Source organism: Neopsephotus bourkii, unplaced genomic scaffold (assembly GCF_033783945.1).
Source record: "Neopsephotus bourkii isolate Nb327-2 ecotype Australia unplaced genomic scaffold, CSIRO-AGI_Nbou_v1 NB_1589, whole genome shotgun sequence".
NCBI classification, from domain to species: Eukaryota; Metazoa; Chordata; class Aves; order Psittaciformes; family Psittacidae; genus Neopsephotus; species Neopsephotus bourkii.
Window position 1 is genome coordinate 7,471,868 of NW_026902065.1, and position 72,089 is coordinate 7,543,956.

Genomic DNA, 72,089 nt, shown 5'->3' on the forward strand with positions numbered 1-72,089 from the left:
TTTATAAACATAAATATTCTATTCCCATCCTCAGTTCATCAGGATATGAAAGCTTATCATCTGATCCAAATACACATTTTAAATCAAAGAACACAGCTCAAATTTCAGCTTTCAGTGCTTATGATGAACTGCCTCTGTATAGTTTATAGACCAAGAAACACTAATGAGAATTTTTAAGAGATTTGAAGTATACAGATTTTGGGTTGTTTGGCCACTGCCTGGATAACAAATAGTACAGCACAGTAAGAGAGCCCCACAGAGTGAAAACATTGGTTCTGAGAACCCAATACCAACATTGCATTTTTCAGGAAGTTTAAGCTGGCCCCCTGATGAGTGAATGACTAATGAGTATTTGCTAGTGGCTGAGCGTGTTAAGCACACTCCTGGATCTCTTCCTCCAGGTTTACTTCTTTGGAAAGGAATCCAATTTATAGCTCCAAGACCATCCCAAGATGCAAAGCAAAGCACAGAGAAAAGGGATGCCTGGGATTGTACTGATCTGAAACAAAATATGTAGTGCTGTAGGTGTACCTTATGTGAGTATTGCTTGTTAGAATTTATGATGTAAGGTATTACTAAGCAAAATAGAGCCACAAATATTTAATGTTTTTTTTCTGTATTTAAATTTCTGAAGTAGTCCTAAGTATCATTGTGGGAATCTAAAATAAGAGCACATATACATAAATACTACACACATATATATATTTCAAAGAGCATAAGCATGTACATGTATCATTTTTCAGGTCACAGTCTTTTAAAACTTAACACATACATCTATGAAACTGATTCAAATGACTTGTGATAAAGATTGGGGGGCGCCCCCCCCCCAGTAAAGCTAGAGCACAGACTAGCTTCCTGTTCTGAGAAATAGTGTGTGACTTTAATTTCACAGTGTGTACTTTTCTGACATAGAGAAGAGAAAATATAATAAATGGTCTTCTAGGAAGACCTCTAAAGTCAGTATCTAAATCACCAGCTGGCGAGAGGGGTCAAGGACAGCAGAAAGAGCTTTTTCAAATACATGGCAGATAAAACTAACACCAGAGGCAATGTAGGACCGCTGATGAGTGGGACGGGTGCCCTGGTGACAGAAGATACAGAGATGGCAGAGTTACTGAATGCCTTCTTTGTCTCTGTCTACTCTGCCGGAGGCAGTCCTGAAGAGCCCTGTACCGCTGAGACCTCGGATGAAGATAGGTCAACGGAGCGGTCTGCCTTAGTCGATGAGGAATGGGTTAAAGACCAGTTGAGCAATCTGGACATCCATAAATCCATGGGTCCAGATGGGATGCACCCGCGGGTGCTGAGGGAACTGGCGGAGGTCATTGCTAGACCGCTCTCCATCATCTTTACCAAGTCTTGGGAAACGGGAGAGGTGCCTGAGGACTGGAGGAAAGCAAATGTCACTCCTGTCTTCAAAAAGGGCAAGAAGGAGGACCCGGGTAACTATAGACCGGTTAGCCTCACCTCCATTCCTGGGAAAGTGATGGATCACCTTATCCTTGGTGCCATCTTAAGGCATATCAAGGATAAGAGGGTTATGAGGGGCAGTCAACATGGCTTCACCAAGGGGAAGTCAAGCTTGACCAATCTCGTAGCCTTTTATGAGAAAATAACACGGTGGATGGATGATGGCAGAGCGGTGGATGTGGTCTACCTTGACTTCAGCAAAGCGTTTGACACGGTCTCCCACAGCATCCTTGCGGCTAAATTGAGGAAGTGTGGTCTGGATGATCGGGTAGTGAGGTGGACTGTGAACTGGCTGAAGGAGAGAAGCCAGAGAGTTGTAGTCTATGGGGCGGAGTCTAGTTGGAGGCCTGTATCTAGTGGAGTGCCTCAAGGGTCGGTTCTGGGACCAGTATTATTTAATATATTCATCAACGATTTAGATGAGGGAATTGAGTGTACTATCAGCAAGTTTGCTGATGACACTAAGCTGGGAGGAGTGGCCGACACGCCAGAAGGCTGTGCTGCCATCCAGAGAGACCTGGACAGGCTGGAGAGCTGGGCGGGGAATAACTTGATGAAATATAACAAGGGAAAGTGTAGAGTCCTGCATCTGGGCAGGAACAACCCCAGGTTCCAGTATAGGCTGGGGAACGACCTGTTAGAGAGCAGTGTAGGGGAGAGGGACCTGGGGGTCCTGGTGGACGACAGGGTGACCATGAGCCGACACTGTGCCCTTGTGGCCAAGAAGGCCAATGGCATCCTGGGTTGTATTAGAAGGGGGGTGGTTAGTAGGTCAAGAGAGGTTCTCCTTCCCCTCTACTCAGCCCTGGTGAGACCTCATCTGGAATATTGTGTCCAGTTCTGGGCCCCTCAGTTTAAGAAGGACAGGGACCTGCTGGAGAGAGTCCAGCGCAGGGCAACTAAGATGATTAAGGGAGTGGAGCATCTCCCTTATGAGGAAAGACTGAGGGAGCTGGGTCTCTATAGTTTGGAGAAGAGGAGATTGAGGGGTGACCTTATTAGTGTATATAAATATATAAAGGGGGAGTGTCACGAGGATGGAGCCAGGCTCTTCTCAGTGGCAAACAATGATAGGACAAGGGGAAATGGGTACAAACTGGAACACAAGAGGTTCCACTTAAACTTGAGAAGAAACTTCTTCTCAGTGAGGGTGACGGAACACTGGAACAGGCTGCCCAGGGAGGTTGTGGAATCTCCTTCTTTGGAGACATTCAAAACCCGCCTGGACACGTTCCTGTGTAACCTTATCTAGGTGTTCCTGCTCCGGCAGGGGGATTGGACTAGATGATCTTTTGAGGTCCCTTCCAATCTCTAACATACTGTGATACTGTGATACTGTGATACATTTCAACAAATAAAAGCTTTGATTTATGTCACACAGCAATACAAGACTGGCTACACCTTCAGAGTTAGCAGTATGGCAGATTAGCTTTCTAGTTTTTCACGTTTAAAAGCAGTTTCATATTCTGGTGCCAGTTTAGCTCAGAAATAAAATGAGTTCACAATTTTCCTGCTAATACCTACTGGTTAGTCTCAAGAAACTGGTGTCTGGTTCCGGATGATTACCACTGCTAGTTTAATAGAAACTTATCACTAGCATAGCAGGTTAGTACAGTATTAGTGAGGTGCAGTACACTGCGAAAGAAATTCATAGCATCTATAGCTAGTTAGAGTCTTGAAAATAGTGTGCAAACAATTCACTTTATCATGGCCATTTTTCAAGAGTTATTCCCAGTAAAGAATTAGCATTTGAATGGAATTTTCTTCTCCTCCAGCACATCAAATTTGAATCATGCTTTGGAAAAAGCAGAGGAAACACAGCTAAAAGTTGAGCAGAGAATTGATTCAGAGCAGCCCTGCAGAGAAGGACTTGGGGGTGTTGGTTGACGAGAAGCTGAACATGAGCTGGCTTCAGTGTGCAGTCACAGCCCAGAAAGCCAACCGTACCCTGGGCTGCATCAAAAGAATAGTGACCAACAGGTCGAAGGAGGTGATCCTGTCCTCCTATTCTGCTCTCGTGAGACCTCACTTGCAGTATTATGCGCAATTCTGGTGTCCTAAACATAAAAAGGACATGGAACTGTTGGAAAAAGTCCAGAGGAGGGCCACGAATATGATCAGGGAGCTGGAGCATCTAACAGGCTAAGAAAGTTGGGGTTGTTAAGCCTAGAGAAGGCTGCATGGAGACCTCATAGCAGCCTTCCACTATCTGAAGGGGGCCTATAAGGATGACAGAGAGGGACCTTTCATCAGGGACTGTAGTGAAAGGACAAAGGGTAATAGGTTTAAACTTAAGCAGGGGAAGTTCAAGCTAGCTCTAAGGAATAAATTCTTTACTATGAGGGTGGTGAGACACTGGCACAAATTGGCCAGAGAACCTGAGGCTGCTCCATCCCTTACAGTGTTCAAGGCCAGGCTGGACAGAGCCTTGGGCAACCTAGTCTACTGGGAGCTGTCCCTGTCCATGAGGACAGTTGGAACTAGATGATCTTAAGGTCCTTTCCAACCCTAAATCATTCTATGAGTCTATGATTCTGATATGAGTCTATGATTAAAAAATGTACTGTCTTGATATACCTCTTCTGTAGATAAATAGTAGCAGTTTTAGCATTCCATAAGGATAATAAAATGTATGAAAAGGTATAAAATTATCATTTGAATAATTAAAAGCCTGTGAGTGATGTTTCTTTCTCTGTATAATACAGACATATGCATTCCCCCTTGTCTTGATTTAATGCAGACATAATAGCTGATATATTTTAATCTCCATGTAAGAATGAAAGCCCTTCCTGAACAAAGTCTAACTAAGTTATATGTTCATGGAACACTTTTGTATGTATAAAGGTTGTGGGATTGAGTTAGTAAATATTAATTCACAAAGCTTTTATTTTATCAACTACAGATACATATTCTAAGATCAAATATTTGTATAATAAAATGAAATTAAAAAATAAACAATGAATAAAGGAACATGGCTTCTTTTTTTTTTCTATTTATAGAACAAGTAGAGCTCTTGTATAACAACTGTATGAAAGGCATCAAAAGTTTCCATTCCTTAAGCTTGTTTTTTTACATCCCCTTGGAAATATCTCCTAAGTGACAAAGGTTGAGTCTTGAATGTTATTTAAAACATTAGCATTTTTATAAAAGCTCATTTGAACCTGCAGTATTTCTCTATGAAATGCAATAGAATCAAATGGCTTATCCAGATCCACACTGCATTACTCTTTTTATAATAGTGTGATAGCTGCATTCATTAGACTTATACTGCTATAAAAGCCAGACAAAAACAGTGAGGAATCGGGACCCTATTCTTTTTATATACAGATCAGTTTTTTCTGAAAACAAAGCCTGAATGTTTTCTACTTTGCATATTTTAAATTCTCTGTACCAAAAAAAGGAATAATATCTATTGCTGAGACCTAAACACACATTTCTTTATGTCTGGAAAGAGAAGACAGGCTTAGTTCATTAAAAAGTTGTTAAATTTTTTATTAAACCCTGGCTAATTAATCCATAAAAATGAGCGAAATGCTTTTCCTCAAAGTTTAATAGCTTGCTTACATCATGCTGTGAAGTACGTAAGAATTGAGAAAGCTCAAGTTTTGAAAAGCTTTATCTTTTCATACAGTTGCTTGTCATATGAAATGTAAATAAATAGTGGCCTTGTGCAAGACACTGGAGTGATTTTAATTAATATCTTGCATTATGTTTAGTGTCTTTTATACATTATTTTCATCTATGACTTGTTCTGAGTGCCCTCTACTGAAAAGTAAGATGAAGTGATTGTCTAGCACTCAAATCTATAGTGCTTACAAAACTCATTAGACAGCTGTACACTGTGAAAAGATGTATGTATTTGTATATGAAAACCTTTAAAGCAAATTTACTGTTTCAAAGATAAGTGCATTATGTGTACGTGTACATGCATGTATTAAAAGACAGTGGTTTTGTTACTTCTGCTTTTGAATTTCTGGGTTGGTTTTTTTTTTATTTGTCTGGGGTTTTTGTTGCTGTTTTGGTTTTATTATTAATATTAATATAATTAAATTATTAATAATATAATTAATTGTTATTAATGGTAATTATCAAGGATTATATAACAGCAGAAATGCCGTGCATTTTTTTTAATAACAGACATATCCTGATAGCTTGATCCAAAGCTCCTGGAAGTAATAAGAATCTTCACATTAGCTCAAGTGGCTTTAGATTGGTCCTATGTAGGCATTGTATAATATTAATCAGTTACACAGACAAATTTAGGACTGTTCTGCTACCATAGGGCAATAAAAATTTAGAGAAAGCAAAAGCAGCAGATTGTTGAAATTTTGACACTGAGAAACCAGTTACAGATCCATATCTGAATGTTATATGTACATATATAAATATGCATATATCTCTCTCTACAACAGTTAAAATGAGATGTTCACCTTGAATGCTTATTGAATTCTTACTGTTCAACAAGCTTCCCAGGAACCATGAACCATCATGGTTCTACTCAGTTGAGATTAAACAGAATTCATACTTCAAAATGCTGCATTAATCTATTTTTTAAGTATTGCATGCATCATTGTATATAGCATTTTCTTCAATATTTTGTAAGAAAATTGCTCAAAACCTGTAGGCATACACACTGTTTTGTCGGGATGGTACTATGTCATTCCAGGTTACTTTTGCCAATGAATGGGCATATGATGATGGTGCATTCTGCGTAAATTTCCGTGTACATTCGACTTCATCTGGATCTATGGGTGCATCCCGCTTGTGATAGATCATCTCTACAATGGCTGATTCCCTCAGAGACTGGATGCCTTTCTCTAGAGTAGTCCGTTTGGCTGAACAATTCATAACACTGTCCTTGTATGGAAACCTTTCTTTCACAGCTGCCAAGATCCGCTTTCAACAGCTGAGAGACTGTTTCTCTCCTGCAATTGCTTTGTCAGTTCCACCTTCCCTAGCAAGTGATCCCAGTTCCTTAGCTTCCCTACCTTCTAGATTGTGACAGTCGGCTCCATCGTCCCAGCATCGGAGCAACCAGGTAATGGTGTGCTCCCCTGGTTGACGGGTGAAATCTTTTCGCATATTCTGTAGCTCAACTGAGGTCTAGGGTTGATAAATCACCTGTTCTTCCTCTGATTCATATGATGGTGAGTCCTGATCAGATACTGTCCTGGGTTCAGCATTAGCAGTCATTTTTCTCCTTCTTAGTAGCTGGTGCAGTGCTGTGTTTTTGACTCTCAGCCTGAGAACACTGATAACACTGATGATTTTAGTTCTTACTCAGTAAAGTTCTTTCTGATCAAGGACTTTCTGAGTCTCATGCTCTGCCAAGGAGGAGGTGAAGCCAGGAGGAAGCAGAGACAGGACACCTGACCCAAACTAGCCAAAGAAGTATTCCATACCACAGCATGTCATGCCCAGTATGGGCATGGGGGCTGTTACCCAGAAGGGCTAGATCACTGTTCAGTTCAGGCTGGGTATCGGTTGGCGGGTGGTGAGCAGCTGTACTCTCTCCCCTTGTTATTTCCCTTATCATTATTATTATTGGTGGTAGCAGCAGTGATTTGTGTTATACCTTAGTTACTGAACTGTTCTTATCTCAGCCCATGGGAGTTACATTCTTTCGATTCTTCTCCCCATCCCTCAGGGAGCAGAAAGAGGAAGGTTGGGGACTGAGCGAGCAGCTGTGCGATTCTGGGTTGCTGGCTGGGCTTAAGCCACATTCATTCCCTCTGTTTCAAAGGAACCAACTCATCTCTGATATGGTTTAACATTGCTCCCAGCCAAAGGACATACGGATTTTTTGTTGACATGATTGATAAAACAAGCAGATTATGATGCTTCCTAACCATACTGTTTACTAACTGTGAGTAAAAGTGAAAGCTATCTAGTACTGCCATCCAAAATGAATGAGCTAGAGATCCACTGCCAAAAGAATGTAACCCCAAACTCTCTCCATCAAACAGTAATAAATATGTATGTTGCATCACCAGCTCTTGAATACAAACCAAGTGTCTTTGAATTTTATTGGCCAACTTCACTAATTCTTTCTCTACTCAATACAGTGTTCACTAATATGTTGGCATCAGTCTCAGCCTCCTGTTCTACTGTTCTAGCCTGCTTTCCTGTTTTAACTGATGTCTTACAATTACCTTTTGAGAAAAGTTTGCTGCTTCTTTTGTTGTTTGGTTGGTTTTAACTAATCAGAGCATGCATAACTTTATGCATTCATTTATCTTTTATTTCCCCAGTTTACCTACCTTTTCTTTGATTTAATCTTTTCAAAGATTTATTTTTTTATTTTTTTTTTAGATCCCCTGAAGAACCTCTTCTGGTTGATAACTCTCACCACTTTAGTAGCTGGCTGACTACAACTCATTCATGTTAGTCTTTCTTCTATTTTATACATTATTTTCATTAGATTTGTGCATCAAATATGACATATAGTGTATTTTTTTCTGCTTTATAATAGATCCCTTAAATGTCATGCGTTATGTCTGCATGCTGATTCCTCCGCGAAAATAATTTTCAGTTCATGAGTTTCACCATCACTTCCACAAAACATACCCATACAAATGATCAGTTCAGTAGGTCCCAGTCTTACTGTTCTCTCTAATGAGCTCAAATTACCTTACTATTTAGAAATTCTATCATGTTATCTTATTTATGATGTGGAAAAATTGCTACAAAGATAATGACTGTTTAGGTTTGTTCCTCATACACAATGTGTATAACATATATACAAGTGCATTTGCGAGTGTACAGACACAAACATTTATTTTATTTTTTTATTAAGGCTGTTCCAGCCCAGCCTATTCCAGTTCATTCCTTTGAATAGATTTACTTCTTAGAGGGCACACTTATATCATTATAAGTAAATTCACATAATTGCACACCAATACCAGCTGGATCCATGGGGGTGAGTCAGATTCTCATCATCAGCCCAGACACTGCTGTCACTCAGGCAGCTAAGCAGACTGAGACATTTCTAGTTCTTCCTAATTGCTCTAACATACTGCCATGCAACACCTAGAATAAGTGGTTTCAGGGAAAAGAACAGACTCCTAAAGAAGGTAGTTCCCCTTAGTGAGCAAGGGCTGTAATTGTAAATCCATTATATAAATAGTGGGCTCCTTACACGTTTCAGAGCTGCCAAATTTAATGTGTGCTGTCTACATGGGCCTATGAATATGCAGGAACCTAATACTGTTAGTCTCGTGAGACCTGCATGAATCAACTGTTCATCACATGGTCAGCTAGTCATGCCAGCCAGCTTTAGAAAGTATGTGATCTCAATTGTGTTTTGTAAGAGACTAAACCCTGCTCCTGTATTATAGATCTATGAAAGCATGCTTTCTCTTACATTAGATCGCTCCAGCAACTTAGAAAGGAGAGCACCCTGTCTTCTGGTGAAGATGGGCAGTGTGCAAGTACAATATCAGAAGTTAATAATTTAGTTGCTACAAAAAACTTATCCCACAACCAGGCCTACAAGTGGAATCTTTGTGGGCTACTTTCCATTAAACCAAATGATGACTAGATATGGAGAAGCATTTGGCTATATTTTTATTTTTATTGACAGAAGAAATTGATGTCTACAGTGCCAGACTCAGTGTTTGTATAAAAGCTTTTAAGTTTACAGAAAAGCTTGTGCTTGATTTTTTTCTCCTTTTGCTTTAAAAAACTCATTTTTAAAGTTCACCTTCTCAGAGTTTTCTCCCTAAGGGCATCATTCACCATTAAGAAAGGAACACTAAACAGCCAGTGTTCACTGATGTTTGGCAGAGATTAGACTCTAAAACTGTGACTTAATTTCTGAATTTTACAGTGAATGGGAGGATGCTGTAATTCAAACACTCCAGAGGTTTCCTCTCAGTCAATTAATATATGATAGTACAAATCATCATTATATTAGTTTATCATTACATTTGTTGGCTTTGAGTGTGTGTGTTGTAAGCCGTCTGGGAAAAGCTTACATTTTGAAGACATAAAAAATGTAGGAGTGGCATTTTGCAGGTACAGATTTTCTTAAGGGACTTTGAAACGGGAAAGAATCCTTTACAACTCTGTCATGTTCCTTTTCAGGTATTTTGTGAATGAAATACATATTATGACACCTTCCTGTAAGGATACAGAGACCAGATATCAAGAGAAGCTGCCTGTGAAAGTTACTGAACCACATATTTTAGAGACTCGTATGTGCCAGCAAGAATATTTGGCTCTGATCACATCCCTTTAATTTTGTACCTCATCACAATTTATTTATTCATATATATATACACAATGCTTGAATGACAAGTTACAAATCCTGATATGAAACCTTGTTAAGAATATTCATGATTCAGATACATTTGAAACATGTTCATTTACATGCTTGAGTTATTACTATGAATATTCTCTTTTACATCCTAATCCATCCTGACATTTGTGTATACATCACAGGACTCCTACCATTGTGGTGGGCAGTAGTGACAGCATATTCAAACAAGCTTGAAAAAAACTTTTTTTTCCCATAAGCATAGGAAAAACAAGAATAGTTCTGATACAGCCTTCACAGTTATTAATAGCTGTGACCTCTAGACAGGTTCTGCTGCTGTCAGTTTCCTCGCTGCGCACACACTTGATCAAGAAATTTGTAAATGTTGTACTTTGTGATGTGATAATTAATTCAAGATGGGTAACCAGAGTTTGGGATGGGATGGAGGGAATCAACATTCCTGGCATTTGCAAAACCACAACTATTCTATAAGGAAGATCCACCAGGAAATCTGACTCTTGTCAGGCCAAGTGAGCGAGAAAACACAACCCTTCAAAGAGATGCAGTACACTCCTTCCAGTGCACCAGACATGCCCATTTTGTCAGTAAGTGTTGGAAGAAGACTGATGCCATGGTCCTAAGTGCTCCCTTTTCATCCTTTCTAGGAAGCCATGCACACTGCTAGCCCCCATCCTTACCAAAGGCTTCAGTCAGTAGCAACTGCACTTTGCTTGTTAATCTAAGACCCGTAAACAAGTCTCTGCATGGCACTAACACATTCTCTTTGAGCATTGTTTCTGGCTTATTCCCCTGACTGCAAACTAAAGGGAGAGCAGTGATTAAGAGCTAAGAAGAAATCCCTGAAATACCTGATTACGCAAAATTGAAGCTGTGTCAATTAGGATTACCAGAGATTAGTTCCTTTCTCTCACTGAAAAAAAATAAACTAAAAATTATTAGAGAATAGAAAACATCCTTTTAAGCCTAACAGAATTTATTTACCTAGGTGGGAAGCAGGCTTTCTCAGAATGGGCACAGGATTTACCACTTTGATTGGGCACATTACTGTGGTCCCATGGTTTAGCCAAAGTGATATGCAGCAGCTGTTAAAGTACAAAAGACGAGCACAGCAGGAAGAATCTGATTAATTTTCAATTACCTGAGGGGACTGCTTTGGTTGAGGATGGCCAAGGAACATCGCATTCCTGCTGCCACCATCAGACCTTCAAAGAACATATTGCACTGTGGAAATAGCAAACCTGGTTTGTAGGACATGTCAGACACCTTGTTAGAGCAGCTCTCTTTTTCCCCAGAAGAATAAGGACAGGAGGCAAGGAAAGGAGGAAGATAGTAGGGTGAGACTGATCCACAGCTGTATATTGAATGGCACCTTCTCATTGCAAAAATTAGTTTTCTGAGTTAATTTTCTAGCATCTGTTGTGGACAAAGAAAGTGAATCATGAGCCACTGGTTGAGAATTAAGTTCAGTCCTGACACAAATGGGCATGATTTCTGTTGTGAGTAAATGGCATTGTACCCACTTAAGTCAAAGCTGAACTTGGCCAGTAACATATACCAAGCTCCAGATTAGTGATGACAGAGATAATTAAGAAATAATGACAGTGGAATAAAACAATGCCACAGGATAAAGGTCTCCTGCACTCAACAAATGCTGAAACGAGGCTCATTTATCATGAATGAATGTCGAGGCAGAGCTGGTGTCTTTTAAAAGCTCTACTCTTCTGACAATGTTGAGTAGTAATTTTTTGTTCCTATTATGTAGAACTAAATGATTGATATAGATGTAATAACTTTGCTCAGTGGCTATTGATAGTATAGATGAACAAGTGTTCATTTCATAAATAGTTGATCTATTTTATTCTAATTAGCTTCGACAGGAGATGTCTTAATGTATTGTAGCAAAAGAGTGCTTCTGCTTCAAAACAAATGTTTTTGCTGTATTTGCACTACCACAAAGAATTTCACTGAGCTTTGTACTGCTCTACTAGGACCTAATCATACATTCATCAAACAGTATGGCTGTGAGAGGGGGATACAACATAATGGACCACAAAATCCTTAATTTATTAGGCTTTTTAATGAAATATTTTGGAAGCAAAATATTGAGTTGTTATAGGAGGCACTCTACCATGAAATGATCAAGTACAGAGGAACAAAACCAGAACAAAAAATATGAACACCAAACAAACAACTTGTGTCTGGATTCAGGTTGATAATAGGTTTTGGAAATCAATAAGAAGCATGCTCATAGCCATGTGTCTCTGTCTCTCTGTGTGCCTCTAGCTCACTAGAATGCACACAGAGACACAAATTCATTAGATGCGGATGAATAGCCCAAATCTGGCTGCATCAAACTGTTGTAGTTGCAAAATATATCTTACTTCACCAATACTTATGGTTGGCTTTTATTACCAGAGATAGGGTATTTTGAGAAAGCTGGTGGCATTAAGGAAAAACTTTGAAAAGTCTGCTGAGAAAGAAAGAAATCATGATTCTATTATTCTGAGTCCTTCAAACCTGCCTACTTCACAAATCACAAGATTATTTAAGCATGACTTCTTACCCACAGCTGAAAAAAACTCTCTAATGCTAGTCACAACTTCATTCCTCAGTAATTGAAACTAAGAGAAAGAAGGGAAGGTAATAGGAAAAAAGGCAACAGAGATTGTTAACACTGCCATTTGGTAAAATATGATCTTTTAGGTGCCATGTCACACACACATGCTTGAACAGGTTGCTTCTCTGTGACCCTTCCTTTCTTCTGTTTCAAAAAGTAGGTCAAAAATTATAAAAATGAGAGGCTGTGTGATGCAGGTGATACAGCCAGTTATCACAGTGTGGAGACAAGGAAGCCCTTCAACTGGGAAATGGCAGTTACAAAAGGCTCAAAAATACTTTATCTGGTAAAAAAAAAAAATGTATCAGAGGAGGACACTGTCTCCAGACAGCTCTTCTCCCCTCTTCCAACCTGTAATTAGCCATCACACAACAGAAGTCTTGCTCTACTGCCTATCACCAGCCTATAGCCATCTCCCCACAGACCACCAGATCTTCAAACACTGTCTCACCCCATTTAGGACTGAAGATTAGCCAGATTAGGTTTTCTAAGCACCCTTCACTTCCTTCTAATTATAATTGTGACCATTTAGGTATAAACATATCGGGGCTCCAAAGGCACTGCAAGGCCAGACCATACCTGACTATGCTGTGGAACTCCATGCACCCTGCCCACAGCCCAAGACTCCATTTCACCATGGCTCCCAGCTCCACAGCACTCATCAAGCTCTGGTCCTTCCCACACCCTGGCAGCAGCATACTTATTCATTTTGTGGATATTAATCAAAAAACATTCACATCTCCTCTGCACATAACTGGTTAGGTAGACTTTAAAATCTTTGTAGGGGGTAAATGGCATGCCAGGCCACACAGCCATTCCCCCAGACAGCCAGGATGAGCTCCAGGGATCCGATGTTTTCCTGATTGATTGCTTCCCTATTCCTTCTGCTGAAACAGCCACAGAAAAGACCATACAACATGCTTAGGACAGCGTCTAGGGGGAGTTATTTAATTACCAGCTAGTTGCTGGATTCAGAAATCTGAGGCACCAAAAAATTCCCTATCCCATGTATCACTGATAAACCATGATTTGAAATAGTAATCACTTTACCCTCTGGCCCTAACCAATTATTCTTGAGCAATTATAACATCTTAAATCTCCATATTTTATTCCATGCCATATATCTTTTAAAGAACATTTCCACAAAACTGCAAATGTTATTTGCTGCTGATTCTCAGAAGTTGCTTCAGCTGTCTGTGAAGGTCCTGTAAGACTGTATTTGCTCCGATGTGTACTCTTAAAGTATCAACTACACCAAATTGAGTGGAAAATTATGTAAAGGTTGCTCAGCATTTCTGAAAGTTGAGGAAGCATCTGTCTGGACCAAATAAGGGGGTGGGGGGGAGCTCTCTTTACGGTTTTTATTTATAGTCAATTAGAAGTTGGAAAATAACCAAGATGAGGGCTCCATTGTACCACGTACTACGAAAGTACAGAAATGGGAAGAGCAAGTTAAGAAGAATGATTAAAAAAAAAAGGAAATTTAAACTTTTCCTTATTTCTTCTGAAACTAAGAAAAGTTCCTATTCATAAGATTTCAAACCTTGCATAGGCAAGAAAAATAAAGGATACCAGAATGAGCTATGTCCTCTTGCTATAGTTTGTAACTCAGAGAAATTAAGGGCCTCCCACAAAGTCACAGGAACACCTTGAAGACTGTTGGAAAATGAGAATTCACAGCATGGCCCTTCACTCCTTGTAGCCACAAGGTCTCAGTCCTCATCCAAGAAGGCAGTTCTGAATATTCAGAAAGCTGGAAGTTCTGTGCCAGCCTATTCAGGGTTTGCTCTGATGACAAAATGATGCCAAGTAGTGGCCTTTTCATGTCACAAGAAAGAAGGATGTGATTTCATGTGTTGGATTCCTGTGCTAGCCTTTCACCTCACGAGCAGAGGCCAAATTCTGGCCTAAAATGACCTCATCTTCATCCAGTTAGGATGCAAAGAACAGCAGCATTCCCACATCCAGCTGACATAATGTTTCAGTCTGTTATTACAGACACTTTTACATAGCTCATGGTACCCTGCCTCTCTAATTCGCAGGTTAGGAATGTTCTGCTTTGACTGTCTCCTGAATTGCTGTATAACTGTAATAATGGCTGTCAGACAGCTCTCTGTCTTTGTCTCCTGGCTTTTTAGGTTTTTGGTTTGGGTTTTTCTTTTCATCATGAGGGAAAGGCACTTCTTATTCAAAATTACGAGGTTAAAAATATGCAGATAAAGGAGCAGCCTTTAATGTTTCAGGGTTTATTTTGCTGTTTAAAGTGGATTTAAAAGTTATGTTATCAGGGAGAAAAAAAGTGTAACAGTCACAAACAAAAACTGTATTTGTAACCTGTTTTCCCTTTCTTCTTCTATCACAGCTTCTTAAAAGCTGAATACCGAAATGTGTTTTTCCCCAGCACTGTTGCTTTTTTAGTATTCTTATTGAACAAAGACCAGGGCCAAACTTTCAGCTGAGGTAAAAAAAAAATACTTGAAGGTTCCAGCTAAGTCACAGGTGCCATCTTGTTAAAAATAGAGAGTCAGTCTTTACTCAAAAGAGTGAACAGGCATGATGTACAAGAAGCACAGAGGGAAGCTGTTGAAGACTGAGTAAGTCAAGAGCAAATCATGGTTCTCCCTCAGCGTGTCTAACAGGCCTCCACCGAGCCATGCCCAGCAGTACCCTCAGAGCCAACATGCATGAATGCAACTGTTATGTGGCAAGCATGGCTACAAATGCAGTCAGAACCTACTTTCTGTTGCAGATGTCTTTGGCATACTGATACTCAACTTTGATACTCAACTTTCTAGCCTGTCCATGTCTCACTGAATGGCAGCACAGCTTTCTGGTGTATCAGCCACTCCTCACAGTTTTGCATCATCAATAACCTTGCTGGCCACAACTCTCTCAGCTCTGCCATTCATTCACACTGCCACTCCAGCTGAGTTTCACTTCAGAAATTCACTTCAGAAAGTGGTCAAAAGTAGTAAAAAGCTATGAAGTATACCATTACTATGATTATTCTTACACCTGCTTATCATCACCTGCAGCAGAGAGAGTACTTTTGACTCAATACTCACTGGACCAGACCATTCTTCCTTTGCAAATGACTAGGCCTTCACTCATTTATATGAGATAATTTGTGGCCTTACACTTACTAGTGCAGCTTAACTCTGAAAGGCATATGAACCTTATCTTCCTTCAGGCTATACATATTGACTAAACTTCAAAAATCCCAACATAGTGTTTATTAAAGAATGCATCTTACAAAACTGGGTATTTATCACATTTTTCCAGTCCAAAGCATAGTGTCCTGACCACTGGTTGAACAATATGAGGATGTGAAATGTGTGCAATTAATGTGAAAAAAAAAAAAAAAGAAAAAAGAAATGAAATTTTCTCCCTTAATCAACATCAATCCACGGAAAGCAGACAGTATGAACTTGGTAATGACTGATGGTCAGCAGCAAGAGTGGGTAAGGTCTGGTGTGATCCCAGCAGCTGGAACCCATGAGGCAGGAGTCAATGGTGTCCTAACAAATCACATGCGGTGTGACAGCCTGAGAGCACTTCCAAAGAGGAATCGGTCTTTGTGGATACAAGGGCACACAATGCAACTGCATTTTCATTTAAAAACTGCAGGCTGATGAAAATCCAATCAGTGGGAGGTTGAGTTAGAAAACAAGCTGCCTTTTTATTTTTTCATGTGCAGAAAAGGTAGTTTTCCACTGAAAGAACCCATTGGAGAAGAATGCCATGATTCCTAATCTGAATTCCCATTTCAGACTAACATCCTCAATAAAGAAAAAGAGAACTTCCTTCATCAGTAACTTGACCCCAGCAACAAAGGGTATGTCTGGATCTGGACTGGGACAAGTTTTTCAGCATATCTCACCAACAGAATCTCTTAGTGAAACTCACCTTGTAGTACTTGGGCTGAGAAAAAGTATTTTGTTGATGAACTAAGGTATATATCCATGATACTGAAGAACAGGATTTTGATGATGGTGAGTTCAATAAAGATACAGTGATGCTACTTACTTTGTCTGGCATTTTCTGTATACCTAAAAGCATATTTTTGAAGTACTTTAGAGACATAACGACTGGGTACCTGTCTCCAGAGATCTACCTGAAAATCACAGAATGGTTGGGGTTGGAAGGGTCTTCTGGAGATTGTCTAACCCAATTCCCTGCCAAAGGAAGTTCACCTACAGAAGGTTGCCCAGGATTGGATCCAGGCAGGTTTTGAAGATCTCCAGAGGATACTCCACAAACTCTCTGGGCAGACTGTTCCAGTGCTCTGTCACTCTCACAGTGAAAGTTTTTCCTCATGTTAAAATGGAACTTCCTGTGTTTCAGTTTGTGCCCGTTGCCCCTTATCCTGTTGCTGGGCACCACTGAAAAGAATCTGACCCCATTCTCTTGACACATGCCCTTAAGATATTTGTATGCACTGATAAGATACCCTCTCAGTCATCTCTTCTCCAGGCTAAATAAGCCCAGCTCGATCAGTCTTTTCTCATAGGAGGTATGCTCCAGTCTTGTAAGCATCTTCACAGCCCTCTGCTGGACCCTCTCCAGTAGTTTCTTGTCTGTCTTGAACTGGAAAGTCCAGAACTGGACATGGTACTCCAGATGCAGCCTCACCAGGGCAGAATAGAAGGGAAGGACCATTTCCCTTGACCTGCTGGTCACACTCATCCTAGTGTACCCCAAGATACCATCAGCCTTGTTGGGCACAAGGGCACATTGCTGGCTAATAGTTACATTTTTGTCCACCAGGACTCCCAGGTCCTTCTCCACAGAGTTGCTTTCCATCAGGTCAGCCCCTAACCTCTACTGGTGTGTGGGGTTATTCCTCCCCAGGTGCAGGACCCTACCCTTGCCTTTGTTGAACTTCATTAGGTTCCTCTCCATTCAACTTTCTAGCCTGTCCATGTCTCACTGAATGGCAGCACAGCTTTCTGGTGTATCAGCCACTCCTCACAGTTTTGCATCATCAATAACCTTGCTGGCCACAACTCTCTCAGCTCTGCCATTCATTCAATTCTCAATCCACCTCACTGTCCACTCATCTAACCCACACTTCCTGAACTTGCCTGAGGATGTTAGGGGAGACAGTGTCAAAAGCCTTGCTGAAGTCAGGGTAAACAACATTCACTGCTCTTCCCTCATCTACCCAGCCTGTCACTCCATCACAGAAGGCTATCAGATTGCTAAAGCATGATTTCCCCTTGGTGAATCTATGTTGACTACTCCTGAAAACATTCTTTTTTTCCATGTGCTTAGGGATGACATCCAGGATGAGCTGTTCCATCACCTTTTCAGGGATTGAGGTGAGGCTAACTGGTCTGTAGTTTCCTGGGTCCTCCTTGCCCTTTTTGGAGACTGAAGTAACACTGACTTTCCTCCCATCCTCAGGCACCTCCCCTGTTCACTGTGAGCTCCCAAAGATGATGGAGAATGGTGTAGCAATGTCAGTTTCCTCAGCACTCATGTGTGCATTGCATTGGGGCCCATGTATCTGTGGGTGTCAAGTTTGCTTAAATGATCTCTAACTCAATCCTCCTCGACCAAAGGAAGGTTTTCCTTTCTCCAGACTTTCTCTCTTGCCTCTAAGGTCTGGGATTCCTGAGGTAGTAAAGCAGTACTACTATAGTCTTTACTTAGCAGTAAAGACTGAAGCAAAGACGGCAGTAGGTAACTCTACCTTCTCTATCTTTCCTTACCAGGGCACCCACCTCATTCAGCAGCAGGCCCATGTTTTCCCTAGTCTCTCTTTTGCTACTGATGTACGTGAAGAAGACATTTTTGTTATTCTTGGCATCCCTTGACAGATTTAATTCCAGATGGAGCTTAGCCTTCCTCATCTCATCCCCGCAGATGCTGACAATGTTCCTATATTCCTCCCAATTGATCTATCCCTCTTTCCACATTCTGTACACTTCCTTCTTCTCTTTGAGTTTTGCCAGAAGCAAAACTCATCCATGCAGGTCTCCCACCCTGTTAGCTCGATTTCTTACTCATAGGGATGCACAGATCTTAAGCTTCGAGGAAGTTATGCTTGAATAATAACCAGTTCTCTTGGACTCCCTTACCTTCTACAGCCATAGCCCATGGGATCTCACTTGTCCTTTTTTAAAAAATATACAAACTGTAGAATATAGCTGCTTGTGCTTTTCTGTGTCTATGCATTTAGCAATACTATCAACAGTAATCCTGTTTAGGTGTATGATCTTCACTGAAATGAAGCTCTTGTGTGCAAAAGTGAACAATTTAACAATGTACCTAAGTCCCACTATGTAAGTAAATAACCAGGGTGATAAACTGATCAATGTAGCAAATTTTGACCCTATTATAATTCATGGCAAAGCTTTTAGTAAGTTCAGAGACAAAAAAATTGACTCATGGACTGCATGATACATTCATGGGCACAAAGACGGTCTGTAGAAAGGTTCAGAAATAGAACTTAGGTTTTAGCCTTTTAACGCAGTCCTCACTCTCATTAAAACCCATTTGTGTTTAAAACCCTTCCTTTGTCAGTCTGTGTATGTACCTCCTGTTAGCTTCTGCTAGGGTTCTGAACATGTCTCAAAGATAAACAGACTGCTTAATTATTAGTTGGTGATGCATGACAGAATTTTGGGAACAAGAGTGTAAATGTGACACAAACAGTAAATGTGTTCATATTTTGAAGTTTGGAAGTAGGCATCATCAGTTGCCTTCGCTGTAAGGAAAATATGTACCTACATTTCTACTGGTTGCAAGTCTATTTTCATGAGATAATTATTCAGATTTAGGTCCCTATGGGGGTTAAACGAGTTTTCAAATAGTACTACACAGTTCTGTGCCCTGACGAGTTGTAGTCTAAACATTCTAGGATTTGTCAGAACATTTTGCAGAAATAATGCAGAGTTTTGACAATGCTAGTCTCAGAAAATGCATTGAACAGGGAATGATTTCTTTAGTAGCAGTTGATATTTCTGAAATACCTGCTATATCTGTGAAAAAGCTTTACAGAATAGAATTTCTGTTGGTGTTAAAGACTGTACACAACAGAGTCTGTCACTTTCATAAGATTTTAAAAAATACATGTGTATGAATTCATATGCATAAATGCATGAGACTTCAAAATGCCAAGAAGCTGATTTTTAGAAGTATCATCTTGTGTTTCTTACAGCAATTTGTATGAAGTACAGAATCTCAGAATTTAACTCAGAATAACCTAGAATAAACATTTTATATTATTTCATCATTTACAGTTACTGATTGATGGTTATAAAGGTTTCAAAAGTTAAACTTTCCAGTTTATTAGAGACAGCTGTTAATTTTCAGGTAGCAGATAAAAAAAAAAAAGTCGAAATCTGGGTGCAAAAAAACAAAAACAAAAAACCAGCAATACACAAGTTAACTTCTCATGCTTATGAAACCAGACACCTTGCAGCAGACTACAAGCGGTGCTGTTAAGCAAACTGCTGGCAGACTTGTTTCAACTATGTGTAATTAAGTATTGCAAGATACACATATGTCATCGAAGTAGAAGCATTTTCCTTCACAAATATAAAAATGTATCCGAATTTCAGTAGTATATGAACAAACCAACAGCTGAAGGTTTGTTCGGCTATACAGCCAGTAACTGAAACAACCACTAGCAGTATGTGCTGTACTGATTTTTAGAACTATGTTCAAGCACATGCAGTACCTGGAACTCTTTAATCTATTAATAAAAACCCCACACAACTTTACAGAACTTGTTGGGGAAATAGACCGGGCAATCATCAGGTTACTCTTTAGCTCTCTAGTAAGTTAAATGAACAGCCGAAGTCTACTATCCCGTAACTCTGCTACTGGAAAGTGGAGATGGTGAGTAGGTTCATGAAGTTATCTGACGGTAGCCCCTACTGAAAATTACACTGCCCAGGTCACCTAAGAAATAACATTCCGAGAAGAGCCATCTGGAGCGGCTGGGGGCGTACTCTGCTTCATCCTCCGGCGCGGTGAGCGGCCGCGAAGCTCGGCCGGAAGCGCACCGCTGCTGTCTCTGCTCCGCGGGTCTCGCCGGTCCTGCCCTCCCGTGAAGCGGGGGCAGGACTCCGCACGCCGGCACCGCCACAACCCCCGCACCCCTTCCTTCCCTTCCGCGCCACTCGTCCCCGCTCAGCCCGGAGCCACCTCCACCGGAGCCGTCCCCCCAAGAGGAGAGGCAGGGAAGGAAAAGTTTCCCGGGGGGCATTAAGAGCCCCCCCCTCCCAGAGCCGAGCCCCCCCTCCCCGGGCTGCCATTGGCCGAACCGCCTACCGCAGCCCGCCAGGCACAAAAGGCGTTGCTAAGTGGATGCTCATTTCCCCCCTCATTTTATTTTTTCCCCTCTCCCTCCCCCCTTTTTGCCTCCCCCCTCTCCCCCCTTCACTACTTCTTGGGCTCACTCGCGCCGTCGCGGCCGCTGCTCCGCTCCGCCCCGCTCCGCTCCCCGCGGAAGGCTGCGCGGGTCGGGCGCGGAGCCGTCCCGCTCCGGCCATGGCCTAAAGCGGGCGGCCGGGGCAGAAGATGAGTTTCCCCGCGGAGGACGGCGTGGGCAGCCTCTGCCACAAAGCATTGCAAATCATCTCGGAGCTGTGCCTGGGCGGGCAGGTGGAGCGGGAGAAGTGCGCCGGCATCTTCCCCCTGGAGACGGCCCGACAGGGCATCGGCGGCACAGGTACAGCTGCCGGCCCCGCCGCCACCGGGCTCGTTCTGCCGCCGCCACAGGGCGGGCAGCGCCGGCGTGGGCGGCCGGCGAGCGCAACTTTTCCCTTCGCCTTCTCTGCGTGCGGAGGGGGCGGAGGGGGGGTAGGCACACAGCCCGCTCTAAAATCGTCTCTCGCAGCTCTCGGAGCTTCCCGGGAAGCAGCGAGGAGAGCGGAGATACTGCCGCCGGGGTGGCGGCCAGTGCCCCAGGGGAGACGCGGGGCAGCGGGCGGGGGAGCAGGCATGGGGACGGGCAGCACCGGGACGTGCCGAAGGGAGAGAAATCGCCGCCGACGTGCGAGCCCCTCCGTCTGCCGGAGCCGTGCCGCCGCGGAGACGGAGCCTGCACCCCCCGCAGCCCGCACGTTTGCGCTCCGCAGCTCCGCTCCAGCAAGGTTTTCCCCTTGGTGGGAGTTTCTCTTTCAGCAAAGCTCGGACTCGGGCTGTTGTCTGTGCGCGGGGCCGTACGTGCGGAGACCGGGGCAGAGCGCTGCGGTCGGTGTTCTTAGTACGGGTAATAAGGTTTTCTTATAGGTCGCCTTTCCCTGCGACGTGGTTTGCGCCCGCTCCCATCTCACTCTTTTCCCTGGCTGTCCTCTTGTGTTCGTCGTATCGCGCTGGCGCTCCTCCGAGCACGCGGAACTTGCGCGGAGGTGCGGCGGCGCCGACGGCTGGTAGACCCCCCATCTTAGGACGCAGTCTGGTCCAGGGGCACGGGTCGCCAATCCGCGGCTCAGAGTAGATCTGGCGATGAAACTTGGCGGAGCTCCTGGTGTTTTCCGAGCCGGGTTTAGGGTGAGTCCCATCCACCCCGTTTGTGGCTGAGGGAGGCAGGAAGGCTTTAGGACAGCCCGTGGGAGCCGGTGGAGTCAGGGCACCCCTCCGGCCAGGTCGAGGACTCCTCCTGGAAAATTGGGAAGAGGAGGAAACTCGGGTTAATTAAATTCTCGGGGTCGGAACTAGAATTTTGACTCCTACGGGTGGTATCTTTGGTCATTGGTTTCTGGATTGTCTGGTTCTTTTGGAACCGACTCTGTGCTGTGTTTGCGTTACTCTGTAGAGTACTCTTATGTGACCTTTGCCTTTCAAATGAGGGCTTTTGTGTCCTATTTTTAGGACAGGACTTGGAACATTAGTCCAAGTTCTATGCTTTATTTCTGCCAGCCGGGATTGGTAACCTGTTCTGTCTGACCATAAATGAAAATGGACAGCTTGCAATACGGCCAACAAATACCAAGTGTACAGTGCAAGTTAAATAAATTAACACCAGGTCATGAAAAGCAGCAGGTCCTCAGCATGTGCCCCAGCTGTGCTGGAGCTGCTGCCACACCTGTTACTTTTTCTTCTCTTATAATGCCTACAGAAATAACTGCAAATTCCAGGTTACTTGTAGTATCTCAGAACAAAGAACCTGTTGTCTGAAAGAGGAGTGATTCTTCTTTCCCATCCTGGTATCCAGCTGGTTCTCCCAGGTCTTTGTGCTGGCTCATTTTGTGGCTCATGAAGCTGGGCATGTCCTGACCCCACACCTGGGGGGGTTGGGGGGTTGTAGCAAGCTTCCACCCACATGGATTGTGGATTTGTTGTGCTTTGTAAAGCCAATTACTAAGTATATTTCAATTGCACCCTGTGCTAGTTGTCTTGGTCTGAATCATAGAAGGTTGCATGAAAATAAAATTACCATACAGAGCCTGGAAAATTGTGCTCTGAAAAGATTATTTGATGTGATTTTAGAGTACTGCACAAGCAGTCAGTATTAGGCGTCATATAGAAACAAAGCTGATGTACAAACAGGTGAGATATGGAGGCTACAATATCTCCCCATGAGGTAAAACAAGGTTTGCTGTTTGGAAAATGTGAACTTCAGTACTTGCCTTGATAGTGCATTGTTTAGAGTAACAGAAGCTTCTTTTTAGACGCGTCTTCAAAATCGACCATCTTCTTTTTTCATTTATAAACCTTAACTACCTTGAAGTTGTTGGATTGAAAAGAAAAAAAAAAAAGCCCAATAATTAAAAGACCAGGGGCTTGAACCACTGGGTCCCACATCTCAGCTGAACTCCTAAATCTCACTTTTTCCCCTGTAAAAGGAAACTGTCATTAGATTATGGGTGTCAACTTTATTGGCACACACATTATATTAAACATTGTCTCATTAAGAACACTGCTAATGAGCATACATTAATACTTTATGTCTCCAGAGGAGGAACAGACACACTGCCATTGCTGATAATTGACAGATATTTGAATATGTAAACACTTGGATAGACAAGATATAAATATCACTTGCATTAATTTTATGAACTGAAACATTGTAAATTCAGCTTAGGCTGAGAAAAATTACGTCACTGGAAGGTGAACCATGCCATATCTCTTTTGCTTTTCAAATGCATGTGGAATTCCTTATCATCTCTATGGATAATGTTAATGTTGTCCACAGTGTTGAACATCCATAGTTCCTGTTCACTGAAGGTAAAAACACTAAGTGTTCTCCATCATTATTCTGAGAATGAAGTCATAAATGTTTGTGTTTTTCTGAAATACCTGTCTCACACATGCGATAGTAGCATTTGGTTATCATGAGGATCCATATCATGTAGCCATATCCTTCTGTGGCTGCGTAAACTCTGCACAGTTCTGGTGTCATGCAGCCATAGCTGCGTGGCAGAGAGGAGGAATGGCTAATTCAGCACTATGAGTTTGTTGTATGTCCCGAAAACACTTTCCTAATATATGCTCACACTGGGTGATAGCACATCATGCAGCCAGTTCAGTTATTTGCTCCCTGAGGCTGCAGCTATAGCAGTATTTGGGGAATTAACTTTTGCAACCAGCACTGAAGTGTGTGCAGAAGAAACTGCTGTGGTAAGAGTAACAAAACACCTGAGCTGTGAGGAGTAGTTCTGGAAGATGTGGAGAAGACAAAAGACTGTGATAGGGTTATTGCAAAATAATGGTTTATTATTGTATGCTGTTAAATTATAGAGTCATAGCTAAACTTTCAGTAAAACCCCAAAAACGAAATAGTCCAGGAGACAGTATAAAGAGGAGAGAAAAGAAATAACACTAGTAATTGACTAAATAGGGATAGCATATTCTTTCTTTAAGTGGCAGGTTCATTCAGTTTTCCACAACTCAGAAAGTCGATACCTAAAAGTGTCACAAAGGTAGCATAGGTAAAAATAACTAATGAGATTTCATTGGGGAAAGGAAGTCTAAAAGATAAGGAGATCCTTGGAAAGGGTCCTTTCCATACTTGGAAAATAGAATGCAAGAAAAATTTCAAAAAGGAAAAGAGTAGATGGTGAAAAGGAAAGCAGACCATTTCTATTTAATACAAGAATAAACATGCTCTGGAAGTCAAAACTATCAAATAAGGCAACTAGAACTGCTGTGATATGGTTATGTTGGCGGGTGTGATGATTGCTTTCTGTTCAGCTAGACCATGAAAAGCAGCCAAGCTTCTCAGAGGAATCAGCTACTTGAGACAAAAGATGCACCACCCAGTCACAGGCTGAAAGCAAAATATGAGACAACATTGACCTTGCAAACCAGGAAGTTTCACTGACAGGAAGAGAGGCTGAGTACTGTTTTTTTGACAGTGTAGTTGTCTAGGTATGAGAAACAAGCATAAAAAGGGTAACAGAACCAAACACAAATAACAGGGAGCCTGGGACACAGGACAAAAAATGGAGACTATGGCTTTGAGAAGGCAGAGTACAACAAATCACCACCTTAGGACCCTCAATTACTGCTCACTGCTTGGGTCAAGAAGGGGTAATCATGTTCAGTGTAATGGATAATTAATTTATGGCAGTCACAGCAAAGAATCTTAGGTAAATAATTTTGTAAATTTTGATCAGTTTTAGACAATTAGTGAAGAGAGACATCTGCTGTTATATTCTCTGCCCTGGTAATTACAAGGGCTATTAATTCCCTCATCTCAGGGGAATGCTCAAGTGAAAAGATTAGGAAGCTCTTTACATTTATGATACCTTTATATAGTTAGGCTTTTATGCGAGGTTTCTTCTGGAACATATAAAATTTTTGGCAAAATGCTGAATTAGATATGCAACTGTTTTTGTCTTTATTTTACACCTCCTTGATTTCCAGTAGATTTGGGAAAATGAATAAGAGGTTTGTCAACTAATAGGAAGAGTTCAGGTGGAAAATATATAGGAGCTGGATGTGCAGGATTGCTCCTGGTGAAATTCATCTTTAATCCGAGTAAATTATTTTCCAGAAGTGTCCAAAAATCATACATGCAGCTTGGTTATATCTGTATTTTGACTCAGGTTATCTGATTAATAAAAGATTCTAATTAATTTTTGCTAGTTAAGCATCCCTTCTTATTTTCAAAGGAACCAAGCACATCAAAGCCCCAGTTGGGAGCATTTCTGAAGGTTAAGCCAATTGCAGGGAGTGTAGTGAGGGGAGCTTTGGCATCACAGTATCACAGTATCACAGTATGCTAGAGATTGGAAGGGACACCCATTTAAAATTCATTGTGCGTCCTCTGCAAATGGTGGGCACGTTTGCTGTATTTGCCTTTTTTTTAGCCCTGCTGCTCCTCCAGAACTTCACAGTCTCATTTGTTATAAGCATATCTCTGATGCTTATAACAGAGATGGGAAACCAGTTGCGTTCCTGCCAGGAGGACATGTTTAGCCATGTAGAGTGGGTAGAGAATTCTAGAGGGCAATAGTCTCTCTTGCTCTTTTGCTTGTGAGGCACTGAATTTTTTTAAGTTGGCAATGCCAAGATCATCAGCTTCTACAGGATTATTTGTTATTCATCTAAATATTTCACTCACAATTAGTTTATTAACATGAAAGTTTAACTTACCAAGTTTCTAGCCCTACTAATGATTGACAGTTTTCTATAGAAGTACAGAGGGAATAAGAAAACCCTGGAGCATCCTGTACATGGCTATTTGGTAATAAAGTCTTGCTTTTCCCTGAAGAGCAGTGTCTTGGTCCTCCTAGTGTACTTGCCATGAGCCTTGTGTTGGCTGTCAGCTGCTCCCCTAATAGCTGTCAACCTGCTGATGGCAGCTGGTGGTTTACATTTAGTCCTGGTTCCTTTAAATACAAGTGTGTGAAAGTACGCATTGCATACAGATGCACAGGGTATAAGTTCTTCTCACTCTGCCAAAGCAAGCATAAAGGGGACCAGAAATGGCTTGGATGAATGTGAAGACTAGGACTGTCATACAAGAAAGGAAGATTATTCTTCATGAGAAAGTAACTGTTGTGTGAAACAATTGAGCATTCAATTACAGGGAAATGTGGTAAAATTAAATAATAAACATTTGAGCAGTTAACAGACTGATCAAATTATTTATGGTACAGCTCATCACCTGGTCAGAACAAAGTTATTACCAGAAGGAAATCTGATTTAAGAGGAAAAAAGTGCAGGGTTATTGAAAAGTATGCTTTACAAAATCAGTGTTAACAAGCTGTGAAAACCAGAAATGCATCTAATTCAGCAGCATAAAGGCAGAACAGAGGGATAAACATACCAGAGAGACCAGATTTATTTACAGTAAATGTGAAGGCAGTCACAACAATGCAGAAGTGCTCAACATGCAGACAGCAGCAATACACAGTACAAACAAGAGCTGATGAACGAATCTTCCCCCATGTGCATTTTGCAGAAAAATACAGATGAAAAATACAGAAACATTTATAACAGCTAGAGGAAAAATCTGTGCTGATGAAGATAAAGTGACACTGTTTTTCTGGGTCTTATCATATGTGTGGGATGTTTCTTACATGATACTGAGTAAGAATAAACATAAGCATGACAATTCATAAATAACACTTGAGCTGCATGAACCTTGTTACAGCTATGATATGCTTATGAAAAATAGCAGTCCTGTGGGCTTAGGATGTATTTTCATCTCATTTGCTTGTCTGAAAGAGGATAATGAGGGGTTCTTGCAGATACTTAAAAAGACATCCTCGCAAGTGTGAGAGCAGCATGGGACCAATCCCGAAGCTGGTTTTTTTTTGCTTAAGGGAAGGCAAGGTGGGCAGATGTGGGTTGAGCAGAGCTGGGAGTACCTCCTGTTGAGGTTAAGTGAGAGTTAAAATGTAGAAAAGTAGGTAGGCCAGAAAAAGCCTTCGAATTGGAGACAATTTACATTTGGTGTGTTAGGAGAGGCAAATTTGCAGGCAAAACATGGTGACTCAGTCAGGCAAAAGTGAGTGCCATCTTCTCTAGTTACATACAGCACACAACACATGTTCTGAGGCTCATGAATGTACATCTGTTGTGGGAAATTCCTTCTGACTGCTGGAAAGAAGAAGGTAGTGTGGTGCAGGAGAAAGCCAGTAACCTTTTGGAAAATACCCTGTATCTGCTGTATATCACATAATCTAAAGTTCTGTACGTGGACTTTGAAATGGCAGAAGAGGGTGTTCCATCTCTAGTTGTACAGATATAGATTATGAGATGCTTTAACAAGTAATATAACTTAGATAAAATTATTTTGACAAGAGATTAATAATTTCATGTGCTGTAATCATTACAGTGATACCTGATTTCATTTGATTCCCTCACTGTCAAGAAACATACTGCCATAGAGCTCTGTTAACATTAAGAAATGACACATCAGCCAGTGGATCTTGATGACTTTTGAACATCAGACTGAATTAACAGCCTAGGAGGGACCACGTTCATGATAGGGCTAGAGTAAAAAGGTTTGAGTAAGATCTTCAAGGAATATTTCTTCATGAGAACAGGAAAGGAGATCACACATAGACTCTTAAGTGAAAGGCTATTTTTGCCATTTTAAATTTAAGTTGGGTGTTTTGACACATTCAAGTTATGAGGGAAAATACAAGATTACACCTGCCACTTTGAGACATGCTAAAGTATTATATCACCATCTGCAGGGATTTGGATGAGACAGGTAATTGCAGAAGATCTGCTAATGCTGAGTAAAAATGAGCACCAGCAACTATTTATGTTCTTCAAATTTCCCTTAGGAAAACTGAACAGCAGAAATGGTCGGTTGGGCTAACTAGTTTATATGCATGGGGATAAGGGAGATTTATTGGATGCAGACCTTTTATAACTGATAAAGCTCCTGCTTTCCCTCCAAAGAAAATCAGAGACATATTAGTTTATCTGATTGAGCTTACTCCTGATATTCCAGACACAAGAGTTCCCTTTAGAGTGGCCACCATAGAATGGCTGAAGTTCTTTATGGCCGATGAACAAGAGAACAAAATAAAAATTAAAGGAAAATAAGTTTGAGAAAAAGTTAGACATTGTACTTTAAATATTTGAGAACCAAGATCAGATACAGACCAAGAGGTGGGTGAAAAGACAATATGACCTCTTTTTTCCCCAGGTGTTCCTTTCCCCCCTTTCCTTTGCTGGCAAGAGTATGTTCTCTTTCACATGGTCCACATCAGACACATGCCTGCCTCTCATATGCATGGGCAGAGACATCACAGCACTGTGTGTTCTCTCTCTTCATTCAAGATCATGGGTTGGTGGAGTGTGTTCTTCCAAAATTAAGCATCAAGGGGTGTATGCTGTCAGGACAGTTACCAAATTGTAAATAAACTTAATTTGGTTTGGAAATGGAAATCTGACAACATGGATGTTTGCGAATAGATTCATGGGCAGAATTTTTATAAGGCAAGTTTCAAGCAACAAACTGTTGGAAGCCATAGTATAGAAACCATTGCTCAAAACATTCCCTAACATCCTTTTACATGCCTTTCTCAAATGAGAAATATAAGATTGTCCAAATTTCGTATCTTGAAAAGGTAGTTTTAAATAGAAAACCTTGAAGGAACAGGATACTTTCTTTTAGTTAGGAAATGTTACCAAGACTATAAAGATGACTTAAGGACAGAATTCAGTAAAGGAAGATCACCTGGTGTGAAATGGTAAATCCATTGAAGTTGCTGGAAGATTTCCCACTGATCAGAAGCGGGTATGTGAGAAAGAGGATTTTCTTCACATTTTCTTCACATGCTAAATTTACCCGGCATGAGAACAGAAATGGCAAAAGCATAATGCTGCATGTCCAGATGAGTATTCAGAAAGATGTCCTGTTCTGTGCAAGTGTGTAGCACTGAAGACAAGCTGCAACTACCAGTTTGGAAAAAGAGTTGTCAAGCAACTGCTTGTAGTTCAAGGTAATTTTTCTCTTCCTTTGCACCAGAGACCAGTGAGAACACTGCTTACAATATCGCCAGTTAAGGTCTCTCAGAATATATCTCCTCCTGCCTCTAAAAGCTTAGGCAATCTTTGAATTTGTCACCAGTTCTACATCTTCAAAAAACCAACCAACCAACCAACCAAGCAAACACAACCTTACGTATGGGAAGTGCAGCCCTGGTCTGATGATACCTTCAGTACCCGTTTTCCTTCCCAGCCAGGTTTTCTTGAAAGGGGTGTGAAGAAACGCCTAGTCTGCAGAACTGTTTCTTAGTGTTGTGTATTCTCAAACCAGGCTTCCTATAAAAAGATAATATGAGACATATCTGATCTAACACGCAAAGGGTCTGAAAAGCTCCATTTGACTGCTCTTCTACAGACGATTTCAGTCTTCGAGTAACAGCAAATCTCCCATAATTGTTGTTGAGTGACTGTCAGAAGTGAGGAAATGAAACAATATGCTTTTTATGTCTGTTTATGTGGCATACTTATTGTTTTTTTTAGCAATTATGGCAGTAATTAAATACTTTTTTGAAATTAACTTTTTTTTTTCAAATTGCTGGCAACTGTTGTATTATGATGTACAAAATGAAAGGTTCTTTATTAAGAAAATAACAAAATTGAAGATAATTTGTACAACTGTAGAATTAGCTCCTTTGCTCTGCTTCCGAGACTTGATATGTGTCATGTGATTATTTTAGGGCTATAAAACATATGCTTTCTGTAAAGATTGGGAGTGACTTAGAATTTGAAATAATTTAATAGAAATAAAAAAAAAAAAAAGCTTAGAGAAAGGCAAAGTACTGGAGTAGGTGTTGGATGGAGACACCAAGTTATTTGAAGGCTTGAAAAATGTCTTGCAGTGAAAAACTTGAATTGGCTAGGAATGCTTTGATGGAATGTTTTTCAGCTGATAGTATCTATTCATCAAATTGAATCTCTGCTGGAAAGGATCAGTTTTTGTATTTCTGGTTTTGAGATGTTTCCAGCAATTTCAAAGTTGTTAAAACATCCTGTTTCAACATTTTCTAAATACAAAAAAAATACAATTTTCAGTTCTAAAAGCCTCTTCTCAAAATGTAAACTAATTATGGGAGCCATCTCAAGACTAAGCTGGAAATACTGCAAATGAACCAAAATTAAATTGGTTTGGTTTTTGTTTTCCTTTTTTTTATTTCTGATAGATCATAATTTTTATGAGTTCTGCTTCTTGTCAGGCTTTGAGAATGGAAAAATAGTTTTTCTAGCTTGATTGACAATTCATCTGGTTCAATTTATCAGAAAAGTTCCTTCAGTGGGCCATGCCTCTGTATAATATATTAAATTCACTTATGACCATATATTGGGTTTGTATGGCAACATTTTGGTGGCAGGGGGCTACAAGTGTGGTTTCTGTGAGAAGATGCTAGAAGCTTCCCCTATGTCAGACAGAGTCAATGCCTGTCACCTTCAAGATGGACCCGCTGCTGGCCAAGGCTGAGTCTGTCAGTGATGGTAGTAGTGCCTCTGGGGTAATGTATTTAAGGGGAGAAAAACTAAAGAGTGAGAATATGCGAGACAGCTCTGCAGACACCAGGGTCAGTGAAGGAAAGGAGGAGGTGCTTCAGGTACTGGATCAGAGATTCCCCTGCAGCCCGTGTTGCAGACCATGGTGAGACAGGTTGTGCCTCTGCAGCACATGGAGCCCATGGAGATCCGTAGTGGAGCAGATGCCCACCTTCAGCCCTTGGAGGACCCCACGCTGGAGCAGATAGATGTCCAAAGGAGATGGTGACCCTCTTGGGAGTCCATACTGGAATAGGTTTCTGGCCCTGGGGAGGGAGGAGCCCACGCTGAAGCAGGTTTGCTGGCAGGACTTGTAACTCCATAAGGGACCCATGCTGGAGCAGCCTGTTCCTGAAGGACTGCACCCTGTGGAAAGGACCCACACTGGAGCAGGTCTTGAAGAACTGCCCTGTGTGGAAATTACTCACATTGGAGAAGTCTGTGAAGAACTGTCTCCCATAGGAGTGACCCCATGCTAGAGCAGAGGCAGAGTGTGAGGTGTCTTCTCCTGAGGAGGAAAGAGTGCTGAAACAACATGAGATGAGCTGACTGCAACCGCCATTCCCCAACCCCAGTACTGCTGCAAGGGTGGAGGTAGCAGAGAAATAGGGAACAAAGTTGAGCCCAGGAAGAAAGGAGGGGTGGAGGGAAGGTGTTTTTAAGATTTGGTTTTATTTCTCATTATCCAACTTGGATTGTTTGGTAATTTTTCCCAAAGTCAAGTCTGTTTTGCCCATGACAGTAATTAGTGAATGATCTCTCCCTGTCCTTATCTCGATGCATGAGCCTTTTGTTATATTTTCTATCCCCTGTCCAGCTGAGGATGGAGAGTGATAGAGCAGCTTTGGTGGTCATCTGTAGTCCAAGAAGGGTCAACCCACCACAGGCTATTCTCTGGTGCTGAGGACAACTCGCATGTAGGAACCTCTCTCCATACTTTTCAAGTCTGTCGCCTGCTGAAACAGAAGGGCCACATCCAAACCACCTCTTAAGAATGATCATTAGCCTACTCTGATTCCTGATACATGCCCAGGAACTGGCTGGGATTGTATAAACTGGTCCAGTTTAAAACTCTTTCAGGGACTAGTGTAGGCAATTGAATTTCAGGTCCTGGGTTTGTTTCTTGGTACAGTATTTTATTTGCATTTTGCATAGACATGTCTTATGAAGCATATTATATCTTAATTTCTCAAAGACACAAAAGAAGTAAAGACTATAAATTAGAACTACAAAAATACAAATGAGAAATACAGATTTGCAGCAAAGTGATTAGCCATTGAAACAAGCTGTAAACTCAGCATCTCTTAATGCTTTTCTTGTCAAGATAGGACCGTCTGCTGCAAACCAAGTAGAAATTACAGGGCTCGGGAAGGGTATGAGGGTAAACAGTAGATTAGACCAAATAGCCCAATAATCCCTACTGGGGATAAATTATCTAGAAAGATCATATGCAAAAGTATCATTTGCTTCTTGTGCTACATCATTATTAGATGTAATTATGCATCCATTCATTATATGGAAGCTTCTTAAATCAGAATTTGCCGTATGAATTTCCTGTTAAGATGACATGCATGTTCCAAAGGCTACATTGTGACATTTAACTACAGACAGAAAAGGCAGGCACCTTTCTGAAAACTGGTTGGAAACAGTCAAAAAGGCAGACTCATGCTCAAGGAAGGGGAGCAGCTTGTGCCATACTCTTTAAATCAAGGAACATATACTCTGCCATTTCTCCCGTGACACTATCCAGGACATATATGAAGTAAGGTTGAGCAGAACCGTATCTTCCAAGTCACCAGACTACAAAAGTTTTCTGTTTGCTTTTTCTATTCTCACTCATTTTCATGTAGAATGGACTGTAAGTTCAGTGTTGGTTAACTGAGTATATATTAATAAAGAAAATGTTCCCACATTTTGTACTGGAATCTTCATCTCTCAAAGGGACCTGTGAAGTACATACTGTAGAGCTAATACGTACCTAGAGGACTATTTCTCTTCCTGTGATTCTCAACTGCTCAATATGCTCAAACTCTTGTTGCACTTTTCCACTGGTTCAGTTTAGTAGCCTGGAGCTATAGACACAAAATATTAGCTGTTAAACTGTCAAAACTTGTAACAAACAGCAGCCATTACTTGAGGGACTTCTGCAGGGTTTACTGAATACTTTTAAAGCATGTAAAAGGCTTCTTTCAAAGGAAAAGGATTATTTTTTTTAGTTATATTTTATAATGTTAAATGATACTGGAAAAATCAAACTGAAGCATGTCACATAGAATAAAACTCCTAATTAGGGCTCAGCTGGCATTTCTGGTGATCCACCATCTCCTAAAATGCAAGTCTGTTCACAGAATTTCATTGGTATGAAAACTGTTCTCCTATCTTTGACCATGCAATTGGATATGCTAACAAATTGTGGCAGAAAAAGTCAAATACGGGGCAGCAAAGCTGAGCTAAGGATGCAGTATGATCTCTGTATAACTCGGGGCATTTTATCCTATACACTAAAGCCAGCTGCATTTTCAGAGCAGAATTTTAGATGCACATGTATATGTGCTGTCTTGGCCTAACACAGTCTTGGTCCACAGTTTAAGAATTAACCCTAGAAATTTATTAGTTATGACAGACAATATCCTGGCCCTATTTGTGCCACTTAAACATTAGGTTTTAACATGACTCTGAAGCAGTTAGTACACAGAGTAAAAACCTGGCAAGTCCTGAAGAAATTTGTGTATCAGTCTGGCAGTTTAGAACTGCAATTTCTTCATGTGCACTCATAGCAAATGTTGACTGTGGTTTTACTTTTTTACACAAGATGTGTTCCTGAGCAGACACCCTTTGACAACAGTGGCTAGGAGCTCTTGAGAACATTTGGATAGTCACTTACTTCTTGAGAAGTCTGAGTGTGTAGCCAGAGGTATAGATACTGGCCTTTGGCCTGAACAAACAAATTAATGGAGTATTTATGAAATAGAATATTAGAGAATGATAACATTTTAAAGGTACAGGCTTAGAGATCAAAAAGAAAAAAACACCACATATTAAATGGGACTTTAAAGGTCTACGCAAGATAATGATCAAAATACCTCTATCTCCTTACCTGTGTTATTTTTAATTATTTGTTTTTCTCTCCATGTTTGTCTGTCATGATGATCTTTGTTTCTGGTTCCTTGCAGACATCTCAGTCAGTCTGTTAGCAGTAGTCGTCAGCTTCTGTGGGCTCTCCTTGCTGGTAGTCTCGCTTTTTGTCTTTTGGAAGTTGTGTTGGCCCTGCTGGAGAAGCAAACCCCTCACCTCCAATGCCAGTAATGCCCCCCAGAGCAACTCCAGTGCTCCTACAGAGGTTTTTGAGACCACTGAGAAAAAGGAAGTTAAAGAAAATGGGAAGCCTACAACAAAGGTACTTGAAGCTGCATTGAAAATTAGCCACACTTCTCCTGACATACCAGCAGAGGTCCAGAACGCACTGAAAGAGCATCTGATCAGACATGCACGCATGCAGAGGCAGATCACTGAGCCCACATCATCATCAAGGTGAGTCAGGGGCACTCGTGTTTGTAGCACATTTCCTGGGGAGCAGGTAGAGCCAAAATGCTCTGCTGAAAAATTCCAGGATCCTGGATTATTCACTGACTTGTTAGCACTGATGGGTGAAACAGCAGACACATGAAGGCAAAGCCACAGTGTCCTTTGAACAGAATATTGTGAAACATACAGTGTATCTTCAGTTGATCATTATTTTAACATATGAAGATCAAATCTGCATCTCCTACTACTTTGTAAATGTGTATGTTGTTGCTTTAAGCACTTCCATTTTAGGTTTTGTGTTTAGGAAAATCTATTTTGATGTGATTTTTTAAAGTACCACAAGTCTAGCTTTTTAGAGATATTTTTATAGATGCAGCAGTTGCTTTTGCAAATGAAGGTTTCCCTCTCCACTAAATAAATGACGAGACTATTGTTGATGACATGTTTCTTTAATGCATAGTTTGCCACTTTTAAGGGAATTAAAATCCCAATCTAAGAATGTAGATGCTTATGGACTGATCTTAGAGCAGTACAGTTTCTATATAGATATTTAAATAAATGACAAGCATGTAATGTTCCTGAAGTGATTTCTTTTGTATTGAAGTGGAGTACAGAAAGTTTTATTTTGTCTTAGGTACTGCTCTATACTGAAAAGTATTGAAGACGTGCAGTGACCTATAGTTTCAAATGGTATTTTCTTCAAATACTGTCAGCAAATTTAATGCATTCAAAACAAACAGTGAACTGCAAAGATCACTTTCTACATAAACAAAAAAACCCAGATGTTTTATAAACAAAGGGAGGGAAAATAAAGGCTAAAGGAAACCTGAAGTATTGCACAATGCCATAAGTTAGAATACAAACATTGTATAGGAAGCACCTTTCCCTCAATAAACCATCTGATAAATGAACATATGCTACCAAAGGAAAACAAACAGCAAAAGGCTTACATTCACAATAATTGTTGGAGGCACAAGACTGGAGAAGATGTGCTTTACATTTATCAGGCGCATATTTTGCTGGCCTTCTGTGAGTCCCTACGACATCATTTTGCCAGCTCACTGTGCTCATTGTGGTGGTGAGTGCTGAAGTGCTTTTCCCAGCTATTCCAACAACGTGGAACAGCCAACAGACAACCACAGGAGGCTCCCAAAAACAAAAGCACTCCAGCCAGGGGAGGTCTAACTAACTTCCGCAGCTGAACCATCTCCTGAATTATGAGACCGTACAGCTGGCTTTAAGCCACATTGCCCCGGCTATGCCTGGCTCCAGCTACTGTATCCATCTGCTAAGGGAGAGAGCAGAGTATCTAAGGCATTATGAGGAATATTTCCAAAACACTGGGAGGACAACTTTGAAATTTTAACTGTTACACCAAACAGTGAGAGACCAAAACTGATAGAGCTTGGCATGACAAGAGCATTACACAACTCACTGGTACCTAATAGGAAATTAGTTGGAAGAGTTTTATCTATCATGTACCAACAGGTAAATCTGTAGGTAAGCAGACTGTTATAATGTTCCTTTCTTCAAATTATTGCCTGTATTTTCAAATGGCATGCTTTTTGCTCTTTAGCATTAGGTGGGAGACGAGCTTGTCAAGTAAGTCAGTTCCCAAAGGCACAAAAGCAAAAGTGAGGTTCTTGGAGATGCTAAGGTAAAGAAAAACAAGCAGGTCTGTTGACTTTAGTGACTGCAAGGAGACAGCAGCCTCTGTTCTGTTCAAATACTGCAAGTGCTGATGTCCATTCCTGGTTTTAGTCCAAAAGGTTGGTCTAATGTCATCTAGGAAAGCTAGATTAGAGCCACACCTCATAAATCTCAAGTCATATGTCCTGGGTTCAGCTGACATTCAGCTGGGTTCCTGCTACTGTTGAACCCAGGGCATCATATCATAAATTATCATCTTATCCTTCTCTTTTATCGTACATATGGCAGTCTTACTGAGTTAGAAATCAGCTTCATACTACCAGTATTCCACAATATTATATTAGAGATGTAAATACAGATTTACTGCCACTCAAAATGTATTTGCTCTAAGTTATGGAAGGTATGTCTATTACAGGAGTATTATCTTTAAGAACCAGTAGAGGTTAAAGTACCTGCTTTGCACACTTTAGTAGCTTCAAAGCATTTTCACAATCTGGTTGCCTGACATCCTTGTACTTCATTATCACAGTCATTAATTCCTTTGTTATTGCAGAACAAAGGAAGATAAATATGTTGCCATGACAACAATGGAACATCTTAATAATTAAGAGACCAATTAGCTATCTTGGTGAAATGCTGTGACTCAGAACAGATACTAGGTGCTGTGTAATTAGGACTTTGCCTTGCTAGAGCAAAAGTGCTGCTGTTTTCCTCAGGGAACAGTCATATAGCTGCACTGTTTTACTCAGTGTCATCTTGGAACGATGACTACATTCACTGAAAGATCTTACGTGCATGAAGTTTGAAAATTTGAAAGAAGGTTTGTGCCTTACAAATCACGGATCTGGGTTTTATATGTTACATTTACAAGCATTAACCCAGATCTTTATAAATTTAAGAGACATTGAGCAAAAGAGATTTTGTCAATTATCTGTTTTCACTCAAACTGGAAGTGCCATACAGTCAGCTTCACTGTTTTCCCTGCATACACAGTTTTCTCCACTGCTTGTCTATGGCAGAGTTTGAACATGGTTATCTGGTTATATCAGTACTAAAGCTGCAGGTGTGAGGAGTACTCAGGAAGGCCTGCCTGCACAGGTTTCATTAGCACAGATAGAAGTAGAATCATAGAATCATAGAATAGTTAGGGTTGGAAAGGATCTTAAGATTATCAAGTTCCAACCCCCCTGCCATGAGCAGGGACACCTCGCTCTAAACCATATTACCCAAGGCCTCGTCCAACCTAGCCTTGAACACTGCCAGGGATGAAGCATTCACAACCTCCCTGGACAACCCATTCCAGTGCCTCACTACCCTAACAGGGAAGAATTTCCTCCTTATATCCAGTCTAAACTTCCCCTGTTTAAGTTTTAACCCATTACCCCTTGTCCTATCACTACAGTCCCTAATGAAGAGTCCATCCTCAGCATCCCTGTAGGCCCCCTTCAGATACTGGAACACAGGTCCCCCTGAAATTCATTATGAGTCAAAGATACTAGAGAGCTAATGCCAAAGTTGCTGCGTGCCCAAATATTCATTGCTACTACATTCTGGGTGGAGTTCAGTCCTTTCCCTGTGTTTCACACACATATGAGGCTGGGCTTTTTAGACAATAAGGGCACAAGGACAGCCCTGTAACTCCCTGAGGACAATATTGTACTTTTCTGAGTAAGGAATTTTCCACTCCTCACTCCATTCCATCATATACTATGAATTCAGGGAGTTTTAACATTTGAAAATCTTTCAACTTGTCTGTCTGTAAATAAAAGGTAGAATGTTAGGTGTTACAAGTGTTTGAGATTAGAACAGCTGGATTTTTTTGAGCTTCTTTAAATCTATACTGTAGTATTCTCCCTCCTCTATTCTTGTATTATGCTAGGACTGCTCCCTGCACCAAGCAGTACTTTAACAGCTGAAAGGGGAAATATTCTTGTCTCTTATTTAATGGCTGCAGATTACCCTCTTGTATCTCTGCTCAGCTGAACTGTGGTAGTTTTGTGCTTCATGCCTTCTGCAACCACTTCACTTAAGCAAAAATACAAATAATATCTATGAAATCAGTCCTGGTTGTTTTCAAATGGACAATTTGCATTTCTGATTTAAAGAAGGAAACACACAGCTGTGACACCTCTTGTTTTCAGAACACAGCACCACAGGGAAACCAAGCAATAAGGCAAGGCTGCATTTGGCATTAATAAGCAATTGATTTCAAAAAGCACAGGAAAGTCTGACAATTAAATTGTTTTTTAATGGCGACTAAGCATGCTCACTGGAGGAGGTAGTGATCTTTTTCAGTACAGACTGTTGGGGTAATGAAGTACCAAAGAAGTGTGAAAATGTCCAAAAAATAAACCGGACAGTGTGGTCATAATCCATCTGCTGATGATTAATTCTACAAAGCTTTTTGACCAGTGTTGTCATACTACTGTAAGGCTGTATTGCATGCCAGGGGTTTGATTTCACTCTTAGGAAAGGCACACATTTCCGTTGAGGTTCATGAGTCAAGATAAATACATATGCTTATGCAACACTGAATTCAGAATCACAAGGATTTAAACATACTGATTCTTGCTAGGAGTATAGGAATCAGCTTTCTAATACACCACACAGCAGAGTGTGAGAACAGATGGAAAAAAGATATCACAGAAAAATGTGTTGACCAGAACTTTGAAATGTATTGAAGCGAGAACAAAATATTCCAAGTATATAAAATGTCGTAGGATGGCAAAGAACTCTGCTGAAAACCCCCAGACATAGTTCTGCATGGCCTTCTCAGGTGCCTTTCAGTGATCAGTGTGAAGTATGGTAAATATTTAATTAGAAAACCACCATGGAATGCCTCCAGAAACCAGGAAATACAATTCTGAAAGTAATTTTTTTTATGCCTGACTGCTTTACTCAGGCCCTAGCACAGTGGGATCAAGCAATGTTGGAACTGTCAGCTTGCTCTGTGAAAGAACCTGAATTAAGTTTCAGCTGCATAGCCTCAAAATAAGGTTATAAGCATATGAATTATGAGGACACTGGATGTCTCTCAGACCAAGAAGTTCATTCTGAGTGATTATTCTGAAGGACATTTTAACATCAGGAGTATCTGGGGGGAATGGGAGAGAAGGGAAAGTATTTTAAAATTATTCTAAAGAGAGGAACATTTGCTATTTTGTTCTTGTATTTTCTACTTAGTAATAGCCAAGTCTTTTCCCAGAGATAACCATGGCCCATTCTGTGTGTGTGTGTGTGTATGTGTGCAGGCACAATTCTTTCAGGAGGCACTTGCCAAGGCAGATGCAAGTGTCCAGTGTTGATTTTAACATGGGGACAGACCCGATTTTGCAAAGGGGAGAGACGACAACCAGCATTGGGAGAATAAAACCCGAACTCTACAAACAGAAGTCTGTGGATTCTGATGGGCAACAAGATGTGAAAACATGTGGAAAACTTAACTTCACTCTCCGGTATGATTATGAGAATGAACTTCTGGCTGTCACAATTGTCAAAGCCTTAGATCTGCCTGCTAAAGACTTCACAGGAACATCTGACCCCTACGTTAAGATTTATCTGCTCCCAGATAGGAAAAAGAAGTTTCAGACACGAGTTCACAGAAAGACATTAAATCCTGTCTTTGATGAAACCTTTCAGTTTCCTGTAGCCTATGATCAACTCAGCAACAGGAAATTGCATTTCAGTGTTTATGATTTTGACAGATTTTCTAGACATGACATGATTGGGGAAGTTATTCTTGATAACCTTTTTGAAGTCTCAGATCTCTCCAGGGAAGCCAATGTATGGAAAGACATCCACTGTGCCACCACCGTAAGTAATGTGTTCCAAAAGCATTAACATAATATTTTTCTGTCTTTTTTGTAGTTTGTGGCAGAGCATCCTGTTTATCAACATAGTCTGGAACGAAAAAAGAAATAAAGTTGTCAATATTTTCCTGTGAACGTAGGGAAAAAGATGCTTAGGAAGCTATAAAATTTAATTACTAATAAAATCTTCTGGGAACATACCATCACCATTATGGCTCACTATGCATATATAAATTAGGTTTGTTAATTAAATACTACATCATGAAAGTCACTACTTACCAAGAACAATTAATGTTTTCCTGTTAGCAAAATACCCTGTCCTTTAAAATGACTACATCTTTGGGAACAGGGCCCATTCTGCTCTTCATAGCAAATTTTCATACGTTGGGAATCTTGTGAAGGAAGAGAGAAAGGCTAAAAATGCTTGAAGTCTAAAATGTTCTTTGCTGGCTGCCCTGTGGTTAGGGTCCTCAGTAAATGTATCTGCATTGCTGCTGGTTACTAGCAAAACTCAAGAGGCACAAGTAAACAGAGTTAGGAGATAGAAATCATTTGTTTACTGTTGCAAGCAAGAAAAGGAGGACAGTGCATTGATAACAGGATGGATGATAGGCTACCAGCAGGAAAACCTCCAGTCTCCAAACATTATTATTTATTAACCTTGAAATCCAAACTCATCTTTGTCTGCAATTAGAGGGGAAAAAAAAAAAAAAGAAAAAGGTAGGGTATGGGGTAGGTTGTTGGGGTTTTTTTGTTTGTTTGGGTTTTTTGTTTGTTATTTTGGTTTTTTTGTTTTGCTTTGATTTTGTTGGGGTTTTTTTAAGTACTATGTGATTTATATACAACTTTTCCCATCCCATGTTCTTTGGAAATATCTGAGTCATCTCTGGGTTTGAGCACGGGCTGGACTTTCACAAAGGATAGAGCAGTAGTAGACACTGCTTCAGTCACAGCAGGTTCATACCACCCCTTCAGCAGAGCCTTTTTTCCACAAAAGTTTTCATGCTGTTCTTTCCTGCTAGACATGGAAGTTCAGGTCTGCATAACTATAAAGACACAGACTGGTTTCCTACCCAGTTTGAGTATGAGAAAGAAGAAATGAGATATATTAGGGAGCGGAGCATAGTGGAGACAGTTTTTGAATGTGAATTTCTAAAAATGGCTATTTATTTTACTTTTTGGGTCTACCAAATTGGTATGAACAGCCTTTGGCACACCTTCAGAAAATTATTTCTGTGTATGCTTAGTTTGATTGAGCTCTGATTTCAGGTAAATCGAAGAACCGTGTTCTCAAGCTGAGAATTGTGTCTGTGTTTAAGGCCTTGGAATAATAGCCCAGTAGCATTTTTTAAAATTTTTCTACATTTGATTTTATCTTTAACACTTTAATAATGTTTTAAATGCTCACTTGTCCTGTGCGACATGTGTGTGACATTCTTCACTGATAAAATGGCTTTAGCAAATTAGAATCCCTGGACTGTTCATCACCAGTTTTGAGCAGGCCGAAATGCCATACCAAATTGCACAGTCTGGAGAGATACTAATATACATCTGAATGGGAATGGCTGCTAATCTTGGTTCTGAATTCTAATTGAAGTCTCTTCCTCACTAAGGAAGGATATAATAGGTTGGGAATCTTGTGAAGGAAGAGGCAGGCTAAAAATGCTTACTTACTTTAATTACTACATGTAGTTATAGTGCTTAACTCACTTTGCTGGTGTTGAAATTTAAGAGAAGGCATGAAGGTTTTACATTTCAGCCTTTCAATCAGTATAGTTTACAGGATGAAGTGTGTATGAGTACGTTGTCTCCACTTAAGCTATTAACAATAAACACATAACATTGAGATATCTTCTAGTAAGTATGAGGAGACCACACCAGCTTTCACAAGCCTTACACTGTTCCCAGAAAATTGTGTGAGAAACTGATTGAATTGATATTTTTTCTTGACAAAATGAAACCCTCCTATAGTATGTCTTTTTACTATTTGTGCAATGTGCTGCTTTGTGTCTTACTTCAGCTGTTTCATGTAGATTAAAATTGGTTAGTAATAAAAGTTTCTACTTCTGCCATTTCAGAAGTCATAAGATGAGGGAGTCAATCCTGCACAGGAATAAACAGTACATAAAATGTTAATCAACAGGGAATTGCAGTCTTAAGCACTAGATCTAAAGTTTGCCAAAGTTGCTAACTAGCAATTAAATATCTAACTAATGCTTGGCAGAGTCAACAGACTTGGATTAAGCCTGGAAAAGAAAAGATCCAGCTGGTTCTACAGTTAGTGAAAAGCAATTGTACTCCAGGCAGGCATACTTTGGTGTTCATAAAGAATCTTTAAAAGCCAAACTGGCTGTCTCAGTGGGAAGGTCCTTACTTGCACTGTAGAGCACAGGAACCAAGCTGCCATTCTGCAGATTTATTTCTCTTATGCTTTTTTGCTCTTTGCCTCTGCTCTGTTTTGTTGTATGTTCTCTGAAGCCCTTTGTTCAGTCATGATTTCTGCACCCAGTGGTTTCCTCCTGATAGATGGTAGTGATAGATCAAAGGATTAGTCCAAAACTTATAAAACAGCAGAAGTAGCCTCTCCTCAGCTTCGAGTCTTTTACTTCTCTTTCATAGTCAGTAATCTTCTATACAGAAAGTAGAGTGAGGGTAAAAAATCGTTCCTTTTACCTGGTTAGAAAGAGCCCATTTTTATGACACAACGTTCTGCAGTCCTGGGGCGGAACACCTACTAGAGAGATCTACCAAGGAAAGGAAGGACGTTTTACTAGTGAAGGCGGTTACCGCAGGAGATCAGGAGATTCTCTGCTATGCAAAGATTCTTTGTCAATAGTTAACATAACTTAAAAAGATTTGCTTGTACATCTGTAAGGAGTTTTTATTTGTTGCAGGAAATACTTGGTCTGCGGAAAAAATCAGACTGGGTGATTGCACCGAGTCCTGTTGGCCATAAAATCAATGACAGTTGAAATCTACAGTTTGAATACTTGTTTTGCTTTTTTCACATAATAGTAATTTGAAACTATTTTGTACAAGTGCAGGATTGGCCCCCACACACCCTCATTTTTATCCGTATGGTTTTCAATTGTTGGAATTGATTCATCTTTGTTAGTTTGGGGCTTTTTTTCCTTTTAACTTTTCATTCATATCATTTTTCTGTTATATGACATGTCCAAAACCTACAGCTATTGTATACCACGTAGTGTGTGCCTGTTGTGAGTGCTAAAGGATCTTAATTTCTTAATGTGAAACTATCAAGGTAAATTTGGTATAAAATCAGTTGTGGAAAAGAAGTATCCTAAATATATGATTTTATTAATTATCCCCAAATTTTGCTTATATATGGGTGAGTTTTCAATAAATAATCCATCATTTACTTCTGTTCATCTGATTAACTGAAAAAAAAAGCAAGCAAAAAAATCAAACCTCAAGATGCAGCTTTGCACCACCTCTGAAGGTTGTTCAGTACTTTGGAATACTTTAAGTCTTAATACACTAATAATAATTCATAACATCAGAGGCAAACAAATAGCATCAAATGGGTTGTTTAGTCAACATACCTAGCTTCTGCTTTTGTAAAGGGCTTATGAGTTTTGCATACATTTCTGATGTTTTGCTACTGTCAAAATATACCACATACTTAAAATATATCAAAAAAAGAAAACTCAGCACTAATGTAAGTATTCAGTGTTGTAAAATTGTTTAGACAAAAAAACCGACTCTAGTGATACTAACACCTTCCGGGTATAAAAGCTTATTAACCTCCCATTATGTTTTTAACAATGATTGATCGCTTTGAAAATCATTGCCTAAAAAATCTGTGAGCTCTGTTAGTGGAACCAGTTATAGGAAACTATGCAACTGGGAAAAAAAAAAATAAAATAGGGCCCAGAATTTAAATGAAAGCCATTTCCACCACAGTAGTCTTTTGAAGGTGTTAGTCATGGAGCTGTCATATATTTGTAGCCTCTTGAATTATCTCATGCAGACAGATGGAACTTGATTATTATTTAGTTTTCTGACACCAGGCATTTCACTGATACAGCTTTCTCGTTTGAGAAGTGGGATATAAAAGAAGGTTTTGTAAGGACACACACTGCATGTGATGCCCATGATGTGTGATTGCTGTTTCTAAAGCGCTTGGCATACAAGTGAATAGCATTGCTGGAAAAGACAGAAGTGCTTAAATACCTCTTTTTTAATGAGCGGGACAGTAACATTTGTCTCAGTTAATTTGTCTCAAAACTTGCCAGAGTAGAATGTCACGCAGGTAATCCTGCCTGTTATAGATGGAGATTCTTCTGACTTCCTGACCAAACAAGAATGAAGCCCACCTCTGCAGTGCACCCAGAGCAATTACAGGCATTATCTTTTGCTTAGTTTTCTCCATAGTTCACTATTTCATACGTGGACAAAAATGGCACACTAGACTGTACACAGAGTAAGGCAATAGTGGCATAGAGCTGAAAAAGGTATGTCTGATAATAGTCAAATGTTGAGGCTGCATTATAAGGATTGTCCTATTTCGTAGTGTTCAAAGAGTAACACTATCATGAAATGTTTTATCACCAGAAATGCAGTGGACTATGCCCTACAGTCAGCCATCCTGACTTGTTAGCCTAGTCCGTCAGAATGGATGCTTCTGAAAGTGTACATAAAAGCTTTAACACAATGTTAAAGAGGCACGGAAGAGTAAAAACTTGTCAGTATACAAACATTTACCATCTCTATAGAGAGAACAGCATTTTTAAAGCTAAGAGTCGTTGGCATTTGTAATTTCCACTCAAGGCCAACGGTATAAAAATTTCACGTGATTACCTGCTGTTGAGTAGATGAGTGAATACTCTGGGTCAGTCTTTCCAGAAACATGTTGAGGCTTATCATGAGTTTTGGGACTGCTTTATGTCAGAGTGATAACTAGAAAAGACAATGGAGAAAGAGTAGGTTTCTGTCCAGTTACTGAAAGCAGGAAAGATTTACGTTATTATTGAACATTTCTTTTAGTTTGAAAGGACAAATTATTTTAATATTTTACTTTGCTAGAGGCAAACAGCTGCTTTCAGTCTACCTTGAAAATGAGAAAATGGTTTCCTCAAGGGAAGTTAACGTCTCTGCATCCAGGCAGTACCATGGCAGCTATGCTAAGGTGCAATGCTTGATTGACCTGCTGTGTCCTAAGTGCTCTCTGAGTTTCTCACTGCAAATTTTTTCTTTGCAGTCAATGCATTGCTGTTTCAGAACAGTTTCTTTATGCAGGAAGCTGCATATGTTTTGGTTCATTTATGTGCTGGTAGATGCTACGGTTAGTTCACAGAAGTACCTCTGTTCCTAGCTCTTCTGAAGCAGGAATGGGCTTCCTTTCTGCCTGGCAAGATGAAACTACCTCCCTGGTGCACAAGACAGATGGTTATGTACAGTGGGAGTAACAAAAGAAGCATCCAGGAGGCTTCCCAAGGCGCTACTGAGAGCATTAAGCTTGCTGGACCCAGCATGCTGTCTCAAGAGAGTCCTCTCTATGCAATCAGGACTGCAATCAGCAACTGTGAACCAGAGCAATCAGAATGTCTGATTGGCAAAAACAAGTATTAGGCCTCCACAAGCAGAGGATGCAGTCATTATAGAGCAACAGGCCCCACTGCTTCCACTGTCTTCCACAGAGGCAAGAACAAACACAAACTTCATTGATTCATTTCCCAGGACAGCAGCTCAATTAGTAAGTGGTGCTGGGAGGAAGAAAAAGATCTGCATTTGATATGCAAAGAATAACAGGAGGGGAAGATAAATATTAGCTGTGGAGACAAGGTTTCCAAAGTAAAATCCCTTTGAAATGTGGTTAAATTAGCTCTCCAATTCTCTTCATGTAACTTTTGATAGCTCCTGTGATAGCATAAATACCATCAAATTCTAAATGCATAGATGAGAAAACAGGCAGATTGGTAGGTTGACATACGGCTTTTTACTGTTATTCTTTTAACTCTTAAACTATATCTCAAAACATGAAACATCTTAATGCATTCTTAACTAACTGTGTGAGGGAACAGGTTTCCCTCTTCTTTCCATCCAATGCCCAGCATTTATCATGATGTTTTATTTTATCTCTGATTCTTGAAACCTGAGGTCAGTAGTTTTCATTAGAAAACAGGTATATGTACAGCATGTTTCTAAACAGAACAAGAGGAAAAAAGAGAGAAAAATCTTTCTTTTAGGAAAATTGTATTTCTGCAGTACTCAAGTAATCCAAAGGTCCGATTCTGCGAATGCATTTTTCTTTGCATTTGCATACTATAGAGAAAAGCAAGCTAAAAAGGAAGCAGCTAAAAGTCTAGGAATGTAAATGGCCAAATAACTTCTTTGATATCTAGAAAATATTATTAGTTAGTAAAGATGCTTACTCAAAACACAGCAGGAAAATGAAAAGAAAAAAATCACAAATCATTTGTTTAGGAATCAAGTAAAAGATAAATTCATGCCACCCTCAATAGTTTTGCTGCACTACTGTCACATGTGATGAGTCTTTGAGACACCATTTAAATTATGATTAATAGGAAAGTAGTTTTGGATATTAAAATTGAGATTAGGAATTAAAATACTTACTGTGAAATATGATAAATTGAGTCATAAAGTGGCAACAAGGAAGTTTCTGAGGGAATTTAATTTCTAATGCAGTATTAATTACACAAATATTTATTTTAACTATGGACATTAATGACACACTAGTAATAATAAAAGTGTATAAATCCTTTCAGTAACATTTATACAGCTCATTGTAAGAATCCGGAAAGAGTTGCTCTTTTAAGACTTTTTTAATTGCAAAACTTAAAAATCTAGGGGAAAAAGACACAAACGTCAGTAAAAAAATGGCGTAGAGCTCATTTGTGATCAAAAAATGATGCAAAAATGACACTTTATTTCAAATGTGAGCTCCCTATAAGCTTTTTATTCCTGGTAGCATAGTAAACTAGTTAAGATCTTGGAGCATAGGAGGGAGACTACAAAAGTTCTTCCACTGTCAGTATAGACAATAAATAATTTTTCCTGTTCAGTTCCGGATTATGGGTGAAGAAACTATCCTGAACATGGAAGGATCTCTGTCTAAATTCCTCACTGAATTTGCAGAGGTTCCTAGCTAGTTGTCTCTTCTATTGAATTTAATGGAAACAAATGGGAAAGTTAATTAGAATAACAAAACAGCAAAGCTTTCTCCAGCAGCAACAGTTCTGAAGCTCAGTCAACCTAATTAATGCTCTCCCAGGAGGGCTTCATACTACTCCTCACATCACTACCCTGTGTATACATATTGTGAAGAGGGATCACAGCCTCTAGAAATGCTGCTACTTCTAGAGGCATAAATGTGAAAATGGGAGCACTGCTGTCCGTTTGGTCTGATAATAAAAATAATAGAATAAGGACTTTTTTTTTTCATCTAACTTTGCCAACACCTGATTCTCCAAGAGCCCATAAAGCAGGCAATGTGGACAGACCCATGGTAACCTAATGGGAAGAAATATTAGCACATTCATCCGGTTGTGATTGCTTGTGTGGGATGAGAATTAATGCTATCTATCTGAAGAATCTGTATTCTGTAGCTAAAAAAACCCAAGGTCATCTCAATAGCGGACATACATATTTTAGATCAGTGTTTTCTTTGTTTTATTTTGTTCTAGTATTGCTGTACCGGAAAATGGATTGGATAGTAAGGTAAACTGAGAGCCATAAAAGTAACTGAAGCTGGTATAGCACTTGCCACCATTCCAGTTCCTCAGTACTGTATGACAGCGTGTGTACACAAAAGGGAAATAAATGAAAGAAACATACAGTACCAACAAATGCTTCCATTTGCATTAGTGCATCTATGTTTGATGCTGGTTTATCTGTTATGGGAAGTTAGTGGGGGGAATCATTACAAGCACCTGTAAAGCTAGCTGTTAATTGCAATCTAATTTTAATTTAAGAAGAGAAAGGAAGACTCATAATAGGCCTAAAAAAGAGAGAAATTTTCATGTGAGTTATCTAAGTAAGGTGCGGTTCTAGGTTAATATATGATACATGTAAGACATAGTTAAGCATAGTTAAAAATCTGTATGAATGGAACCCACCTGGTCTAGGCTTGGGTCTTCTGAGTTGTGTTTTGTTTGAGGTGGACTGTAATGCAGACATAATTGCTGTAATGCAGACATGATTGTTGAGGGCGGCTTGTGCCTAGGCTTCCTTAGATTTGCTTGTATTCAATGGTTCGTGTCAGATGATTTGTGTTAACTTAGTTATCTAGTGTATTATAAAGTGCTAAAAATATGAATTTGCTGGAGCACTGGGATTCTGAAGTAATTAAATTCTATTTTTAAATCTCAGTTAAAATCAATAATATTTAAGGATCCAGGGCATTTAAAAATGCTACTCATTATAAACAATGTGGTAGACAGAGGAAGACTGCCATGAGAAGTTTAAATGCTGAACCTTACTTTGTTCATTATTTAGGTTTGAACCTATGTTTTCTGCTCCAGATAATGAACCTGCAGTTCTCAAGTTAACAAAAAAGTGCATGGGGGGAAATGGTGATATCCCTGTCCCAGTTTCTAATGCTATCATATATATTAATCCTTCAAAGCAACATTTGAAAGTCTTGGGTGTTAGCTTGTGTGATTGTTTTCCAAAGAATATTTATTTTAATGGTGCATTTTAGTGCCTTAATCCCCAGTTGCCCTGTGACTTGTAGAGGTCCTAATAAAATATAATCAGTTCACTCAAGCATAACCAACTTCAGCAGATACTAAAAGTAGAAACTAAGTAAAAGTACTTGGAATTTCTACTCCTTACTAAGCAAAAAGACACTGTCTACAAAGCTGTCAGCAAACATCAGATGCCACAACTAGTACCAAATTAAATTAAAAAGATTAAAATATCAGAGTTCTTTGAAGGATTCTGAACAAACATGTATTTTAACTCAATCTGAGGACCATGGGAAATCCGAGTCTGTGATGGCATTCTATGATGGCCAGTTCTCTCCACCAGGAGAAGAGTTTAAATGGTATCTACACATTACTGCAGGGTAACTACTAAATTTATTTCTAGCCCATTGAAATCACAATGAATGACTCAAATCTCTGAGATAGACAAGAATGTTTATTTAAAATAATGTCTATTGTGGTGTATTGCAGAATTTCTCTATTGAATTGGTGGATAGAGCTAAATGACTGTTGTTCTATAATAAGAAAATCAGACCTTTCAGGGCAGCACAAGTCACGTTTTTTCCAGGTGTTAGGTGTCAGAAAATGCCTGCATTAACAGTGGAGTGATAGACAGCCTTTTCCCAATCCTAAAATCATCCCTTACCATGTCAGACTGAGTAGTCAATACACAGGTTACAGAACTTTGGTAAACTTCAGTATATCTGCCCTTTGAGCAGACTGCTGTGCTTGGACGCATTCGTTGTCCAAGAATTTCTTTTTGCATTAAGGCACATATTGCTTATTCATTGCACCAGTCAGAAACACTAGATTTGATTGCAGGGGATTTTCCAAGCTCTTTTCCAGTATGTCTTCAGTACAAAGTGTTCAGAAAGGAAAGAAGGGACTGAGCATAAGCATCAAATGCTTGCCATTTTGTTAAGCATATGGAGTTTGCAAGTCTTTTGAACAATGCTTCTTTTAAAGTATATAAGTGATGATAAATAGCTCTGCCTGCAGTCTCGTTTATCATTTGAGCTCACCCAAATCTTTGGGTATTTGCCCAATTTCTCTTGAGAAAGAAATTATAGAATACTCAAGTTCATACTCACCTCTTGCAAAAATGATTTTTTCTCCATTCACTTATATAAGTAATTTCTCTGAAAAGCGAAGAATTAGTCCTTTTCATGAGCTGGCCATTGTGTTTTATGATCCAGCCCATCTTCATCACCTTTCTCAACATAGACCTTAAGCTTTGAAACACTTGATGTGGAGTAACTATATTTCCTTTTCAAACAATAAAGTGAGATCTCTTTGGCATATGGATATGAGGAACAACAATCAGACTCTGAATTCAGAAAGTAATGCTCATAACAAAAGCTGTGCTTTAAACAGATTTCAGATATGAAAAAATATAACAGAGCACTTGCAACTTTAACAAATGAGAGAAAAGAACTACAAGTCATTTTTGAAGTTTTATTTATATTTTCTGAAATAGAAAAGTGAATTTATTATTGTACTCTGTGACACAAAACTGTGTTGTGTGTGGCAATGTAGGGGACTTGAGCTAAGGAGATGTCAGATAGCTGTATTTATCCTATGTGGACTGAATGAACTAAATCATTTTGAAATCCTGAGCAATCTGAAATCCTGAAATCCTGACAAGCATGAAATTTGCCCACAGTACATGTTCACATGCTTATCAATCTACTAATTCTCAGAACAGAATCCTAGAAAAATGACTGAACATGTGAGTTGACCAAGCTACACAAAAGTCAATATTTCATTAACAGTGCAACAGAGAATTTAAAGATATTCTAAGACTGCATTCTTCAATCTAAAGACTGCAAAGGAGGGAAAACAAAACCAAATAAAAAACCAGAACAAATAACAAAAATAAACCCTAAATAAACAAACAACAAAACCTCCCTGAAGCATGTGATTAAGTCCATCTTTACTCAGGAAAGATCTGAAGTGCTTATTTGAATTTAAACAGAATATTAAGCCAAAGAAAGTCAATAAACATGTTCAAATAAGCAGCTAAAAATCTGAGGAGTAAGTCCTAGTCTGTCTCATAACTGTAAGTAATGCATTTGTCATCTACGCAGCAATCATTATGTATCATTTAAAGATTTATCAACCTTGCCTTCTGATGTTAGAGCAGCTGTACCATAAATACAGCAGTTTTCAAGCAAATTTGTACTCTCAGGGTAGCTATAGCTTTAACAGATAAAATATTAGAGCTGAGATATTAAAAATAATCCTTTTAGTAGTAGGTCAGAAAAAGTCCTTTGGGATCACATAAGCATTTTTTTTTTTGAGAGTGGCTGCCATACAGAAGTGACTTCCTTACATGCTCCTTGTAAGCTTGTATTTATAAAACCTAAGTTGTTTTTAATATGCAACTTTCTTTTGAGGGGGGGGTATATTTAAAAGGAACAATTTAGAACATAACTAGCAACTCAACAAGTAAACTTTTATAGTATTAGGATAATTATATAACTGTGAGAAAAGAAAAAATAAGAATTGATGGATCCTCTCTTTCTTAGATTACATTTCTCAAATGTTGCAGCATCTGAATTGTACAGCAACATGATATTATATGAATTCACAGCACATTGTCTCAACATAGAAACTATCTCTTTATGAGGATTATCAAGATCCACATGGACCTTATCCATCTTTCCAAATATGTTATCTTCCAAAAAATTGCTGTTGGGCAAGGCAGGTTGTAGGTGCTACTCCTTTATTTTGCTTTTCTTCCAGAACAGAACCCCTCAAAGCACAGTAAGAGCAATAAAACCAGCAGCTTTTACCAGCAGATTCATCTTTTCAAAGCACTTAGACAGGATAAACTTTTGATTTGCATACATATGTTCAGGAATATATCTCCTACATAAATTCCAGTGGCTAGAAGTCGTGTAAATGTGTGTGATCTAAATATCCCAGCAAATTTCTTTCTATTGGAAATAATGGAGTTTGAGTCTTTTCAAGAGCAGAAATTAACTTTCCACATTCAGTACCTTTTCATTTATGTGAATACAACACAAACATATCAGGAATCCAGAAAGTTTTGGTTCCGCTTTTTAATAATTTCTCTATTTAGTAATTCTAAATCCTGTCACTAAAATATTATCCTGCTGGCACCCTTTCAGTATTTTATATAAATAATTTCTGGACACTGGTTGTGACATCCGCAGAAGCACCTGAGGCTGCAAAACAAGTCTCTTCATGTTAAAAAAGAAATTCTAAGTTTCTGCAAGATCTGAACTGAATTGTTGGCAGTATGGTCAGATTGCTAATCATTTATTTTCTTTTTCAGGAGAGCATAGATTTGGGTGAGATCATGTTTTCCCTTTGTTATTTGCCTACTGCTGGGAGAATGACATTAACTGTCATCAAATGTAGGAATCTCAAAGCAATGGACATAACTGGCGCATCAGGTGAATCTACTTTTTTTAATAAGAAGGCAGGCAAGAAGGGGACAAACAGGAACTCCTTGGGTTTTGTGTGCTTAACATTGTTGTGAAATGGAAGTAGCACGAGAATGGGTATAGGCACTTTTCAGATCTACTGGCTGTCTTTGGCCTGGCAGTCACTACGTCTTATTCAGAATGCCCGTGTTTTTCCTTTGCATTGTTTTATTGATATGACATTCCTACAAAAAAAAAAAAAAAAAAAAAAAGATTGCTCTTATACTACACATTTGAATAACTTTGAGTCCAAATGCACACAACTGATTGTCTGTTACTCAGATCCGTATGTCAAAGTGTCACTGATGTGTGAGGGGCGAAGACTGAAAAAGCGGAAGACTACCACAAAGAAAAACACGCTCAATCCCGTTTATAATGAGGCCATCATCTTTGATATCCCTCCAGAGAACGTGGACCAGGTCAGCCTCTCCATTGCAGTGATGGATTACGATAGGTAAGAGCAGTTTGATTTCTTACCATTAATCTTCAGTGAGAAGTTACCTGATCATTGCAAGCAACTGCATTCCATTTCCTTGAACTTAAAAGCAGGTTTAATGTCACAAAAGATAAAGCCTTTGGGTCTTTTGATTTAAAAGGAAGTAGAGGGTTAAAGCTCCCACACCTTTTAGAGCTCAGGCCATTTTATCTGTGTCATAAATAAATGTGATGCAGAAGAAACATGGCTTAATCTTTTTATGGGCCACTAGCCTTGGCATATATTTCTTTCCCCATCTGGTGGCTGGACTATATAAAATCTTTATAAATCAGGTATGTCTCCCAGCTTAAAAGAGTCTCTCACTCTTCTAATGTCTATTTAAATTGCAGATATTTGAACTATAAAAAAAACCCTAAAAAAATAATAAAAAAGGATTACTAAAATAGAATTAGATGATAATTGCTTCATTGAATTAAGTAATAATTAATTCTTCATTTGAGTCAATAGAGAAGATTTGTAGCCTTTGAGTTCAGCCCTGGTTGATAAAACATCTGAGCCTCAATTTTCTATGTCCTCACCAAGAATTCTTCAGGAAGAGACTCCTACTTAGAGATGTTCAAGGACTGCAGGTTAAACTAGACAGTGACTGACAGAATCAAGCCCAAGCCAAGTCTGCTTCATTCAAGTGCTATTAGTAGTGAGCTCTTGATATTGCAGAGCAAATAAACAAGGAAAGTCAAATTTAGTAACACAAACCTTCAGATTGCTTTTACTTGCCATTAGATTTCTGATCATCCTCCAACTTCTGTCAGGAAGACTTTCTCAGTCAGATGTGAAAGGGCACTATGGTGCCATTGGGAAAAGAACAGCAGCCTGCACACATTCAGTCTCTTCAGCTGCTCCTTTCAAAACATTTGGTAAGAAAAAGTTAGCAAACATTCTAATGTACATATGGGCAAGGTACAGAAATTATTTCCTGGAATTCCTCAACAAGTGTATGGCACTGCCAGCAGTATGAAGTATTAAGGCATAGCCTGTCATGGCAATGCCTCTTGCCTTTCACAATTCTGACTGAAGTTCCAATGATGACAACAGTAAGATCTGGGAAATAGAGTGTGAAATAACATCTGAAGGATTTGAAGCAGGAAATGTATTCCGCACTATTTTCTTTCACCTTGACAAAATTTCAGCATGCTTTCCTTCTAGATCATTTGGTGCATTATGATCCGTTTCTCTGCTTGTATTCTTTGGGTTGTAACATTTTAATGGCAAAGGTTAAGTCTTCATTGCAAATTTTATAGCTGCTAGAAGCACGTAGTGGCTGGAGGTTTTTGACGCTACCATTGTAGACTATATTACTATACTACTGCTAAATCTAATATCTGTGGTAAGTAATGTGGAAACTTTGGGCATGTATTCTGTGCTGCACTAAACCAGCACACTGAATTACATCAGATGTTACTAAAACTGGTTTTATTTTTTAAAAATTTGCCTTTCTTCAATTCTCAGAGTAGGGCACAATGAGGTCATTGGGGTATGTCGGACAGGAATTGATGCTGAAGGGCTTGGAAGAGATCATTGGAATGAAATGTTGGCTTACCCACGTAAACCAATAACTCACTGGCATCCACTACTAGAGGTAAGAAGTAGCCAAATTTTCTGCTTCTCAGTATGCTGAATGTTCTGCCTCTCTCATGCTTCTGTGCTTCTAAGAATCATGAAAATCAGCGAAGTCTCTAAGGAGAAGCTCTATGATCCTTAGCACAACCTAAATCTAGTTGCTTGGGTTTATTGGTTACTTAAGTGTGCCATTTCAAAAGTTTCCATGCTGCACTGATGGCATTATAAGATTAAATAAAGACATAATAAATTTCCAGAAATTATGATAAGGAGCTTATCTCCACTTAGAAGAGGTCATTTGCAAGTATTTCAAAAGTAATAATTTCCTCTTCAAAAATCTTTGACATGATCAGATATGTTGCTAAAATATTAATCTGAAACTGGCCTGCTAATTACGCTAAATTAAGGCAACATACCAGCAGGTACCTCCAGAGTTACTCGGCCAGGCACTTATTGGAAGCTTATTCAAATACACGAGTGATTATGCCTACAAATATGTGGGCTTGGACTCCCTCTTCAACCTGCTGCAGCCATATCTTACTGGTTTTCTGTATGCAAAATGCTCACAGCTTTGGATTTGGAAAGATTCATATTGAAGCCTCAAGAAGCAGCATGCAGTTTTGGGACACAGACAACACACTGCTTAGCTCTTACCAAAAGCAACCTCTGCAGAAAACTGAGTTGCTGTCTGAGGCATTACGGGCTCTTTTGTTTTCCCCACTGCACAGCACATGACTGCACAGCATATCCAGTGACAGGTAGAAAAAAACCAACAGAAAACACCTAAAGAAGAGTACGAGTGCAACTAAATCGAGTCAATGCAGCAAAGAAACCTATTTTTACAGGCACGTGGCTCTGTCTGGATTATGTAAATTGGGAAACAGAGGTACCACCCCCAATTAGTGAAATAAACCCCCTCCTCTGAAATGACTCAGAGGCATTTTTAGTTCATTTCAGGAATTTTGTTCCCATTATTATTTCTGCTGGAGACTTTGATCAAGAAAGGCTTTAGATTCGATTTGGGTTCTTTGAGGGAGTCTCTCATCATCTGAAATGATCATGATATGCTGACATTTGTAAAATTAACACTTTTCTTGCAGTTACCTGGCAGAGCAACCAGCTTTGATAGCCAGGGATCTTGTTCATCACCAAAACCACCGCTTACGCCCTAGAGAACAAGAGTGGATTCGTCATGTTTAGTGTCCAAAGCTCCCTTGTAGCTCACATCTACATAAGCAGAAGGCTTGGCTTCCGCAGATGAACTGTATCCATATTTTTTTATTAAAATACATTTTTCCAAGTATTATATTACAGTTTATAATAATTTCTTAATGTATGACTGAAGTTAAATTGAGCCAAATATAACCCTTTCTCATACAAATTCATTCACCTGTTTTCTTGCTGACGTATGTCCAGCATCATATCCAAGCAGTGGTTTGATATGACCTATATCTTTGCATAGACAAAGAAATCAGAAAAAAAAAAAGAAACCCTTAAGCAATTCAAAACCACTCATTGCAGCTTGTAATGTCTCATTCTTTTCAATGAGCAAATATTCCTGTATAGCTAATGTAGTAAATTTCTTCTAAATTGCACTAAATCCTGTGTGACTTCTCAAGATGACAATTCAAACTGAATGTTGCATGAAAAAAACAACTGTTTTCATATTTTGGGTGTTTGAAGATCAATTCATCCCTTGGGCAGGGAGGAAGGGCTGCTCAAAAGCCCACTGAAGCCAATGAGAAGGACCCTGTTGGCTTCACCTGGGTTTTAGTTCAGCCCTTGGAACAGGTCTTACAACTGGATCTGTGCAGTTACAATCTTCCAACAATCAAGATGCCGGCTGCCCTAAGAGAACCTATTAGCCTGTTCACCAAAACAACCTGGCTGTTTTGCTTCAGCTACTCCCTGGCTGATGAAGAGCTAGCTCGGATGTCTCTGCATGACACTGAACAGCACATGTACAGGTATTGATCTGGAAAGCTAATGTGTCTGCAGTGAGTTGTCTGTAAGTTGATGCAGCTCCACAGAGACATAGGTGTCTCCTGAGAAGGTGCATTCAGCCCCTTTGAAGCGGCTCATTTGCTGCTAGCATCATGCAGTCCTTACTTGGTCTTTACGGAGGTCAAACTGTAGGTGTGAAAATGCTTTAAAGGAATTGATATAATGACTTTTAGCTGTTAAAAAAATTTATTAGAAACTGCAATTTTGCATAATGTTTTTCTGGTTCTGGATTTAATGTGGCAGTCTTAGATTTCTTTGAAGTTATTTTGACTAAGTGCACAGCTCACATGCAATAGTTTCTGGTCCCTGGCTGGATGCCTCTACTATTCTATGCTAAACATGTATTTGAGATTTGAGATTTATGTTTTCTGACAATATAATTGAAATGTAACAATTTTATAAACTAGTAAACTCATTTAATAGAATACGCAGTGACAGCAGATACAAAAAAGCATTGGCTGAAGTGAGCTGCTTTAAAAACTAGAAGAGAACTACCTATTATTTTGTGCATTTAGCTGATTTTAACACTGAAGTTTACTTCAATTGCATAGTTATTTCTTTTTTCTGGGTGTTGGTTTTCTGTTGGTGGTGGTGGTCGGTTGGTTGGGGTGTTTTGTTTGTGAAGACCACAGCAAAGACTTCATGACTGCGACTCAGATTTTGAGAGCTGAACTGCAACTAGAAAAGAGTTGAGGTGGTGGCTTTTTTTGTAAAGTATAAAGAAAACTGAGAAGATAGATAATATTTTCCAAAACTGTTTTGACAGAGGTGTACATGAAAAAAATGCCAATGGAAGATTGGTTTATGATAATAGAAGAGTTTGTGAGAATTAATCTAGTTAGAAAGGGAAAAAGCGGTTTAGACAGACTTCTGAAGAACCATTTTGGCTTGGTGAGTTTCGCCTGGTTGACACACAATACATTTATGCAGCTCCAGTGCCTCCAGTCCATTAACTAATCTCTAAGGTATTCAAATATGCCTTGAAGTGTCTTAACTGCTCCACAAAAGTGAGGAAGGCTGGTCTTAATATTGCAGGTGTTTCTAAGGCAAAAAAAAGAGGCAGGTTTTATACCTTGCCTTTTATGCCTACAAACACAACAAGCAAGCAAACAAATACATAAATCGTGTTCCAGGTTTCTATTCATGGTCTCTAGGCAGAAACAGTTTTTTCCAGAGAGGATTGGTAACTCTGAACACTGATCCCACCTGCTCAAGACTGTATTTTCATCACCATAAATACAGAGCAGCCTTGCAGAATTTCATTCCTCCATTTGCTCTGGGTGAGTAATTTTTAAATAGGAGAACAAGCTCTCCTCTGTGCGCTTCTTCCCTTCCATTGTTGTTATCATCCTGAGATTCTGTGGCCTAGCAAGGTTGACATAGAAACAGGTATATATATATACAACTAAATATGTGGAGATTGAAAAACTATTTTGTGTATATATTTATCTTAATATAAATGGTATCAGCAGTGGCCTTTGTGGCCTAGAAAATACTTTTTGTAATGTGGTACTGTAACAGTTAACTAAATATTCTTTGCACTTTTTTGCACCTAATATCCAAAAAGCTAACAACTTCATGATCAAATGTAGCATAAGTGTTCAGCAATGAGCAACATCTTTTTAACTATTTCATTGTTCTCTATGACTATCCTGTATGTTTCATAATAAGTATTAAGGTACTTCAATATTTGTTTTCTTAAATTTAAATTGCTATCAAACACCAAAGGAATAATAGCTCAGTTTGTGCCCTCTTGTTGTGTTACTTTTGGTATTGTTATTAACAGTAGTGAATGACTTCTTTGTCTAAACTTGATTTGTGGGTGCTCTGCATCTAGGAAAAATTAGGCTGCAAAATTATCCGAACATCTAACTTAAATGATCCCCTAATTAATTATTTTTAGTCCCTTATCAGTGATTAATATAATTAATGCAAAAGATTATATTTTTTTCTCCCACTGCTTCCTTAGCTACCTTACAAAATAGGATGTGTATTTAGCATAAATAACCCATTGTCATCAGAGCCTGGTTCAAAAGTTACTCTCTTGAGGGTAATCGCAGAAGCACAAAGTAAAAGCTTAGCACAGTTTTAGTTAATGAATATGTTGCTTTATGTTTCTCTTTATTAAGACATTTAAAATATTTTAACTGGGAGAAGTTGTAAAATCCCTGCTCCCATCCTGAATGTTGTTGGCGGTTTTTTGTTGCTTATCCACATTTCTGCCATATCAGGAACATTAACCTAATTTGAGCAAAATCAAAACTGCAAGCGGTTGGTGTAGAATCTATTGTAGTACTTCTACAACAGTGTGAAAAACTTGCACTCCTAAAAGCCTGAGTCTTTTTTATTGAAATTATTTGCTGGAAACAGTATTTAATGATAATCATGTTTAGCGCTGCAGAGCTTTTTTATACTTTCACACTGCAGAGTAGCATTGGCGAGCAAATGCTCAGTAAGATGTAAGTCACATATTGTACTCCATGAACTCAACCTTAGGTTACTGTATTGCATATTCCTGCCAATATAGCCCTTCCTTTTACTCCTGGCAAGTAACCATCTTTTTCCCACCATCTTTTGTCTATATTAGGTTTCTGTTAAGCAATAGAGACCTGACCCTTATTTTTTTACAGTGCTGAAATGTGACTCATGGCCTTAAAAAAGTAGAACTATGAAACCTGTGGAGTCTTGGCCAAAAGGTGCAGGGATAGCTACATCGCTCATCTTCATTTCATGAAGAGATGCCCAGGAAGCAACTTCCCTTCTCTGCAGTACCTTATGATTATCCGACATTCAGAACTCAGTAATCCTGTCTGGCTTTATTCTTCTAGCAAGCACTGAAAGAACCATATACATATTTCAGGGATGTGTATATTGGTCAGGGACAGAAAAAGTGACCAGAGCCATTAAAATACAACAAAATTTATTCTATCAGGACAAAAGGTCCCCAACCAAGTTTCTTCTTCAAACTATGGAGTTATTTTATTTCTTATATTTAAGTAACAAAACAATGTATTTTTCTTAAAGAATCACAACTACATTCAATATATTTGAAGAAAAATTGGAGCAAACATGAAATGTTTTCATTAGGTTGACTTTTTCCAAAGGCAAAATAATTATTTCTTAATTTCTTTTATGGATGCAGTTTTAGAGCAATATTAAAACTTTTAAGTTTCAAAAAAAAAGAGACTTATTTGATCCATCCATTTGTCCTATTCCTTAGTTTTTTTAATTGGCTTCAGTGTGCTCTTTTTGAAAGTTTTTAAGATGATGGTACACCACAAATACATGATAGTCTAGTTCCAAACTTATTTTGCTATAGTTTTTTAATTAACTGCTTATATCTTATAAACTTTTATAGATACTAGCTTTTTATTACAACTCCATTAATTTAACAAGCTTTATACCTCTGAAATCCTTTGACTATATTTTTAAGGTATGTAAACATTTAAAAGGGTAATTATTTTATAAATCAATAACAGAGTTCTCTTGCTGAAAATGTAAAATATTTCAGAGATCCATGAATGTGCCTCAAAATTTGAAAATCACCTTATTAGAGCATGCAAAAACTTAGATTTGCACATACAAGAACTTGCACTTGCAAAATGTATGATCATTATTATTCAGCACTTCTATCACGACAGATCACCCATGTCTAATCAGAAATATGTTTCAGTTTATGATAAATACTGGACAGTTCATTGACCTGAAAATTTCATATGCCATTATTTCTACAAATGTGTATGCTTGTAAATTTTGCAGGTGTTAAAATATGACATACGTTAATTAGACAGTGAGGTGACTTTTGGACATAGCTCACACAGTATCTGTTAGACCATCCAAAATATGAATAGAGTATATATGGCATGACTTATTGATGCGTGTTTGGATGGAAAATTCTCTTTCTCATTCACACAACAGCTGGGACTCAGTTTAACCCTTTGCTCAAGATTCACTTCCACTTAGTTTCTGAGGCTTGCTGCTCTAAACTGAGCTCTCTTGTCAGAAAATACCTAAATCATGTCACAGAGCAGAGTGCAGAACTAAGAAAGACAAAGGAAAATGTGGCAGCAGACACAAAGCTATTCAATGCTACTGCGAACACTCTAAAATGAAAAGTCTCATTTCAAAACTAATAAACATTAAAATATTCCTATCACTTCTCCTTTTTTTTTTTTTTTTTTTTGTGTGTGTGTGTGTGTGTACTATAAAGCAGGAAGAAAAAGGAGAGTTCCTGAAGAGGAGTCAGCATTAGGCAGAGGAGTTGAGGTGCTGATCACAGCCATTTGCCATTTCCAAGGCAAATAATGCCTTAATCTCAAAAGTGTGGGGTTTTTTTTCTTTACTCACACAAATGTATAAATATCTTCTGCACAATTCCCCTTTTCCATAGCCTGAGCTCGAAACCGGCAGTTTTTAACTGCACACAGGAGACCAAGAGCTGGAACTCTAAGAGAAAGGGAAGCTGCAGGTGGGATTTAAATATCGCAGGGGAATCTGGCCAGGAAAATAGAGCTAACACCTTCAATCTTGTGTTGAGTGTTAGGGGATGTTTGGTGATAGGAAGTGCTCAGGGCTGTGATTTTATGTTTTATCTGATAGTACCTCTACAATGTTGCTGTTGCTGGGAAACCTTTACTGGCTCAGAGAAGAGCTCTGATATTGCTATGTAAAATTTTTCCACCCAAGCATAGACCATGACTCTTATGTTACATCAGACTCAATCATCTAGGGCGGTACAAAGCTGGTTGAATTTTTAGAACAGGAAAAATCAATTAAAGCTTTGCACTGAACCATCAAGAGGGCTATTTACTTTGTTGATACTAAGGGCAAGTGTTGGTGTACTACTGATCTAAGGGAGAACACTTCATACAGTACTCTATTGCTAAGCCCATGTTGGTGAAACATTTTAGCACTGTTGAAGACCCTTAGAATCAACATTGTCAAAATATAACCGATAAATATAAATACAGGTTATATACATTATCAGAGTACCAGAGTTCTCTCCAGTGGGAAAGACATATCTATTCCCTGATACGTAAGTCAAGACAGCGTGCTCCAAATAGTTGGATCTGCAGGAAGATGCTGTGATGAAAGTGGAACACTGTAATAATTTATGAATACAATATGTTGACTTGGCTATTGGTCTTGAATTAGGTGAATTCAGTAAGTAGGCTTTAGGGGAAAAAACAACAGGCAGAAAATGTTTGATAAGGGAGTGCCTCTTAGAAGAAAGTTAGATTAACAAAACATTAATGTCCAGCCTGGTGGCCCAGGATATTCTAACAATTCTACAGCCAGTCTGAAAATGCATCTCATAACAAATGTTGAAAACCCAAGCAGGCATAGAAAAAAAAAGTATAAGAACGATCAAGAGATGTTTCAGTACAAGATTTGTGTCTGAGCAGGCTGAGATGCAAGCTGTTGCTACTGTCTACAGAGAAACTAAGTTGGGTTACACTACTATTAATGCGTGGGAAATCTTGGGGCAGGACAGATGTGCATATACACTGCTAGTTTCAAATTAATTTATTTGAAATATTTAAGTTTACATATTTAAGCTTAAATGGCTAATTAGCATTCTGTCATTAAGGAAGTGGAGTATTCACATGCTTCCTGAAAGAGAAGTTGCAAATCCATTCAGACTGTCTGGCTTAACGCAGCAACTGCAGACACAAACAGTGTCCCAGAACCCAGCATAATTACAGGAGAATTGTGAATTCTGCCTCTCCACAGGATAGGTGAAGTCAGGAAGCCTGACATGAAAAGAGGGCTGAAGACAGACCAAGGAAAGGATGAGGGTACAGTTATTCCATGGCAACTTCAAAGCTCACAGAGAGCTTTGCCACTCATGTATTACACAAAGTATAGCAAGAGTGCCAGAAACATATTTTTATGACAGCAGCCTACTGTGTGCAGTTTTCTCCCTCAAAATACAAACATAAAAATGTTTGGAGGGATTGCTTTTCAAAATAGTTTAGGAACTTTTCATACTTTAGGAATTTAAACTCCTGAAGTAAAGTAAATCTATCTGTGCATCTACCCATTTAAAAAAAAAAAAAAAGGGGTAAGGGAATCAAACTTTCAGTAAAAATAAAGCTCTAGAGCATATCTAAAGTTGCTTTCATGTGTAGAATCGTGTAAATTTGACACGATATCTTAAGACCTCTTAGGGTTACAAGGAAAAGCTATGTTTTTTACGATAAAATGATGTTTTTCTGCAGGTTCAGAATTCCTATTTGCCTAGTCCCTATGTGATTCCTAGTATCAGAGGTGTTCTAACAAACGCTTGTCAACATAACAGACAGGCATTTTAGCACTTGAGATTAACATCGCCAGAAAGAAAGCTGGGTTTTGGGATGGTTTCTAGGTTAATTTCAGGGGAGGAGAACTTGTGGTCTTCTAGCTTTGTTTTTGTGAAGAACATAAATTTCTATGAATATGTCTGCAAGAGGAAATAGATAAAAGGTGAGGGTGTTTTTTCAATATACTATGAGACTGATAATTGCATCAGAAGTGAAGAGGACAGAACAAGAAAATGTATAAAATCTTTGTGACATGTGAGCCACCATATGAGAGAGGAGGGGAAAAACCTATTGAGTATACAAAGAGCTTGCTGGAAAAAAGCTTAAGCAAAAGTGGAAAATATAAAAGGAGGGTGAATTGAGATTATTTTCAGCAGTCAAAATATGTATGTAGCAAAACTTCCAAAAAAGAGGATTTTTTAATGTAATTCCCCTGCCTCATATCTTGTACAGCCATTTGCAAGCTCGCAAGGGTTGTGGGAGACATCTTGCAGAATTTGAGTCTTCTCTTAAAATAAAAACATCCCTCCACCCCACAGATCCTAATCCCAAAGGATTCATACTGCAAAGAGCACTGAAGTTGCTCATGGCACATCATCCCCCTCTGGTCTTTCTCTTGCAGCATAATTGACAAAAAAAAAGGCACATTACCAGCGTGTGTTCAGATGTATTCCTCTCTAGGTGCACTAATAGCCTCCTGTTTATTTGCACCTGGCATAGGTTGGAAAATCTCCAATAGGTGAAGAATCATTTTTATATAATGTCACCTCCTCACATTTTCAAAGCTTCTGATAATCAGTACTTGAATTACCAGTAGGTAACACCTCTGAAAATGCTGCTGTGATACACAAGGTACTGATTTTGTTTTCAAGAGAAGCCTAAACTAATGTCACACAATGGTGGACGAGTCATGGGGCTGTTGTAGGTGCTAATTCTCCAATGACTCAGAAAACTGAAGTCATAATTAGGGGGTACTTCTCACTTAATATCCCGCAGGTCTTTGTGTATGAATAGAGTCCTGGAACTGATGTTCCAGACAAATCCCATCTCCTCCTGTTCCTGTTCATGGAGCTTCAGATGAATAATAAATCCTTATTCTTTTGTCCTAAACTGTCACATAGTAATGGGAGTACTGTGATTGTTTCACCCTGGGAGTGGCTGCCTTTTACTGAAAATCAGAGTGATCAATAGAGGACCATTACTTCCCTCACCACAGTTTTCTGAGGCTTAGCTGTGTAATAATAGTTATGAGAGAAATGACTGCATAGCTGAACAAGACACAGAATTGCCATCTGTAGTTATGTTTTGCAAATGGGTATGTGTGGATGGGTGTGGTTTTCTTCTTCATGTAAATGGAGATTTGGCTACCACAGAAAATGAAAGAGGAGATTTCATAGTCTCCAAAGAGCACTTTACACTCTTACATTTATTTCTTTCAAGCTTTATGCAGTGTGTTTAATGATCTTAATTATCCTTATAGTTCAATAATTCAATTCATTTATTTAAACCTACAACCTTTTGGTTCTTAGTCCACCAAGGTAACTTGGGGCCAGAGAATCACAATCGCTAACAAAAAAATATAGCTTTATTTTAGCCAGCAACTGAATCTGCACAGCTAGACCTTGTCTTTATTATTCTGAAAGGAAGCCTGTCACTGTTGCACTTTAGCTACTTGCCAGTAGCAGACAGACAATTGTAGGTCATAGCCAGGTTTCAGAAAAGCTTTGAGGATTAACCTCTAAAATCTTGGATCTGCATGCCCTCCAGAAACAGGGCAGCCTATGAAATCAAAGAGCAGTCCTACCTAAAGAGGGCTTGATAATGAGCAATCTGTGCTGAGAAAAGAGATTTCATTCAGATTATTCCAAGGCACCCTCTAGAACTTTTTGCCTTGTTTTCTGTACTGTTGCTAAAAATGAACTTTTTCTTAAGACAAAACTTTATAAATTGATTTCTAGCAGGGCAAAAAAGTGGTACTAGTGGTACTAAAGTACCAATCTACTCATGCACTGGAAATAATATTGATGCAAAAAAAAAAATTAAAAATACTTTTAGCAAAAATATCTGAGGCAACAAAACATAAAGATGCTGATAAAAAGAATTTTTTCTTTTTCTGCAGGTTTTTTTCTTTTTCTTTTTAAATAGAATTCATCTTGCTTTTATGCGCTAGCTCAAGAAAAACACAGTGGTAAATATATCTAATGTAACTTTAATATTAATTGAAACAGTATAGCACCAAAAAGTGATTCCATTCAGCCTTTTAAGGTATAATTTTAACAATACATATTCATATATTTTGCATTAATACAAAAGCTTACTGAAATCTGTTCATTACCTTTTTCCGATATACAAGAATTATAACATGCTTTCAAAAGGAGCTTTCTTTTAGGTCACTTTCTAGTTTATATGACAATTGTTAATTAAAAAGAAAATATTTATTTTTAATATCATGGCAATAGAGCATTAAATATATCCAGCAAACTTACTCTGTAGGTCTTTTTAATATGTCACTCCATTTCAAAGCACAGCATTACATACTTGACCAACCCACCACTGAAACTGAGCAGGAGCACTGCTATTGATTTCAGTTGGCTTTGTATCAGCTTACATGTGAGTATGTATTGTATCATTTTATGAAATGTAGTAAGAAATCTCAAAGCAAGCAGAATGAATATTCTTACATCCACCATGGATGCTTGTGGCTTGCTAACAATTCAGACTATATAAAAAGTCTTCAGCGCATCTCTAGGGGATGAACTCTTATTGCAAATTATGATTTTACTAATACTGGTAAGAAATATGGGCCTCAGCTGCCTGATTTGGTAAATAAAAGTCTCTGTAGTCAGGAATGGAGGTCAGACGTGTTTTCACTGGATTTTTCCTTTTTGATAGTGGCCTACAGTTTTCCCCACGATGCCATCTTGCTGTTGAAGCTCAGAGGGTGTCTGTATAGATTAAACCTTTAATTCATAATATTTAGAGAGTCCTGTTGCACATCAGATATAAAGCACTTCTTTTCACTCTATATTTCTATGGAAAAATATTGAACAAAATTTACTTTTGTTAAATAAAAAATTGTTTCTGAAGAAAAGGAAGAAGTATAGATATATATTTCATACTGTTTCTTGTTTCTTTTTCTTTCAAGTATGAGTCTAAATTCTATTTTTATCTATTTACCTGAGTAGTCTCAGCAGGATACATTGGATTTTAACACACATATCTAAGGATGAGATATGGCTAGTTCTCAAGTAGGCACTGTTGGCATCCTGATTTGGAGACACACTGCTAAGTTGTGCTTTCTCCCATTTCTGGTGGGGTTCAGCAAACCATGTGAAGTGGTTTCTAAACATGACCTGCTAATCAAGTTCCCCCCAGCTTCATGATGGCTTGGGCATGCAGCCTGAGCAGGGCAGCCGCTCAGGTACTTTGCTGGCTAAGAATGGAGTGATATGAGGAGTCTCATGACTAGTCTGTACTAAAAGCACATCTCAGCACCCTGCTGTATGGCATAGCTATGCTAGCTGGGATGAGAGTGGGCAAAGCCAAGTTGCATTTCTTCATTGTCCTGCTCTGATCGGTCTTCACCACCTTAGGCAGCAGGTCTGCAGCACTGGCTTCTCTGCACACCAGCAGACATTCCTCTAGCCACTGCAAGAGTTGTCCCAAAATGCTTCTCCTTTCTACTCATGAGCTGATAGTGCATGTTTTGTTCAAACTGGATGGCTTCAGTACACTCATGAGTACTGAACTGAAGGGGAACAGAATACAGAAATTAGCCACATCTTTTCTTCAGCACAGAACGTTGTTTTTTCCTAGTATATGCTTATTTGTGGGGAAAGCATTCTCCAGAGTGTATGCTTAAAAAGGCAGGAAGTTAAATTGGAGTTCCTGGCCATAGGAAACATTGACAGATAAAAAAAAAATACCAATCCCACTCAAGATTTAAACAGTATTTTGACATATTAAAGCATCCAATACAATGCCTGTCAGAAGCATTTTTGCTGTGACAGTGTGGGGTTCTAAATTAGGACCTAACTGGCCCAAACTCTAACAGAACTCCCTACCTTTTAAATAACCTTTATGATTAGATGAGAAATGTTGCCGAATCTATGTAGCTTACAGAGAACTGCAGAGTCCTTCTAAGATTTTGTCTCTTCTTGCTATGTGGTGTTGGCTGACCAAGATCTAATATTAAATACCTGACTGTTTTAGTACCCTTTATTCAGTGTTCATGATGTGACTTTTTAAATGAAGTCTGTGAATTGATACCTAGCCATTGTTAAAGTCAATATCCTTGGCTTCTGCATTATAGAGACAATAAAAGAAAACTTTCTGAACTTGTGTTACTGGCTTTTTGTATGCGCTAAATGGCCATTTGTGAAACTTGACAGCATAAAATTGTACTACTGATCGTAAATGTTTCTTTTGCACTAGCCTTTGAGAGCTGTAATACATTTCAGTATTTTTACAATGTATTCTCGAGAAAGTGTGAATTTATTTGTCAGTTCTGGAAAATTATGTAACAATGAAACCTCAAAAGATGTTATGACGTGTACAGTTTGTGATAATTTTATATTTAAAAATACAGGTGAAAACTCATTTGAAATAATTTTATTCTAATTGTTTCATATGTATTTTGAAAAAGAAATAAAGTGATTAAAATTATTCAGGTTTTGTCTTTCTTACAAAAACAAACTGTTCAAAAGCAAATAGAGATCACTGGATTACAATTGAAGAGATCATCTTTTCCTATTTATTCTCTCCCTTTCCCATGCCAGAATTCCTTGTGCACCTACCGCATATTTCCATTGACTTGATGCCTTAAGATCAAATCTAAAAGAGGAAAATCACTTTATTTTATTTTCCATGGGTGGGAAAAGTAGCCTTCTTAACCTTTTGACTCTACTCCAGGTTGAGCACTCCTGCCTATAACCAAGTATCTTAAAAACAGTTTTCTTCTCGTGAATGTGTTACTGGAAAATTCTACACTGTGAAGAGGTGTAGGATATTTGCCACCAGTTTTGCAGGATTGAAGACAGAATATATTTCAATGAAAACAATTAAATCAAGAAGCTCCATTTTTAACTAGTACTTTGTGTAATGCTTTTCACATTATCTTCCATTTCCTGCTATGATATTGTTTACTGTAACCTTCAAAGTCATTAGACCATATTTTAAATAATGGGTTAATTATTCAATTTAAGATTATTAAAGTATTTAAGATTATTAAAGCATTTCACTTAGACAAAAGCCTAATTTCCAGCTTCCTTGTTCTTAGTTGCCTCATTATTTAGATCAAGCATACCATAAATTTGGGACCATGAAAAGGAAATAAAAGACAAATTTGGACAGGGCTTAATTTATGTTTAGGTTGAATTGGTGTTAATGACAAGAAATTTATGGGGCTACAATGGTGCAAGGCAGACAGGCTTAAGCACTTCAGATACTTTGGCTAAGTAGTTGGCACTTGGCAGGACAGCAGCATTAAAAGAGGAAAGCTAAGCTGCAAGGGTTCGGTTTCAGCTGGTTGTGATCTTTTTTCATTCTACCAGCTGCTTAATTTGATCTGATAAAAAATTTTGGAAAATACACCCCTGTAGTATATCTGCAGCACTGAAGAATGTTGTCTGGACAAAAATAGCATCCAAGCTCAACAAGTTGCCCCTTAGCAAGCTTTTGTGGTTCTCCAGAAGTGAAATTTGATATAAGGTATGAGATTCCAGTCCTGTTTCTGAACTGTGCTTGCTGAACATTAATCTATTCTAAAATTTCTACTATGACATTAAATGCAGATCTGTTCAATTCAGGGACTTGGTTTGCATCTGTGATTGAAATATTCAGTTTTCTTTGAAAAACTGGTTGTCTTTATAAACATGGGTAATGTCATTCCATTTTGCCACTGTCTTTACTCTTAACATTTCCTCTTTAGTATAAAAAATACTCATTTTCATTAGAGGAATGGGTTCTTATGTTCACGAGTAGTATAGTTTCTTTTGGAAAATTAGCTGTAATTCACTTAGAAACAATGCCACCTTTTTTAAGATTGCATTGCAGTCTGTGCCATACAATTTCCTCTTAAAGTCCTATTTCTTCTACTTCAGTAATTGCTGAATGTTTCTGCATTCGTTACAGTAATCAAATTTACATTCCCACAGAGGAGCTGGAGAGCATGCAGCTTAAAATGGTGCAAGACCCAGAAGGGAAGCCAGGAGCAGATTTGTTAGGAAAAGAGAAGAAGGAAGGCACACAAAGCTCTTAGAAATTTAGGCTTACTGTTCTGCTCCAACCAAGAAGCAAGCAATGGGCATTCTCCAGGGCAGTGCGGTGTCTTTACTTCAGCTCACCAGTGCAGGCTGCATGGGGTAGGGTGTCAGGCTGATGGTGCAGGTGTCTCCCCTTTCTGCAGTGCCACAACCCCAGCCTGGACCCAGCGTGGAGATCAGGTTGTGCTGCATGGTGACTTTGCCCCTACCCTCTCCTCCACTTCCTCTTGCAAGTGAAAGGCTCATGATGCACCGTGAATTGTTTTTTCTAGACTACACTGTGTTTTCAGACAATCTTGTGGTTTGGGGAAACTTTTGGTGGCTGTTGCCTCCCTTTCCAGCTTGCCTCAGACTAAACCAGTTACATCCTATTGACTTTGAGAGGGGAGAACAGCTCCTGTAAAAAGCCACTCTTTTCTACCCTTTGGTCCAGTCAAAAATAAATACGAGTTTCACAAATTATGAAATAGATTTACACACAAAGAAGAGCATTGTTTCACAGGCAATACACACAATTACCACAACATTAAAAGAGATGCAGAGAAAATTCTGGATCAGAACTGGATCCAGATCTCCTGTCTTCTAGACCACAAAACCACTGTTCCTCTAGATGGATTTGTACTTTGCGTGGAATATATGAGTCTCCCAAAGGAAGAGTTGTCCTGCATGTGGGCAGCAGAAAATTATTTTTTAAAATGTGTATAGTGTCCTCTTATCCTGCTAAAACACATTGATTCAGATAAGGAAACAAATATTAGTTTCTCACAGTATCGCCTGCTATGCCATTCTGAAAGTTGAGTAAAAGCCCTCCTGCTGCTATTGTAGATAACAGAATCTGGTTTTTAAAAGACTCATATATTTTTAGAACAAAAGTTTCTGCATGAACTTCGTTCTCTATGCTACTTGTGTGCAGTTCAGTTGATCACAATGCTGGCTATCATCAAACCAGGTTATTTTCAAAGCTTTAAGTCTTTGGCAGTATAAAGACAAAAACCTTTATCACTTGTCACTGCTGAAGGTGGTAGTTTTGGAGAAGTGCAAGGGGTCTGATTTGCACAAGTACTGATTTTGCTTAACAGGCCTACCACACTTAAATGGCTCAACTACTCTCTCCTTTGGAATTTTAAAATGAAGCAATCAAAGCCTAAGCTCTTCTGCTGAAGTGGTGAACATACTCACTCCCACTCAGGGGCTTTTTTGCCGTTTCCAGCATAGATCTTTTAATGTCCTTAGGCTTCATACTACACTTCTTCAAAAAACAGCATTTCTTTTTGTGTCAGTATCATACATCCCATGGAGCAGTGCATTTCTAGTTAAGATGACCAGCCACAATTTCCCGTTTTAATTTTTCATAGCTTTTAAAAACTAAATTCTCTCTGCTCCAATGTTCTTCTCAAGGAAGATGGCAAAGAAAATTGCTTTGTTCCAAAAAGTGCGATTGACAAGAGTTTGTTGCCTGTCCCAACTCCAACAGAATTTCAAACATAGAGCCTTTGAGGATCAATATTTTCTTTGGAGTGACTGCAGAACACTTTCTGTAAGGTTGGCTGTTAGGAGGTGCTCACTGAAATTCAAGAATCAAGTAAGGATCTGATTCTTCACATACCAAAACCATATGTGATGTTATAGAAAACCAAATTATTTGCAAATTTTTCACAACACTGGGATTAGGAAGAAATGTTTTATGCAGAGCTATTGTGGTTTACTCACTGAAGAATAATTTTGTCAAAAGTAAAAAAAAAAACCTGAAAAGGATGGAAACAATATTAATTTTGTCCTAAAATATAGATAAAACTAATAGAAAAGAAATACATCTCTTTTATACTCAGATTTTATTTAACTTAGAACTTACATTTGGGAATTCTTGACATTTGAGCTCTTTATTTCTGAGTTCTTTGTTCACTAAGGCCACAAAGATACCTACCTAATAAGCTTCTCTGCCTGTTAGTTTAGTTTTTTAGGATATGTTTGTTAAAGCCATCTTGTTAAAAGCAAGTCATAACTATCAGTTTCAGATATCCTGAATTAAAAATAATGAAATAGGTGTGTTGTTTTTTTTAAGTAAACATCCTGCTAAAATCCCTCTGATACCAAGTCAGTCTGAAACTAGCTAGCTAACCATCTTAGATAGTCATCCACCACTTTTGTTATGATTAATAAGTTACAACCAAACAGAAAAGTACCCATGCCCAGATCCTTAAGGTCAGAGCCCTGACTAACACAGCAGCCAAACTCCCAAACCCAGAAGGTATCCAGAGAAACAACATCCTGCAATTCTTCAATTTTCCTTTGTGGATTGCACTTCTAATGTAAGCATGCTGAGATTTAGACAACTAATATCAGGCCTTCTAACCGTGGGCATGGGAAACACCTGACTGGAAAGCAACACCTCTATGCAGCTCACTAGCACAGGGAATTGGCAGCTTAGCTTTATCTGTGTTTACTATCAGGAGAAGTGTTTCACAGGACATTCTAGCAAAACTTTGGTTTGGAGTTGTGGCTGCTGGATAAAAGTGAATGTAGATGTTCTAGGAAAGGTATGTCTGTTCTTTATTGCTAGAACGTTAAAATGTCAATCAGTTCTTTATTACTAAAACCTCGTAAAATCAACCCAATGAAGTTAAAGGCGAGGAACTTACCCTGTCACACAAGCATAAACAGTGGCAAGCATATGAAAAAATATTCTCCCCTCTCCTTCTCAAGCTGCATGAAACCACTTACGTATTCAAAATGACCATCCACTGCAATAACACAGGGGATCATTCTTCTTGTCTCACAGACATTTTCACTGGCAGCAAAAACTGATTCACATGCTCCGGCTGCAGCACAAATGCTCTTTAATGAGATCAGCATAACCATAAATTCAACCATCATTCAGGATGTTTCAGAGTAGCAACCTTTGGGGTGAGACAGAAGGAAGAAATCCAGTTTAGATAAGAAAAAGGAAACAAAATGTATTGTCAAGCTACACAATGTTTGGTTGCTCTCCACTGACTCCCACTAGTTCCCTTGGCCTGATTTTAAAATGTCTTTACGTAAATATCCCTAGCAGAAAAACAAATGTCAGTCAGGCAGATAGAACCATTTATCTGAATAGCAGTAGAGCCTGATTTCTAATTCTTCCAAATGAGAGAAGGAAAGCTGTCTGGTACTACACGTTCTTGGTGCCACATGGGGCCTTAGCTAGCTGATTGTGATAACCTGCATACAGTGCGGTAATACAAGCTAATTTTGGTATCCATTTTATTGCATAAAGAACTCACAAGCTCATATAAAGTCTGACTGTCTTCCAAGTGCAGTGAATTACATCTAATTTTGACTGACACTGTTGCCTGGAAATATTTATCTGTGCGCTTGCTGTTAGTAATAATTGGATTTAAATATTTACATTGAACGTTAATTGAATTTGGAGATTTAAGTTATATTATGCAGACAAATACAGGCTGAATACTCAAGTATCAAGCATAGCTTTCAGAAATCTAATTGAAAATCTGTAAGTAATGATTTAAAAGTGCATCCACTATCACTGACTCTGTAA

General features: G+C 39.0%; 1 protein-coding gene and 1 long non-coding RNA gene across 2 annotated transcripts; one reads left to right on the forward strand and one right to left on the reverse strand.

The window, feature by feature from the left end:
• Nucleotides 1–20,753: 20,753 nt before the first annotated feature.
• SYT10 (synaptotagmin 10) lies at nucleotides 20,754–55,367 on the forward strand. Its single transcript, XM_061372013.1, has 7 exons — nucleotides 20,754–21,048; nucleotides 33,977–34,334; nucleotides 39,230–39,791; nucleotides 51,776–51,896; nucleotides 52,209–52,380; nucleotides 53,872–54,001; nucleotides 55,083–55,367. The coding sequence occupies exons 1-7, from the start codon at nucleotides 20,898–20,900 to the stop codon at nucleotides 55,152–55,154; spliced, it is 1,566 nt and encodes a 521-aa protein (XP_061227997.1). The 5' UTR covers nucleotides 20,754–20,897; the 3' UTR covers nucleotides 55,155–55,367.
• Nucleotides 39,702–55,151, reverse strand: LOC133222367 (uncharacterized). Its single transcript, XR_009728280.1, has 3 exons — nucleotides 55,072–55,151; nucleotides 53,119–53,264; nucleotides 39,702–39,878 (listed from the first exon to the last, which is right to left on the reverse strand). It is a non-coding gene; the product is annotated as an uncharacterized LOC133222367 (long non-coding RNA).
• Nucleotides 55,368–72,089: the final 16,722 nt, after the last annotated feature.

What these genes read in the sequence shown, in the direction of transcription:
- SYT10 (XM_061372013.1), top strand. Translation starts at nt 20,898, where the DNA reads ATGAGTTTCCCCGCGGAGGACGGCGTGGGCAGCCTCTGCCACAAAGCA. An exon ending in GGACATAACTGGCGCATCAG is followed by an intron (nt 51,897 to 52,208) that starts GTGAATCTACTT and finishes TCTGTTACTCAG; the next exon opens with ATCCGTATGTCAAAGTGTCA. An exon ending in GCAGTGATGGATTACGATAG is followed by an intron (nt 52,381 to 53,871) that starts GTAAGAGCAGTT and finishes TTCAATTCTCAG; the next exon opens with AGTAGGGCACAATGAGGTCA.